Consider the following 72089-nt stretch of genomic DNA (forward strand, 5'->3'; position numbering starts at 1 on the left):
CTACAGTGATTCCCGAGTATGTGTTACTGGCCTGGAGTGGTAAAGTGTCCTACCATGAAGGACGAAATAAGGCTGCCCTCCCCAGAAACCTTTTGCAAAGGCTTTAGGACTACATCTAGGAGAACCGCAAATGCCAGGGCAAAGTAATCCTTTCACATGCTTGCTTTTAAACCATGTATAGTATTTTAAAAAGGTACACTCACCAGAGGTCCCTTCTCTGCCTGCTGGGTCCAGGAGGCAGCCTTGGGTGGGTTCGGGGGGTACTGGCTCCAGGTCTAGGGTGAGAAACAGTTCCTGGCTGTCGGGAAAACCGGTTTCTCTGCTTGCTTGCTGTGAGCTATCTACAACCTCCTCCTCATCATCATCTTCTTCGTCCCCAAAACCTACTTCCATATTGCCTCCATCTCCATTGAAGGAGTCAAACAACACGGCTGGGGTAGTGGTGGCTGAACCCCCTAAAATGGCATGCAGCTCATCATAGAAGCGGCATGTTTGGGGCTGTGACCCAGAGCGGCTGTTCGCCTCTCTGGTTTTCTGGTAGGCTTGCCTTAGCTCCTTCAGTTTCACGCTGCACTGCTTCGGGTCCCTTTTATGGCCTCTGTCCTTCATGCCCTGGGAGATTTTGACAAAGGTTTTGGCATTTCGAAAACTGGAACGGAGTTCTGATAGCACGGATTCCTCTCCCCAAACAGCGATCAGATCCCGTACCTCCCGTTCGGTCCATGCTGGAGCTCTTTTGCGATTCTGGGACTCCATCATGGTCACCTATGCTGATGAGCTTTGCATGGTCACCTGCAGCTTGCCACGCTGGCCAAACAGGAAATGAGATTCAAAAGTTCGCGGTTCTTTTCCTGTCTACCTGGCCAGTGCATCTGAGTTGAGAGTGCTGTCCAGAGCGGTCAGAATGGAGCACTCTGGGATAGCTCCCGGAGGCCAATACCATCGAATTGTGTCCACAGTACCCCAAATTCGAGCCGGCAACGTCGATTTAAGCGCTAATCCACTTGTCAGGGGTGGAGTAAGGAAATCGATTTTAAGAGCCCTTTAAGTCGAAATAAAGGGCTTCATTGTGTGGATGGGTGCAGGTTTAAATCGATTTAACGCTGCTAAATTTGACCTAAAGTCCTAGTGTAGACCAGGGCTTAATTTGGGGTCTGGGAGAAGCTTTGAGTCAGTTCATATTGAACCTTAAATGGTTCAGCAGCTCCTAGGGAACTTTTAATTTGGTTTATTCTCGTTTGGTTTATTCTTGTTTGTTTCCTTTAACACCACTAATAATATATACAGAAAAAAAATATGTAATTTAACTACATTTGTGTAGGGATTTCTTTTCAAAGAGAATTCCCAAAATACATAACGGCACTTTTCATACGGTAGTGCTTTATTAATCAAAATGTCAATTTTTACAATATGAAGACTGCTATAGAGGGTTGTTTGTTGTTGTTGGGCATAATGAATGATGGTACACATTTACTTGTGGTGAGGACTTTCTTTCCCACATACTAATTAGCATTTTATGATGAATTCCCATTAAATTAATAAAAATTGTACACAAAAATGTGATCTCAGTACATGCCTGTCTAAACTGGGTGATGGGTGAACTGAGTGAAAACATGTACAGTTCTGTTCTAGCCCAGCTGATCAGTGGAGAATTCTTTGGAGGTATATAGGAAGGACCTACTGAAATCAGTGGGAGATTTGCCATTGATTTAAGCAGGAACTGGATTGTGCCCTGAATGAGGCAGAGTTCCTCGTGAGGTAGAAGAGCATTCACTGGCCTTTTGGTAAGGTGAAATGCCTATCTGTTGACCCCCTCTCTTTTTCTAACTATGATTTTACTTCAGAAAAGTTGTACAGTGAGTTGCTATTTTGTGTGAGTGTGGAGGCAGATGGCACTTTCTTGGAGTTGAGAAATAAATGAAGTAGAATGAATGCAGAAATAAATTTGACAGGCAAAAACAAGACACGTTTTATCATTGTGCTTTCATCCGGGCCATATGCTGCAGGTTTTAGTCAATTTGACACTGACAAAAATCCACCGAAGACTCCACTGAAACAGATTAGCAGGATTGGCAATAAAATTAAGATTTTCACCTATATCTGCATTCAGATTAGCAGTGATCTAGCTACCTATTTAGCAAACGTGATGCCAAATCACCATTGTATATAGGCAAAGAATACAGACATAAAATAGGCAAATATTGAAATAATGGCTTTTCCCTTGAAATCCTGGTATTTATCTGCTTAAGCTTTTGGGGTTTATTTTTATTTTTATTTGTTTAAATTTCCCTCTTCTTCTCCCTACCCCATCCGCATCCTTTTGTTGTACCAGCATTTTTCAAATAGGTGGAATTTGCACCAGGATCTGAAAATAGTATTAGGGCTCACTCTAATTTCTACAGGTAGGCTGATCGGGCACTAAGGATTCAATAAGGAGAATCCTGTGGGCTTATGGCTCCCCAGAGTTTAATCCTGGGTCTTTCTAGTATCCGGTGTCACTGGTTAGAACAGCTGCTTTGTGGGTCATTTGGATAAAGAATCTCTGAAGTAGTCTGGTCCCAGAACTTGGAAGGGGGTGTGTGTGTGTGTATGTTCCATTCTATACATGCAATGAAGTGAGCTGTAACCCACGAAAGCTTATGCTCAAATAAATTTGTCTCTAAAGTGCCATTAGTCCTCCTTTTCTTTTTGCGAATACAGACTAACACGGCTGCTACTCTGAAAGCTGTCTGTATGCTTAAAGCCCCACAACACAAGGTGGGATAGGAGAGACTTGCTCCAGAGCTTATCAATATTGCTCCTTAACCAGTTGGCAGTGTTCTTGGTTAGAAAGTCAGGACGTTCTCTCTCTTTCTCTCTCCATGATTCCCATGATGATGGCTTAGGTAGAAAGGGACCAGAACAGGAAATCAAACATGGTCCTCCCACGTGGCAATACAGAGTGTGAACCACACCACACCTATCAAAAAGATGGTTTCATTCTTGGTCCTGACCTTCTTAAGAATCAGCCATTTAATAGCATGTGCAAATGTATGGTAAAGGTTAGTGAACCAGGCATTTTTCAGAACATGTCACTGAGATTCTTCTCTCAGAGCATAACTGTAGACTAAAGTGAATCAGTATATGATCAAGTTTGATGTAAAATAAAACACATCATATTTAAAAGGGCATTGTTTTTTCTCTCTCTCCTTTTTTTTTTCTACATGCATCTTCTGTGAGTGGTTGATTCCACATAGGGAACAGTTGGAAAACATTGTATTTGGAAACATCTCTGCATATCCTGTCTATTGATTTAGGCAGCCAAATTTTGACTGGAGATTCCTAATTATGATTTTAAGATCTATCATGGTGGACAGGCTCATTAGTAGTTCCATATCCTTGCCCCAGTGATGTCCCCTAAACTCCAGATTCACTACAGTAGAGGACAGGATGTATCACCATTGCCAGCTCTCCCTCAAGATTTATGCAGTGGGAGGGAGAGGTTAGCTTTAGTGTATGGCCAGAATGTTTTAGGGCCCCCACCAACAGAGTCTGCTGAGAGAGAATATAATCTATCCGCACATCTTCTAGCCATACTCCTTCTTGTCCAATAATACCCCACTTTGGGGGTCTGGCTCTGTGTCCATTCTGTATCTAGTGCATCTAAAGCTATGCCTACACTTGAGGGAGCTAGGGGTATGATTCCCAGCTTGTGTAGACATACTCATGGTAGCTCTCAGAGAGCTACCATACTAAACATAGAAGTGCTGCTGCCCATGCTACCACAGCTACAACAGGGCTAGCTGCCCCAAATCCAAAACTGCCTTGAACTTATGGATATGTACTTGGGGCGGCTAGCCCATGTCATCACTTACTGATCCCCATGCTAATGTGGCTATACTACAACTTTTAGCAAACTACTTCAATGACAGCTAGTGCATATGAGCTGGAATCACACTCCTAGCTCCAAGTGTAGAGAGAGCCTAAACTAGCAACCAATTTGTGCTGCCATAACCTCTTCCCCTTAACAGGTTTTTACCACTGCTGGCCTGCATAGGAGTCTGGAATTGTTTTGTTTTTTCCCTGCATAGGTTTGCCCTTGAATCTGGTCCACTTTCGTTATTTCCTGTCCTTTGTTTTTTTGATGAATAAATATAGTTGCAAAACCAAATATCCTACATATGTGCTATCAATGGAAATGAGATCCCTCTTAGAGAGGGATGATTAGGGGTGGGGATGAAGCAGCAAGACTAAGCTGGCATGACCTAAGGCCCCAAATAACACAGGAAAGCATAAAATGGAACAAAATGCAAATCAACAAAAAATCCACTTTCAAGGAGATAATAAAAGGGAAATAAAGGAAAGATGATGCACATCAGAACTGTTACTCATTTGAACATTACCCAGTGTTTTTTATGAGTTACAGGATGCTCTTTAATTTATCTTAGCCATGGTGTAGGACATAACTATTTAAAAATTTACTTAGACAGATTCCATTTTATTCATGTTATAAATGGATCATCATTTGGAATGTTTCTATTTATAAATATTTAAAGGCGTTTGATCTCATGGAAAGAAAAACAGCACAAAGCCTTAGGATCACAGTCAGCCCCAAGGGCACTCCCCTGCATCAGTGAAGGCTGCTCCAACCCAGGGAGTGATGCTCCCTCTGGGAGTGTAGACATCATTACTACCAGCTGTTGGGACAGGCAGCTTTAAGCTGGGCTACCTGTAGGAGCACCACTGATGGATGCAGCAGTGGTGATGCACTGAATCTCCTCCATCTTCCTGCTGTCATATTCACCATCTATTCTCAGTCAGTACCACTTTTTTTTTTTTAATCATTCTACCCACCCTATAAGCCCTCTGGTGGAAAGGAGATCATAAGCAATATGTGTCCCCACTGTTACAACTCGGTGTACTTTATATCTTATCATGATCATGGCATATGCTGACTTTTTTGCCTACATAGAACCTTGGGTGAATCTAGCCCTTGCTTATATCCAAGGGAATCATTGATCATGCTTGAATGAAAATAATCCCTGGTTTGTCCGTCTGAATAAATCTTTTGTATTGGCATAACTGTGTGATGGTTTTCTAACCTCCCCTTTCTGTGTTCCAGCTGATATCTCTCTATTCCCTACACTGACACAATTTTTTAAAAAAAATAACTTATTACATTCTCTAATTCTGGGTTGCATAATGATGTTTTGACTTGTCTTGTATCCTTTAGCTAAAGCTCGATTGGTGAACTCTGATTCTTTTCTCATTTTGACAACACGCAGAGAAATCCTAATTTGTAATCAAAGTAGAAAAGTGGCTGACCTATTGCAGACATCCTCTCTGGCCTTTTCATTCTCATTTTTCTAAATCGGTGATAAGCAATTTCCAACATGGGAAAGAAGGAAAAAATAAAAACAAAACCACCCCTGCCCCAAAACAACATCCTACCTTATTCAAACAGAGTCAGTAAAATGCTATTTTATTAGTGCCTCAACCATATCATCCTCAATTAGCTTCAAAGGCCTAGATTCTCATTTCATAAGAACATCCTTGAAATGTGAGAAAAGAGAAGTGGCCTTAACTGACTCCCTGCAGTGTAGAGCACTTCATAAATTACCCAATTATTGTTGGTTCGTTTTTTCAGTATTATCAGCAAAACACATTCCCTACATAACTAATAAATAATGGGCCCGATTATGTAAAGCTGATGCAGGGAGATTTCATTTACTTTGGGTCTTGTCTACAAAGGGTTGTTTTGTTTTTATATCAATTTAACTCTTTTTTTTATTTATTTTTTTTAGTGGTGTGATTTTTTTCTACCCCCTAACTAAAATAATTTAATTGATTATAAAAACAATTTTTACAATTCCTAGTTTGGACACAGTTATACAGGCATAAAGATACAAGTATAGTTATTCCCATAGGAATCTATTTCGGTATAGTTAAATTGGTACAATTTTTGTGCATAGACAAGGCCAGAGTTTGCTCTTTCTTAGGATTACCTCCAGTTGAAGGCTTATTTAATTCATAACGATAGCTTCATTGCAACCCGACCAAAGAAGACTTTTGAAGGGAATGTACTGAATCGGAAGAGTATCCCTTTGCTGCTTTGGTTACCCCACTTCCCACAAGCACCAAACATGATGTGGATTGCCTTGGACCATCGGAGAAAAAAATTCAGTCATTTCCATCACTGGGAGCTCCTCAGTGAGTGCTGACAGAGGCCTCTGCCAGCATAACCAAGAATGGTCCCTGAAATGAATTTAGGCTGGTGATTACATTTTTCACGTATAAGCTTATGCAATTTGTGATAGTAATTAGCGGTAATAAGGGAACTGCCCATTACGTCCTATCGCAGCAAACTGAAATTGGTGAGGTTGGAATTGTTTAACGTGGTTGAACTGAGGAGCCATTTTGAATTCAAACGGTTTTTGCATTACTCAACTAAGTCTTGTCTAATTGGAATCCCTTGCTGTAACCAGTTGACCACAGCACCTGCCGTGAAATATCATCAATTTAGATAAGCAATAGTCACAAGTAAATATTAGCCATTTCCCCCACCTCTAGTCACTAGGGACCTGATCCTGCAAATGACTTTAATGTAACTCCACATGGGTTCAGGGTTTTACCCAGACCAGCAGCTAAGTCCATTCTGATGCTTTTATCATCTCCAGCCAACCACTGAAAGCACCAAAAAAAAAAAATTGTAAAAACTGACACAGCTTCAGCAGAGAACAGGATGAGATTTAATAGGTTCAGAACCCACTCACTTTCATTGCACATAGTACTAGGTACTGGTTAAAGCTGGATTCTACAAGAGGTGACTAGGTTGTTTCCTTTATAAGATTTCAACTCTAGTCACACTGTCCTCCTTTTCACCCACAACACTTAGATTTTGATGAAGAGCTCATATTAAATATAGTATGAAAAGAAACCAAATGAGAAATCCTAGTCTTCATGCTCCCAAGGCAAGGTGTGATATGTCATCATATACTACAATGCATTTATGAGTAAACATTAAATGCTAGGAAATGGAATGCTGCTGCTTTATTAATTATTCAAAATATTTATCCAGTAGAAAGGAGCTCCTGAAATCTTTTATTTACAAGAGTCTCCTGACAAGCAAAGTAAATTAGAAACTACTGTACTAAGCAATGCAAGATCTCTCACTAAGTCTCTTGTCATCTTTAAAGCATAAGAGCAGTAAATAGACTATACAGTATGTTGGGCTTAGTGGATGGAATAAAATTGATAATGCCAGCATGTTCTGTGATTCCATCAGATCTCACAAGCTCACCTGAGCTAATAGTTACACTGAATATCTCCAATGGGAAAAAAATGGTGCTACAGGAAGTGATATTGATGAAGAATCAATGGCTGGCATTATTCTCAATTAGTCAGTACTTGCTTGATTCGTCTATGATCTTCTCTCTAAGGATACCCCTCTGATCTTTGTCCCATTCTCCTTTTATTTCTGTTACCTGCTGCAGTTCAGAGTGTGGACATAATGCCTGCCATCTGAGCTCATTCACCAGCCACTGAACTTACAGTACATTTCCTTCTTGAAACAAGTTACCTTGGAAATGAATTTTCATGGAGCTTTTGAAAATTGTTCCACTTTCTTAAGTGTAGATCTAGCTGGATTTAGTTCCTTTTTTAGGTTAGCAATTGTGGATTTACCAATCCCAATTGTTGGACTTTATACATAAGATCTCACCATATAGTATGGAGGAATAATTTGTCTTCAGAGAAGAGAAATAATGAAGGAATTAATAGGAAAACTCATCCACATGAACAGTGGTCAAGGGAAGTGCTGCATTGGATGTGACAATGACTTAGGATTCAGGAGTCCTTCTCTGCCTTGGATATGCCACAGAATTGCTCTGTGGCATATAACAAGGCACTCTAATCTCTTTGTGCCTCAGTTTCCCCATCGGTTTGTAGTCAGTGGAGCCCTCTAATGCTAAAGTCTGTCCGCTTTCAGTCAAAGCTTAAAATCTTACATTTTTTAATGCTGAAGGAAGTTGAGCACAGGGTTCAGAATTAGAGGATCCTGAATTCTAATAATCATTCTGGCACAGATGTACTGTGTGGCCTTGAACAAATCACTTTACCTTTTTGTCTTCGTTTTCACATCTGTAAAATAAGGATATAATACCTACCCACTTATACCACAAGGGTGCTGTAAGGATTACTTATTGTCTGAACAATGCTTTGAGCATATAAAGTACTATGTAAATGAGTATTATTATTGTTTAAAGTAGGCATATTAACACCATCTTTACAGAAACGTTATGAGGCTTAATTATTGAACGTTTGCAGAGTGCATTCACATCTTCGGTTTAGACAACATGTTGAAGGAAATAAATATATTGGACTCTGTTCTCTATTAATACTCTGCTGCTAGCATGAAAGGGCATGATTAAAGATTATGAAAGCAAATTATACTCCAGCGTTTGTGATCACTACTAACTAGAAACAGCAGATAAATATAGCTGGACTTCAGCACCTTGATCCCATCAAATAATGTGCTGATTCCTTAAGCTCCTGGTGGCTCTTCTCCATTTAGTACTCAAATCCAGGTCACCCCCAGTTTCAAAATTGAATTGCATGACTGGGACACAATAACAACATACAGCAGCACAGAAACTGTCTTTCTTAAAGGATTTATAGATTTCAGAGAATGCTATCTGGAATGCCACCTCTGCCCACATCACTGATTCATGAGTTCATCTCTAGTAAGACAGCAGCAGAATTACTTTGCTATAGAGAAGTGATAACATCTTGGGGGAGAAAAGGGTCATACTGTCACTTGCTGAATATCATACAACATAAAACTCAAATACTAGAACACTGTAAAAACTCATCACGTATCTCACAAAATGAGGGCCTTGCTGCTGGGATTCTGTCAGGCGACAATTTTTACTTTAGATAATCAAAGTCACTTCATCTGTCTCTCAGCATAACAATGGTAACTTCTCCTTTCCCAACTCCCGCAAAGGTTATTGGCTGTATTGTCAATCTTTCTTCAGCATTTGTCGGTATGTACTATATGTTCTTCCTTTACAATAAAATAAAACACGCACGCACACACAGAGTTAGCCAGTCTCCAAAATAATTGTAGTGACCTTTGGATGCATTTCATATGCACCTCTATGCTTGAAACTCATGTCTTCTGCCACTGCATGCTCCATTTTACATTTGCCTCCTCTAATTTTGTTCAGGTCAGGGTCAACAGCAGTGACAAGGTATATGACTAGCAACATTATAACGCTGTGATCTTGCCTCAGTGGGCAGCTTTCTATACGTGAAGCACAGCTAGCTTTTTCCAGGAAAAGAGTGAACCGCACACAGAGTTGAAAGAGCTGTTTCAAGAGACAGGACTTAAATGTCGTCATACCACTGAAGGCATAGGCACTGTATATGCACAACCTCTCAGAAGTCTTCTCTCCTCATATTACCATTGATATGCATTTTCTCAGTAACCTAAAGGGAAAATGAGAAACAGTCAGATTTTACGTTCTTAAAAGCAGGGGTGCTGGAACAATTTGTATAGTGGGGGCGCTTAGAGCCATTGACCCAAACTGTATACCCTGTAAATAATGGAAATTACTTCAAGCCAGGGGGTGCGGCAGCACTCCTAGTTCCAGCACCTATGCTTAAATGTATGCACAACTGTTTCTGTAATATGAGATTTCTACTATTTATATATGCATCCATACACTGTGTATATACAGCATCTAATAGCACGTACATACCCTTTCCATGTTTAAAAGGCTATGCAGATGTTAGCCAGTTAATTAGTTCTTGACATAATTCACAATATTATTATTCCTGTTTTATAGGTGGGGAAACTGAGACACATTGAGACTACATGACATGCCCAAGATGACAGAGGAAGTCAGTAACAGAACTGGCATTATTTTGGAGGATTTTGGTTTGTCTTAAAGTGATTTTAAAGTATAACCACTTCAAAAGATTAAGGCAGTTTAAGAGTTTAAATTTTGAGACATTAAGAAACAAAGCCATCTTGTCTCCTTACAAAGCTTTGAGCATAAATTGCATTAAGGATTAAAAGTGACTCAAGTGCTGAAGCCACCTTAAATGGTAAAATCACCTTTAATCTCTATCACACCATTTAATTTTAAATTGTTTTGAGAATTTAAGGGTGACGGGTCAGCTTGTGTGCACAAGAAATGGGCTTTGGTTGGATAACAAAGCTTGAGTTCAGCAAGAGAAAGAAATGGAAAAGACTCTGTCCTGAGATAAGGAGCTCTATACCTGGGAGCAGGGACTCTGCCAAGAGTCCTATTTTGCTCTGAGTTCCTCACTTGGAGACTCTGTGCTCTGTATGAAGGACTCCACAGAGATGCCCAACCAAGCTGGGGTGGTAGCAGTAAAGTGCTCACTTCACAGGACTCCAGCTCACCTGGCTGGTGAAAGCACAGCTGAAATCCCTGAGCTGGACCGGGTAGCTGCTCATCAGAAATGGACCCTGGCAGTATAGTTCTATCAGGATTGAACCAGACCAGCAGCAGAGAGTCACCTTGGATGCATGCTGGTTACCACTGAGAATGACTTTATCTGTGGGTGGTGGTTTGGTGAGTTGGGTTTATGGCAAGACAGGACTCTAGACCTCCATTACCTGGCAGATCATGTATTATTTTGGACTAGGAAGGTTTCCCTCCTGCTGTGTTAATTTTGGGTTGCTTATATGACTAATATATCTCTTTCAGGTCTCTTTTATACAGAGACACTTGAATTCCATGTCCTAATAAACCACTGAGTCCTTGCAAATGGGAGAAAAAACACTTGCAAAGATGATCAAGGAGGCTTTATTTTTATTTTGCCATGAAGATATAAGAATATGGCACTGGAAGGGGGCTTGACTCGGAGTTTTATTTATTATCCCAGATGGACGCCTAGACTCACTGAACCCAGCTCTTGTTGCTGCTATTGGCACCAGCAGAAGTGAAACACCCTGCAGCACCTCGCTCTAGACGTTGAGGGAAAGAAACTCCCATACAACAGGTGTTTGCTTAAAAACAAGATTAAAATAGAGTGAAAATCCTATTAAAATGAAAGAAATAGTTTACATAACATGCCTCATTTGAACAGATTGCAAAATTCCAATGAGGCAGACTCCCCTTAATGTAGTTACAGAAAAGAAAGGAAAATCATATATGACTAGAAATCAAACCTCTTCTCTGAGTTCCCGTGGTCAGAATGAAAGTCTCCTGCTGTTGCACCTATGTATCCCACCCATTTCTTCTCCCCCACCTCCCAGTTTATAAATCTAGCCATCAGGGCAATTCCCCCCCCCCATTTTCTGTAACAGCTTTCTGTAGATAAAATACAGGGCAGGAATTGCCTCTTCCATTATACTAAGCATGAGGGAAGGACTTTTAGCAAAGAACAACCTCTGCCTTTGAAATGCCCAACCAAAGTACACAACGTTGTTGTAGCTGTATCAGTCCCAGGACCTCACCAATGAAAGTACAGCCTTTCACAGATCATTAGGACGGTCTGGCTCCAGTTTATTCAGACCTCTTTTTAAACCCATTTTTAATATATTTTTTTCTTGCCATGAATTATAAAATTAATGACAAACCCCAACCCCTGTCATAGTAGAACTCCCTAATTACCTAAGGGAGATAGCTGTCATTTTGAGCTTCAGTTCAAGATCATTAGTACTACACTCTCTCATGGAGAAATTATTTTAGTTTTGTATTGCTTTCCCTTCACCTAAGATAAATAGCACTCAGGCTGAAAAGTATATGGATACTATTATTTTTATGTTGCTATTTGTTCTTAGAAAACATAAGTGAGCAATATTTTCCACCTAATGAAAATTAAGTGCTTTAGGATTATCTGATGATCTTGCTTGCAATAGTCAGCTAACAGGAAACATTTTTTCCTATAGTTAAACAAGCGGGGAAGAAAAGGTGGTTATCAACCGAAAAATACGACTGGATTTTTATAAAAGGTATTTTTAAAAATACTGATCCTACTCTTCACCAGAGGTGCATGCTATTAGGAAGCACATAATTCACACTGTAGTTACTGTCAAACTAAAGATTAGCATAATTCCTTTAAAAATAAATAAATAAATAAATACATAAATACATAGTTTGCCTCATAGTGTGCTGGATAGATGGGAGAAAAGAAACATTTGAGCTGAGTGTAAAACATTTTGTTTCTACTAAGCTATTCAAATAGCTTTTTCGACAAGATAACTACCTTCCAATTTTTGTAAACTTGCATATTTTTGGGTAGAAAAGTGATGATATTTTGGAAGAATTTTAAATTAAAAGGATTTTTTTTGGTCATTACTTTTTTCACGCTGTCTGTTTAAAGCAAAAAAAAAAAAAAAAAAGCCATTCAAGCTGTTGAAAGATTACTTTCATTTTTAAATTGTCACACAGCACCAAAAAGTGGTGTCAAACTCCCTTGCGTGCGAGGAATTAAAAAAGATGCCCCAGCTTCAGAGTGCCATTGTCTGACAGGAATATGTTTTCCTATCCATTTGTGTCAGTACATTCAGCAGAAAAGTGTGTGTGGGGAAAATAATTAACGCTTGAAATACTTTCAGGAAAAGAACTTCTCTGGCTTTTGTTTCAAATGAACCACAACAATTTAGTTATTGAGTCCCACGGCAGCAGAAAATCACGCTGGCCAGTACTGTTAAATCACGCAGAATGGTTTTATAGACTTGACTGCTGCTAGATGAGACTTAGTCAAAGCTGTCATATTTACTGGGGCTGGGCTCAAGGCAGACAGCATCCTGCGTTTTCTTGGAAGGAACTTAACCCGCTGTGTGTAAACACCTAGAAGGCAGGATGGTCCAATGGACACAATACAGGACTAGGAGACCTATGTTCTATTTCTGGGTTTCCCAGAATTTTCAAAGCCTGTTAGTGTATGTCTACACTGCAGTTAGGCACCCATGACTGACCCTTGCCAGCTGACTTGGGCTCATGGGGGTTGGGCTTAAGGGGCTGTTTAACTGCGATGTAGACATTCGAGCTAGGGCTGCAGCCAAAGCTCTGGGACCCTGCCACCCCACAGGGTCCTAGAGCCCAGGGTCCAGCTGAAGCCCAAATGTCTACATTGCAATAAACAGCCTCTTAGCCTGAGTCCCATGAGCCTAACACAGACCAGCCATGTATTTTTAATCTCCGTATAAACATCTTCTTAGATGCCTAAGTGGAAGGTGGATGTGTATAAGTGACTTTCCAATGAGTGACCTCTCTAGGCTCAAAGAAAGATCTCTGAGCACTGGGGATATGACTGAGTATAGGCAGGCAAGTGGAATTTTCTAACTGGACAAAGTGGTGGCTAGCAAGACTTAGGCATGTTAAAGTTAAGTCTGTTCATACCACATCTAAACTGATAGGCACTGATCCAGGTTATCCACTTCAGAGCCACGTGTGTGCTGTGGAGAACATCTGAGGTTTTCTGCTAATAGAAAAAGTGGTTAGTGAAAGAAACACCACACACATTGTGATGCAAATGTAATTTTTTTTAAGGATATTGGGTACAGGATAAAAGGCACATTTAAGGAAAAAAGAACACCTTGGCAAGAAGGATAGAAGAAACACTTAGCATTTTCTCTTAGTCTTTTGGAGGGTGACTCTGGGGTCAGTTGAAAGTGTACCCTGGCCAGTCAAGTGTTTCAAATGGAAAACACATAATTAGAAATCCTTATAACTTATCAGAACAGCAGTCCTTCTCATCCAGTGTCTTTTCACTATCAGTGAGCAGCTCCTGATGCTCAGAGAAAGGTCAAGGCTCATTTACTGTACAAGGGAAGCTTCTTTCTATACTCCTTCAGTTATAGGATGGCTTGTGCCCTGAAGCATGTGGTTCCAAATATTCATATTTTTATTCTATCTAATATAACTTGATGTTTCAATTATCTATATATATGTCAAATCCTTTTTTAAACCCTGCTAAACTGTTGGCCTCAATGGCACCTTGTGGCAAGGAGTTCCACAGGTTAATAGGTTGTTGTGTAAAAAAGGGACACTTTAATTAGGTTTTAATTTGTTGCCTTTCAACATCCTCAAATGTTCCCTTCTTTTTGTACAATGAAAAAAGAGTAAATAGCAGAGCCAGACTTACTTTCTTTCTACCATTCATTATTATTTGAGTAACTATCATAACACCTTTTGTTTCCTCTCTAAAATAAACTGCTCCAGTCTTTTTCAATCCCATTTGGAAGCCTTTTTATGCCTCTAGTCATTTTTGTTGCCTATGTCTGTCTGAATTACTTCTATTTCTGCTGTACCTTCTTTGAGATGGGGTGACCAGTGCTGACTGCTAAATGCCAGGTGAGCGCATACCATTTATCCATATAGTAATGTTAGAATGTTTTCAGTTTTATTCTCCAACCTATTCTTTAATGCATCCTAACATTGTTTGCTTTTACTACATCAGAGTTTTTCATTGAGTTGTCCACAATGGGTGCCCAGATTGTAATTTGGAGACATTTCAGAGGAAATAGCCTGGTGGTCCATGTCCAGTAAAGGCAGGGGTGAAAAGGGTTGAAGGACGGAAGGTTGTGAGGATTGATCTGTGGTAATGACCTAGGTGGTAATTGATCTAGGGGTAATGACCTAAAATAAGCAGAGCAAGAGACAAACTCATGGAGTCAGCTATTCCAGTTAGGTTCTGTGCTAAAGTGCTGAGGGAGTTAGAACCCCACTTTCAGTTTCTACAGTCATGCAGGTTCAGCTTACTGATCACTGATAGGTGAGTGCCATCTATTCTTTGATCTATGCTGTGAGCACCAAATTCTGTGCAGAATGACCCAGTAGGAGAACATTAACACCTCCTCCTCCTTGGTTAAGCCCTCTGGGCCCTGCCCTCCACAGGTACTTTTGCAGGACAAGGTACTCTGATATGATCTCTGTAGTGGCACTGAGAAAACCATATTCTTCCTCTGCATAGGCATGGTGCCAGTCCAGAACTCTGTGTCTCCTGCTGACAGGACAAGGGGAAAGGATTATTCACTGCCCTTTTTGCTCAGGTCCATAAGAAACTAGAGTTGGCTTTCCGGTGAAGGGTTGTCAGGGAAGAGTCAGGACATAAATGTTTTATGCCTAACACAATATTATCTCCCTTATTTGCCATTTCAGGTGTATCCCCTCTAGGTCTGGACAGAACTTTCCATTCAAAGTCCTGGCTTGCTGGGGTGGACTCCTCTTTTGGGCTGGGGGGAAAGGGGATTCATGGGGAGGAGGCTCTGGTTGTCTTGATAGTTCTGTGGGCAAAGAACCTGTTACAAGGTTTCTCTGTTTGTTTGTTTTGTTTTGTTTTGTTTTTTTCATAGATTCCATGGCCAGAAGGAAGCACTGTGATTATGTAGTCTGACTTCTGTATAACACAGGCCATAGAATTTCCCCAAAACAATTCCTAGAGTATATCTTTTAGAAAAACATCTGGTCTTGATTTTAGAAAGGTCATTGATGGAGAATTCACCATGATCCTTGGAAAATTGTTCCAATGGTTAATTACTCTAAGTGTAGTTTTTTTTAAAAAAAGTCTTGTTTATGGTCTGAATTTGTCTCGTTTCAACTTCCACCCATTATCGTGTTATACCATTCTCTGCTAGACTGAAGATCCCATTATTAAATATTGATTTCCCATGTAGGCACTTATAGATTGTATTCAAGTCACCCTTTAACCTTCTCTTTGTTAAGCGAAACAGATTGTGCTCCTTCCGTCTATCACTATAAGGCATATTTTCCTATCCCTTATTCATTCTCGTGTCTCTTTTCTGAACCCTCTCAAATTTTATTAATACCCTTTTTGAACTGTGTGCAGAGCTGGGCACAGTATTCTAGCAGCAGTTGCACCACTGCCAAATACAGAAACAAAATAACCTCTCTACTCCTACTTGAGATTCCCCTGTTTAGGCATCCCAGGATCACATTGGCTTTTTTTTGGCTATGGAATCCCCCTGGGAGCTCATGTTCAGCTAATTATCCATCATTACCTCCATATCCTTTTACAGAGTCACTGCTTCTCAGGATAGAATCCCCCATCCTGTAAGTATGGCCTATATTCTTTGTTCCTAAATATATACATTTAACAATATTAAAATGCATATTGTTTGCTCACCCCCAGATTACAAAGCAATCCAGATCACTCTGAATCTGTGACCTATCTTTTTCAATATTTACCACTGTTCCATTTTTTGTGTCACCTGCAAATTTTATCAGTGACGATTTTATGTTTTTTTCTAGGTCTTTAATAAAAATGTTAAGTAGCATCGGGCAAGAACTGATCCCTGCACAACTCCAATGACAACACACCATCTCAATGATGATTCCCTATTTACATTTACATTTTGAGACCTATTTCTTAGCCAATTTTTAATCTATTTTATGTGGCATGTAATTTTATATCATTCTAGGTGGGCTGTCAATTAATCAGTTAACACAAGGGACTAACGCAAAACAAATGAACATTTTTTTTAATGAGTGTTAATTGCACACATCTGTTTTGACCCTCTTCACTTACTATATTTCATCACTTGGTGGACAATGGCACAGCTCTACTGTGTTCTCATGATTTGGAGTGTTTAAATATCGGAAAAAGTTAATGGAGCAAAGCAACAAAAGTTCAGGTCTTTTGAATGGGAAGTTTATTTAAAAAAAAAACTTCTGGATGGTTCTCTGGATAAAAAGATGGTTATCTATAGCTATTGCAAAGTTGAGTTCCAATACCAAGTCTGCATGCCACCTATGCGCTAAACATGCTTTCACTTCCCGTTCTTGTGCTACAGATAACCCACCAACAGCAAATGAATCCCACCAGCCACAACAGAGTAACCTTACAGAGTTTCAGGATCACTACAAGCCCATGGATCAAATAAAGTACAACAGCTTAACCAAAGCTATTGCAAAGCGGATAGCTACGGACTGCAGACCACTCAACACTATAAACAGAGGGCTAAGAGATGTTATTCAAATTGCATCTTCCAATCAGTCATATACCTTGCCATTCTGAGGAACCGTTGCATCACGAATACATGACTTATATCACAACTAGAAGACTACACGTTGGAGCTTCTGAAAAATGCACTAGCTCTTGCTTTGACTAGTGATCACTGGAAATCCTTGAGTAATCACATCTATCTTTGACTTGTGGCACACCTGATTGATGCTGCATGGACATTGCAGTCATTTGTTTTAACAGTAACTCCTATTGAAGAGAGACACATGCTGAAATGTGCAGTGAGTTTCTTGGATGTTGCAAAATAATGGAATATTCAAGAAAAGGTAACAACAATTAGTACTGACAGTGTACCTAATATGACAGCAGTAGCCAATCATTTTGTCTTTTGAACACATGACATGCATTGCTCACAGTCTGCCGCGATCCATTACAGTAGTGCTCAGGGATGACGGCTTTGGAAACGTGCTGGCAAAATGTAGAAAACTTGTGGGCCATTTCAAACACAATCCAGCTAACAGTACAGAGCTAGAAATACAAGCTGCAAATGTATAGAAACAAGAACCTCTTGTACAAGATATTTCAACCAGATGGAACTTCATGTTGGGTATGGTTCAGCGCCTCCTTAGAAATAAAGCTGCTATCACAGCCCCATTAGCTCTTCAAAACCACAGTCTATCAGTGCCAACAAGTAGAGATTTTGAAAAACTGCAAAAGCTAGAAACATTACTTGAACCCTGCAGGGTTCGTGACTGAACTCCTTGGGGGAGAATTGTATGTCTCCTGCTCCATGGTTTTACCTGTATTCTGCCATATATTTTATGTTAAGGCAATCTTGGATGATGACCCAGCATATGCTGTTTGATTTAAGAACACTTTCACTGAAGATCTGACAAAACGCAAAGAGAGTACCAATGTGAGATTTCTAAATACAGCTACAGCACTCGACCCAAGGTTTAAGAATCTGAAGCGTATTCCAAAATCTGAGAGGGATGAGGTGTGGAGCATGCTGGCAAAATTATTAACAGAGCAACATTCAGATGCAGAAACTACAGAATCCAAACCACCAAAAAAGAAAATTAACCTTCTATTGGTGACATCTGACTCAGATGATGAAAATGAAGGTGTGCTGATCCTCACTGGTTTAGATAACAGCTTCTGCTTGATAGTAATCAGCATGGAAGCATGTCCTCTGGAATGTGTTTGAAGCATGAAGGGGCATATGAGTGTTTAGCATATCTGTCACATAAATACCTTGCAAGCTGGCTACAACAGTGCCATATGAATGCCTGATCTCACTTTCAGGTAACACTGTAAATAAGAAGCAGGAAACATTATCTCCTGTAAATGTAAACAAACTTGTTTGTCTTAATGATTGGCTGAACAAAGGGAACAGCTACATGCCCAAAGGCCCAACAAGGCTTCAAATCCAAATACTCTGTCATGATGCCCCTTTTGCAGGGCACTTCAGCCTCTTCAAAACTCAAGACCTGGTACCAAGGAGCTTCTGGTGGCTGTCCCTATGCACTTCTGTAGCAACTTGCATAAAGTCCTGTGATCAGCATCATGGTAGGGAAAAAGGTCTAGTTATCTGCCTGAAAACTTAAGTCCACTCCTACACCTGCAAAGCTGGGCCATCAGTCCTTAGGGCCCTTCCATGCCACAGAACAGAATGCAGACTGGATGCTACAAAATTAATTACCAGCATCTTTTAAGGTCTTCCCCATGTTTCATGTCTCCCTTTTTAAAACTGTATGCTCAGAATACCTTCCCACAACACACCACTCCTCTCTCCTGCTAATAGCAGTTTGGGGCCAAGAGGAATACATGATCAGGCAAATTCTAGACTCCCGATGAGTCCAAGGAAAACTCCAGTATTTAACAGATTAGGCAGGATATGGCCCAGACAATTGACCATGGGAACTTTTGCAGAACATGTCCACTCTCCAGAATGCCTGCTCACCTTTCACCAAATACCCAGAGAAACCCAGCCCTACGGCTCTTGGAAGGCCCCCTCAAAGGGGGGAATACAGTCAGGGGTCAGGCTAGCTAAAATGAGCTGCTGGCCTACTTCCCTGCTAACTTTGATACTAGGCAACTAATAGACCAAAATGTACTGCTCTGGAATGAACTGACTGGCTGCAGGGCCAGCCGCCTGGTTTATAAGCTCAGCAACAACAGCAGAGCACTGGCTGCTAAACATGCCTTGGTCCCTGGCCCTAGCCCCCAGTTCTCTCCTGGTTTTGAATTCTCAGTTCTGACCCTCACCTATGCCTCATAGCAGTGAGTCTGGTTAACCTTTTGACTTCAGCTTTGGTTTCTGACTCTTGGCTATGCCTTTGACTGGGGCTCTTTGGCTTACCCTGGGGCTTAGGCTTTGGCTTCTGCCTCCCAGTTCTGACCCTTGACCCTTGGCCAGACTTTTGGTCCAACCATGAGGTCCGACCACACATAACTTGATCACTGACACAGGTATGGCTCAGTAACTCCAACTGGGTTATAAAGGAGAAGAGAGTGGCTCTTGAAGGAGAGAGAAGTAGGGAACTAAGAGGAAGGAAATTCTATGTACAGTCCAATTGAGGGAGGAAACTTAGGGCTTAAATTTATGTTTTGACTTACCAGCAAAGCCAAGTCCTAGATACTGAGTGAGTTTTGACCCTGCCTCAGAATCTCTGCTCTCAGCATGTGGTAGGAATTCATGCTTTAAAAGCCATGACCTTGGCTTCAGTATTATCTTTTTCTGTTTCAGCTATTCACCCTTTATTTTATCCTCAGATTGCTCTATTCTTTGTGGCATATTATTTTACCTTTTGAGTCTGCATCCAGCCTCAGCTCATTTCAGCCAAAACAAACAGCTGTAACCTGGAGATGTGTGTGAATAGATTGCTAGGAGTGACAGGATTATTGGAATTAACGACTGGCTTCCCAGTGAATTTTCACCCATACCTTGTTCTCTCAACTGTTTTGAAGTGAGAATTGAGACCAGGTACAGCAAGTGCCAGGTTCAGTAGAGAACATATTTCAAAATAAAGCTCTTATGGTATTGAAAGATGGGCGGTGGTGGGAGGGAAGTGAAATTTTGTGAACACTGGCTGTTTCAATTAGAGCAGGCAAAACAATGAGACTCATGCCAAAAAACATTGAACTGCTGTGACCCTGTATATATGGGTTCAGAATCAGTTCAGAAGGAATTTTTTTCTGAAGCAGCTCCAGGGAGGTCACCCAGCCTAATATCTTCACAATAAAATATTTTCTATCATTACCAACAAGACAAGGACCTTTAGAGTTATTGCTGCCTTCTGCATTCTTATCTCACCCCACTGAATAGAAGGATAGTCAAGCTTCATAATGACAGGTTTCAGAGTAACAGCTGTGTTAGTCTGTCTTTGCAAAAAGAAAAGGAGTACTTGTGGCACCTTAAACCAATTTATTTGAGCATGAGCTTTCATGAGCTACAGCTCACTTCATCGGATGCATACCGTGGAAACTGCAGAAGACATTATATACACACAGAGACCATGAAACAATACCCCCCTTCCACCCCACTGTCCTGCTGGTAATAGCTTATCTAAAGTGATCATCAAGTTGGGCCATTTCCAGCACAAATCCAGGTTTTCTCACCCTCCACCCCCCCCCACACAAACTCACTCTCCTGCTGGTAATAGCTATTTATGTATAGTGTGCCACATACCTCATAACAGCTGCATGGAAAGATGGAATGGAAGTCTTCATCACTCTACCCCTCTTCGCAACTCCTTAAGAATTATTATTTTAATAAAGTTTTAAATGTTAAATACTTTCTAAAGCTTATTTTAAAAATAATAAAGGAGACTGACGAGATAAGCCTCAACTCTAGCCATTTAGACTAATCATTGGTTTAGGATATAATTTAGCAAAAATATAACCCAATTGGCAACGTGATGCAAAACCAAATAATCTGCCAGTTAGTCCATCTCTAGCTATCAGGTAGCTGAAAAATCAGAGAACAGAAACATTCATAATAATGCTGAGATCATACCATCCGCTTCTGCTAGTGGGGATGTTGGAAATCAAGCTGATCTTTTCTTGAAACAGGAAATGGGAACTGCCGTCCCATGGCATCATATGCTCTTTCTCTCACTCCACCCCTGTCCCCCCCCCCCCCTTCCCCCAGTCTCCTGGTAAACAAGGGAGCATTTCTACTGGAAAAAATAGTTCCATGGAGCATTGATATGGGGGCAGATGGAGCAAGAAATCATTTTATACTCCACATTATCATACCCTGTTAACCACATTGTGCTCCATTTAGAAAGCCCCATGGGACTTAATCTGTGGGAAATAAAAAGAAACATGCTCAAACTTCTATTCAGATACCCTGCTGAAATTAACAAAATATCAGCAAATGCAGGGACAGCTACAATTGCCATGGGCAGCCATTCTGTGGTCTCCAAAAGAAATAAGACTATGAAATTTTACCTCCATCAACCAAGTATGCATGATCAAACAGCCATATATTTTAAGGACAGGGATGACAGATAAAACATATTTGATCATTAAGGGTATGTCTACACTGCAGCTGGGAAGGAGTGCCATGCTAGCCCAGGTCGAGCTAGCATGCTAAAACTAATGGCATGAATTCTGCTGCCTAAGGCTGGAGCTCGGCCACTCAAGCCCAACTGACCCCTTCTGCTTGAGACCCTGATCAATGTTTAGCATGCTAGCTCGAGCTCTACTAGCATAAGTCTGGGAGGCTCACTCCCAGCTGCAGTATAGACATGCCATAAGGGGGGTTCATCATCGTGAATAACAATCCAGAGAGTTACTAACCTATTGTATGTAACTGCCGTGACCTCAGCGGAATTTGCCTGATTGAACATGGTGTGCCATTTACATGATTAACTGAAGCTGGTTTTGACTGAAGTATTTAATTTGTGGTGCAGTGTTGTATATTGTCCATATTGTCTAAACCCTGTCAGAACAGGGTTTAGATCTAGGGTTTTGATTCAAACTATTCTGTAGTTTGGGAACACTTGTGAAATTCCAGTCTTATATAAATAATTGCTTATTTCCAACACCCTCAAAGTTCAGGGGAGTTTAAGTGAGGCCTATCTGTAATAGGGATATCCCTCTCATTCTCTTTTCAGAATGTACATATGTAAGAAACAACTATGAACATATTAAGCATAGATACCAGGGCATTTTAAGATTGTGTATGTGTATAATATATATAAAATTCTCCCAGGATATATAGTATTAATTAGAGCTAGTTCAAAAAATGCAGAAGATTTTTCATGACATTTAAAAAAATATATTTCACAAAAACCTTGTTGATATTTCGACAATTTTCAGCCACTCTAGTTTTTGCATCCCCAGTCGTCATCTTTTCAGAATTTTGTCAGCCAGATTTCTAATATCTTTATATATTTCATACACTTTATTCCACCCATATTATTTTCTGAAACCCCATTTTCTTTTGATTATTTTCCAACCTGAAAGTGGTGCATATTGATTTGACTATCTGACTGCAAACTGTGGGGCAAGGGCAATGTCTGCTTCGCAGTACAAATGAATAATGGATTTTTTGCATTTTTGGAGTAGGAAGTAGCTCCATTTGTTTTCCAGCTGTGAAAATAATGCTTTTGTAGTATTGTAAATATAGGGAGCACAGTTTAGTGGTTACACCAAAAGAAATAAGAGTCAGAACTTCTGGATTCTATGTCCAAATTCTTTCTCTGACCCACTGTAAGAGCCTCGTCAAACCACAGCCTCATATTAATCATTTATACAATGTATGTTATAATATTTAGCTAACTCAAAGGAATATTGTTAAGGTGAATTAATATGCTGTGAGTCTTAGATAAAAGGTGCCATACACAAGTACAAAATTGTTTACTGCAGACACACAGCAGGAAGGCTGGTGTTTAATGCTTTTCTGAAATTGGAAACTGAAGAATTTTATATAAACTGATAAGCTGTAACTTTTCAAACTGCTTTTTCTTTAACCTTTTTTTATATGCAATATATAGGTACAGTATTTTAAAATATAGTATAGCTAGCCTTAGAGATTTTAAGCACTAATCAGGAAGAGTTAAGGATCAGAAAGTCTAACAGTTCTAATTTATAAGTATCAAAAAATCATTAACCTTTTGCCGCTAGGTTTAGGGCCATAGATGTAAAATACATACAGTAACCATAATGAACAACCTGGTACAATTGCAGTGGAAATGTGTATGAGTAGCAGAGTGGAAAACTGACATGAGAGAGTATTCACCAAGCTATTTTATTCCTATGTTTTCTTCGAATGGCACATTAGTTTTCTGCTGTATTAATTTTTTCAACTACCAAATGTTGTTTTGATAGATCTTAAGGCTGGAGGTATTCTGTGCTGGCTGATGGGGCTGGCATTGTACTCATCATGTCATTTTGATGGGGGAAGTCTGGAGCATAGGTTCTGTCATCCTTAGTGATTACCAACGTCCCTTATTCCAAATACTCTTTCCTTTCTTCTAGATTTGTGCAGGTCAGATGTGGCCCCTTATAAATCAAGGCAATGGGCATGAGCTATATTCAAACATTACCAAAGCTTAGGTACAGAGTTTAGCGGAATGCAGGGGAAGGTGGAAATTTTGGATCAAGAGTTTTTTAGTTTGTCCCAGTATAGATACAGGGCTAACCACAAAGTTCAGAGCTTTATAAGAATTTCTATAAAACATGGCAGTCTCCAGAACTGGGTTTTTGAGTCAGAACTATCTTACTAAAGAATAATTATTTCATACATGTTACACAGATTTTCAGTTTATATTGCACCCCCAATCTCTACCTCAGACAAGAGGCAAGCAAGAATTGCAGCTCTGTGTTCTGAAAAGCACAAGGGTTCTTCCCTTTTCTAGAGTGGCTGAGGAAAGTTCCAGCCAGAAGTTCCACAGACAGAGTGCTCTCATTTCTTCTTTCCTGTCAAAATGCAGCCTCAGTTGGTTTGGCCTGAGGAGGGTTTTTTTCCTCCAATGAGTTTGTTTATTTTACACAGCCTTCTACTACTCTATTATCATAAACACCATAGGAGACTCCAAACACACAGTGGTACTATCATCTGGCTTCGTGATTGATACTATAAGGCTTGCTCCTGTGGAGCCTGGACGTTGTGACCCCAGGGAGAAGATACCTAGAGTAGTGAAACTGATCTGAGGTAGGGAAACTTTTGAGGTAAAGGGACAGGTATCAGGAGTGAAAGTTTTCATAAAGAAAAACGTTTATTTTACGTCTCCCTGCTGGTCAGGAGGAGTTGCCAGAGGGTGCAGCTGGTATGGATGTGGGTTAAATAGGAACAGGCTTGATGCCTCTGGGGAAAGATTTGCAGGGCATGTTCCTCATGGCAAATTCTGAGAGTGGTCTCTTAAAGGGGTAGGGATGCAGAAGGGTTTTGCCATGGTCAGGGAGAATCAGAAGAATAAGAGGCTAATGATGGCTTAGCAGCCACATCTAATTTTGACCTTTTCTCTGTAAATGGAAAGGTGGGGGAGGAAGTTAATATGAAGGTGTAGAGAACGTTGGAAATTTTTATGAAAATTATTTAACTCACTTTAACCACACTTTTTAAAATTATTATTTCTTCCTATTTGGTCTTTAGGGGTTAACTTCTTTATAGACAGCCTTGCTCCAGGGCATATGCATTGAATGGACTAATTGCTGGTCACAAGAACGTGTCTGGGAGTTGATATGAATAAACTAGCAAAAACTGTCAACAGGTGAACCTTGGAGATACACTGGAAACCAAGAACTGGGCCATTAATTTTTAACTGCTGTCCCAGGAGACTCTTTGGAATATTGATACATGTCTGACCATAACCTCTCCCCTGCTTGAGCCCATGGGAGAGCCCACATGAAAACAGCCTGTCTAAGACACTCCCGGAAAGACTTAAAAAATATTGCAAAGATAGGATCCCCTGTAATATCATGGCAGAAGGGCTCTTCCTACATAGGTCAATCTACTTTAAAGGACTCCACTGAAGAAGTTTCTAAGCAGAGGGAAAAGTTGCCCAAAAACTATTTTTCTTGAACCCAAGGTTCCTCGCAATACAAAGGGAAGCCTCAGTGAAGATGAGGGAGCCCAGACGTTTGAGAATGAGCATCTGAGAAATAGTGACACTAAGGAAGCATGTTGTAGTGTTTGTTTTCAGTCATGGGTCTCCCAAGGGACCATCGAGGAAAAAATCCTATGTAGCAGTCACAGCTTGTCAGGCTTGGACCTTTGGGGAGGACTGTTTGCAATGGAAGCATTTTCCTAGGATGCCTCAACAAAGATGTATGATTTCACTGCCTTGCATGGGGGACATGGACAAGTAGTTGAGCTCTCCTGTTAAAATCTTTTGGTTCTCTCCTGCACATTGAAAGCAATAATCCATCTGTCTGGCAGCAGAAAATTTTATGTCTGCTTTTATTCTTATAGTGATAGAGAATTTTGCAGGGAAACAGTTTGTAATTAAGAAGGGGATCAGGGACTCGGATGATGCAGTGATCATTTATTTATTTTGGCCTCCATCAAAACTCTTTTTACAATTTTTGCACTATGAAAATATACATGAAATAGTAATGGAATTTTTTACACAATTTAAGTATAAATGAAATGCACATTCTATATGGGGTGTCTCATTATACAAAATGTTCCAGACAAGACTATGATAGGTGTTTGGAATGCAGAATTTAAAGGCACTAGTGAATTTTCACAGATAAATAACTTAGTACAATGTCTTCCCAATATATAGTATTTAGGTTCTGAGCAGGGTTATCTTATGTATTCCATGTAGCCATATACTTGTTTTACTGTAGTTCTACTGAACATTTTAGTGCTGGCTGTGGGGTCAGGAAATGCATATGCTGTGGATCTCATGCTCACGAGACTGAGGACTGCAAGGATTCATTAGATGTGGTATGTCTGGGAACTGTGGACATGTTTATAGACAGTGCCCAGCAGCATGGCACAATAGGGAAAGATCCCAGTTGCACAAGAATCCTTCCTCCTTCCCTGAGCCAGAGTGTCTGAAGATTCCATGTAGCCCTTCAAGGATTAATGAGGCCTCCAGTTTTAGAAGCAGGATCTCTCTACCTTTGGGAGAAGGACTCTGCCATTTTACAAATAAAGGATTGGGTCATGGAAAAATACTAGGAAACACTGAGAGGAAGGATGTTATAGATTGGGGCATGAGCACTAATGATATGGGGAAGCCCGATTCAGAGATCAAGGGAAATGGGATAGGGAAAAGAGAAACTGGGTAAGAAAAATCCACAGGATCCACTGATTTTGAAGAAATCTCAAAAAATTAAGATTGTCCATCTTCCAACAGAGAGAGAGAGAGAGAGAGAGTTTCAATATAGGAAAGGGAAGTAAGAGATCCAATGAGAATGCTGGGATTACAGGAATTGATAGTAGCCTGTTGCATCAGAATCACAAGGCATTTTCACAGTTCTAACAGAAAACAGGTTTTCTATATTAGGCACTGATTCAGGAAATGGAGAGAATAGAGAGGAACCTGTGGATGCATTACAAAAACATTTATTGGAGGATGGAGTTCAGGATGTTGCTCTGCTTGAGCAGATTACGGAAGAAATATTCAAGATGATACCAGGATCTAGGAACTCAGGAGACCATTTAGCTTAGAGTAAGGTGTCAGTAGACAAGAACAAAATACTCAAAAGGAAAAGGTGAGACAACAAAAGAGGTCAGACATAGGGACTAGCAATGTCAACAAGGTCCTCAACTAGGCACAGATGCCTGTGGAGACTCCATCTTGAATGTTCACTGGAGGAAAATGCTCCTTCAGTTTTCAGAGGAGCAAGATTTGGATATAGTGCAGATCCAGAAAACAATACTTTGTTCTTTTAAGTGTGAAATCCAGAGGGATTGGAGGTGGGGCCCATCTTTTTGGTTCACTGGTCCCCATACTTGCAATGGAGAAGGGATACTGTTTTTCACCTATGAAGTAATGGGGCAGAGGGGAATAGAAGTTCACCGAGGGAGAGGTTATTGGTTGATTTTTGTTATTTGACTGTGAGGTATCGCTGTGTTACCAGCGATGGCCCACAACATCAGAAGTTAAGGAAAGATATTTTTTACTAGAATTTTTTCCTTCCTTACTGATGACTTGACAGCTTTTTTGGGAGTGTGTGTGGGGGGGGGCAATGTGGGAGGGTTTTTTTTAGTGTTTCAGCTATAGTGACAGAGAATGAAACAATCAAGGAAATAAAACTTACTTACAGGTGGTAGGTAATGCTGCAGTGTTATAGGGAGTTTTTGGTCATTCTTCTTTTAGAAGCTGTAGGACTTTTACATCTATAGAGATGACTTGGGTAGTTGGTTGAAGAGGGGGTATATGAAAGTTAATATGATGATTGGGCAATGGTAGTGCAGCCAGACCACTGTTTGGTTCCAGCTAAATTCAGTGAATATCGCACAGTGATTTTTGGTTAGAGCTATTGGAAACTAAATATCTGTTTACTCAATACTGTGGTTTCTAGTAGAAAAGACGAAGGTGTCTTTATGGAACAAGCGTCAGTCTGGGGGTATTAGGCATCTCTCATGGAATGGTGGGAATTGACCGAGTAGAATCTGGTGGATTCTTTACAGTTCTTTTCAATATATCTGTATACAATTCATTGAAAGTGTTGTTTAGCATTGCAGGGTCATTTGAAAGATGTTCATAACTGACTGCGAGCTGGGGAACATGAGTGTCGTACAGGAAGAAAAGAAGGCGATGATTCAATATTGAAGGAGGAAAAAGTTGGAAACAGATAAATTTGCCAAGGATCTTAGCATAAAAAATGGGTCAGCAGTCCCAGACATATTTGCAGGATGCCAGGAAGGAAAATGCAGTGGGATATGGGGGAGCTATGGAATCCTGTTACTGGACAGATCCACAGGAACCCAGCTGGCATGTTGAGAATAGTTCAGACATATGACAGAGCAGGGACAACCCAACTCCAGCTTGCAGTATAGCCATATCCAGAGAAGATCAGTTGGAAGATGACCCAGGGGAGAGGAGGCTGAGACTTCCTGCTCTTTTGAGAATGTCTGAGAGAAGAAAGGAGCAGAATATTGGGGATGAACTGAAGTTCAAAGCCAGAAAGGCTGAAAGTGATTTAAGTTTGTATTTTTGTTTTGGGGATTTGTTGAATAATGTCAGGGAAGAATCCTGGCTTTGAAGGAGGAGGAAACTTGGGGGAGCTTGAAAGAAACACAAGTACACAGAGGGCCCAGGAAGGGGCTGTAGGAAAGGACTATTGACAGACTACAGTAGAAAGAAGCCCAAAAAGGTAGCAGAAGGTGGGGCTGAATATAGACAGCCCTTGTCTGATCCATTATATGGTTCCTGGGCTAGAACTTTGAGGAGAGGGATGGCCTGGGTTTCCCTACCGACTACAGGGAAAGTGGTGGGAAACCTCCTTGGAGAGGAGTATAAGGATGACCGAACCCTGAGTGAAGGGTGTGAGGACCATGGGGCTTATAATGGGGGCATGAAAATCTGACATAAGAACATTTGTGTTGTGTTGGATTTTGTTACCCCAGAAGGGGTAAGAACAAAAGATGACCTAGCTGAAAGGCCAAGTCATGAGAAGAGAGATCACCACAAGACCACAATGACAGTTGGCAGAGGGCAGTAGAAGACGAGAGCTAGCTATGCCATGCCCAACCATGAGGGCATGCACCACAAGTGACTCAACTCTTCCACTACAGGGACACATTTTTGACCTCAAACAATTACTCAGCTGCAGCCAGTGCAGTGATCAAGATGAATACAAGCGAAGCTGTGTGGGTGAGGACTTTGGGGCAGGGGGAGGGGTTCCTTTGCTCTGCCAGAGGATTTACAGATCATGAGGGGCCCTCCTGGTGCTATAGATATTTTAAGATTAACCTTAGGCTGAGTTGAACTGGAAGAAGTGATTTGCCTCCTGCCAGGTTAAGGTGATAATGGAAGGGATGAAATCTGACTGTGGCCGGGGTCCCAGTGTGGGCCAGCTATGGTCACTCAATTAGGGTGAACTGCAATGAATGGGGCAGCCAAATCCCCCAAAGCTGGTGGATATTCCAGGATCTAGATTTACAAAGCCTCATAAAACATAAGCCTCTTTATTACCTTACTGGTTACTCAGAAGTCCAAATAACACAGTTCCTTTAAAGTGATCCAGCCTCAGGCCTCCAGCCAGGTGCCCAATATGGTGTCAAATATGAAGATTTCTGAAAATCTTATTTCATCATATAAAAGAAAAGGTCCTACCATTCCCAAAGGATTGGACATATTACCTCCCAGGTTAATGAATGTTTCAGATCTTACCCAAATACATGCTACAGCCAATTCTTATTAACTAAACTAAATTTATTACAAATCGAGAGAGCGCGTATGGCTAAAAGATCAATATACATACAGACATGAGTTCAATCCATTTAGGTGAAGATTCATAGCAGAGATGGTGAGCTCTGTAGTTTCAAAAAGTTCTTTTAGAAATAGTTCATAGGTTATCGTCCAATGTCCAAATATCATATTCAGGGCGTACCAGTATAACCAGGACCACAGTCTCGCAACACAAATTTCCCCTGATGAAGCTTAAGCAGATCTGAGATGATCACGACCCCAGGTTGTCTTATACAGTGTCCTAGCATCCACTTGACCACACAGTCCTGGTTAAACAATAGGCTTTTGATGTAACCTTTTGCTTTCCAAACACCACCAGTAATTAGTTACACAAATTAACATAGGGCAATTTATCCATTAGGCAGTCTATTACAAACTTCAGAGAGACACATAGACAATGACATTTTACCTAAGATTAATCCAAATGTTAATATTCCCTTTTGATCTCTGAATCAATAGGTATAGTGACAGACAGCAGCTGTCTGTTTACTGTTAGCATCTAAGATACACACAATTAGTATTACTTCTAACAATATAGGTTTGCATTTCAAAGTTCTAGCCTATTTAGCAAGAATGGCCCTAATTATCATTCACATACCTTTCTAACATGACTTTAAAGGTGGGATTTAGGTCATTCAGCCTGCAAGCTGTTTAACCCTTTCTAGCCATGCGTCACGCTGAGGTTGGCAGGAAGGGTGATGTTAATTAAAACATTCCTGTTACCTCTCTACATTTATGTGGCATATGTGTATCCTGCTTCTGGCAAATTGTCAATTAAATTGACAGGATATTTTTTTTCAGATGCTGGAGGGAAATAAATGTAACATAGTGAAGAGAAGTATAGTTTAATCTACCAGTTAAAGAAGGGGCCTTGGGGATGGTATGCTCAGAAACTTTCTTGTTGGTGTGACAAATTGGAAAAATGTCTGTACTATTTCTTATTAATATTATGTATGACCCTGTTCAATTTGATATTGTTACATCCCTGAGCGTGTATAATCAGATCAACGGAGGCTGTGAAGAGGGGTTGTTTAGGAGCCCAGCAAAGGTAAAACAATGACACAGATAAGACAGCCTCTCAGGTACCCACTGCACAAGAGTTAAGGGCTTGTTTATACTGGCACTTTACAGCACTGCAACTCCCCCCACCCCCCATCCCCACCCCGAGCGCTGCAAGTTGCAGCGCTGTAAAGCACCGGTGTAGACAGTGCACCAGTTCTGGTAGCCGCGCTCCCAGTGCTGGCAGCTACGCCCCTCAGGGAGGTGGTTTTTTAGAGCCCTGGGAGAGCTCTCTCCCAGCGCTCCGCTGCGACCACACAAGCCATGTTAAAGTGCTGCCACAGCAGCACTTCAACGTTTTCAGTGACGATGTGCCCTAAGATTACAATGGATATGCCAACAGCTGGGGAAAGGAAATCCCTCACTAGCACGATCCAAGTTAACATGTTTTTTTTTTTTCTCTTCCCAAGGGTAAGGTTGAGATTGAGAGACCCTGAGGGGTTAAACTGGTGCCCCCTGACAGAAAGGTGCAGGGACTAGTCATCTCAGCTGGGAGCTGATAGACAGACACAGAGTAAGCATGATGGAGTCTGACACAGCAACTTGAGAGTCCTGGTCAGTATTAAGCAGGCAGTAACTTGGTGCCCAAAGAAAATTGGGAAACACCACGGTTAAGTCATGCTTACCTAGGTGCTTGAGGGAAATGCCAAGCAAAAGACAATATGCATATAAGTCTCTGTTATTTTTAAATCTACTTCTGTAATCCCTGCATACCACTTGGGAAAAAAATCATACTTTGTTTTGGAGACACTGCTTCCTTTTCACTACATAATATTACTGTCTACAGGTCCCTAGAAGACATCTCTGCCAGGGTCCATGTCTACTAAGTAACATGACTGGTATTTAGGGAGGTGAAACCAAGAGATCCAGTTAGACAGTGGTTGGATTGCAGGATTCCACCCCAAAGAGAGGTGGAGGTACAAGCCTGCCATTTGAATGGAGTGCATTCAGGGGACTGGAAAAAGTTCTCAGAAGAGGGTGACCTACAAGATGTTTGTGGTTTTTAATGTTCATAGGGTTCCCATGGAATGCATAAGGGAATGTCACTTTTTCCAATAATGTTGGAAAATAAGTAACAGGAGAAAAATGGGGGAACTGATGGGAACTGAAAAAAGAAATGCCTTTATAAAAGTATTTTGCTCACAACAATCCGAGGTTCCTTTTTACTTGCAAAGAGCATTATACTGCATCTCCCTTTGTCAAATTCAGGCAACTGCATTCCAGCAGGTTGGTTCACAGTTTAGGAAAGTGCTATACCAGGAAGTCCTTCAGAAATATTTTTCTGAATGTCATTTTGAAGTTTTGATTTCTTCAAATTATTTTACCTCCAAAATAAGAAAATTCCATTCAGAAATTGGGATGTATGGTGGCAGGTATTTTATGGAAAACTGTATTGAAGGGGCAATCTATGAGCCTGAAGCAAGAACCTAATCAATAAAGCCTGTCTGTGGAAAGGTGGCTAAGGCTGTCATATTTGGCAGTCATATTTGCTGACCACAAAATTTTTGCATGGCCTTTTTTACGGACACTTGGTTCCGGTGTTAAGATGCCTTAGGACTGTGCATCTACTTCTATAAGGAAGGATGGAGTTTTCCAAAAATGGTCTTGGAGATACTTGCAATAGTTAATGAAAGAGGCTTTTTTTATATTATTATGGCAGAACTGGCGCACATCTTGTTTTCAGGCACTGGAAGAATCACTTGACACTTTAGTTTGAACTATTTTTGCCACCATTCAATGATTAGCAATGGCGAAGAAAAAATGGATGAGTGAGGAAAGATGTAGGTTAGCATCAGGGCCTATGATATGTAATTTACTTTTTAGCTATCTGCAGAGTGGTCTGGAGTATTGAGAGTAAGGCTATGTCTATTGTGACACTGAGCCAGAAAGGGCTAAGACATATTAGGAAAGTATGTAAATGGTAATTAGGGCTATTCCTTATAAATAACTAGAAAAGTTGTGTTAGATAGACTAGAGTTTTGAAATGTAGGCTTGTATTGTTAAAGAATTGGAAGAAGATAGTGTTTTTAGTAGTCTGTGTTTACCTGTATCTTATTACAGGTTAACAATGTAACCAGACGGTTCCTGTCTGTCGCTATGTTTTATTGATTCAAAGATCAAAAGGGAATATTTAACATTTAGATGAACTGTGAATGTAGTAATATCACTGTCTTAATTTCTCTTTGAAGTATGTAATAAGCTACCTGTAAATGGCAGAAAACGGGCAGTTGCCTTATGCTAATCCACGTAGCTAATTACTGGTGATGCTTAGGAAATATGAGGTCTATTTCAAAGCTACAATGCTTCATCTATTATTCACCTACTGTCAAGAGGCTACCAGAGAACTATAAAAAGAACTCCTGGGCCCTGATTCTGAATCTCATATCTGCTTAAGCTTCATCAGGGGAAATTTGAGTTGCAAGACGGAGGTCCCCAGTTCCAGTCTGGATGACCCTGATTTTGGACATTGGACTATATATCCTATGGAACTTATTCTGAAAGAACTTTTTGCAACTCTAAAGCTCACCATCTCTACTGTGAAACTGACCTAAGAACTCTATTCATACCTGTGTGTATAATGATCTTTTAACCTATACTCTCTCTCTCTCTCTTTTAATAAATCTTAGTTTAGTTAATAGGAATTGGCTGTAAACATGTATTTGTGTAAGATCTCAAATATTCATTGACCTGGTGGGTAATGTGTCCGATTCTTTGGGATTGGTAGAACTTTTAGTATGATGAACAGGATTTTCAGTAATCATCATATTTGACTTGGCTATCTGGGTGGGAGCCCAAGGATGTGATGCTTTAAGGGAGGTGTGTTTTTTGGCTTCTGGGTAACCAGTAAGGTATTTAGAAACTGTTTTGTTGCTGGTTTGGTGATCTAATAATTAGAAATAACCTCCAGTTCTGGGGATCATGTGCCCCATTCTTTGCAGTGTGCCCTGATTGAGCAATCTCAGTGTGGGCCCCTTGAAACCCGTCACATCTACACTACCACTTCTGTCGGTACAATGTGTGTCTTTCAGGGATGTGAATAAACCACTCCCGAGTGACGTACTTTATACTGACCTAAGCACCCATGCAGACAGCTCTATGTTAGTGACAGGTTTCAGAGTAACAGCCGTGTTAGTCTGTATTCGCAAAAAGAAAAGGAGTACTTGTGGCACCTTAGAGACTAACCAATTTATTTGAGCATAAGCTTTCGTGAGCTACAGCTCACTTCATCGGATGCATACCATGGAAACTGCAGCAGACTTTATATATACACAGAGAATATGAAACAATACCTCCTCCCACCCCACTGTCCTGCTGGTAATAGCTTATCTAAAGTGATCATCAGGTGGGCCATTTCCAGCACAAATCCAGGTTTGCTCACCCTCCACCCCCCCACACAAATTCACTCTCCTGCTGGTGATAGCCCATTCAAAGTGACAACTCTTTACACAATGTGCATGACAATCAAGTTGGGCTATTTCCTGCACAAATCCAGGTTTTCTCACATCCCCCCCCACCCCCATACACACACAAACTCACTCTTCTGCTGGTAATAGCTCATCCAAACTGACCACTCTCCAAGTTTAAATCCAAGTTAAACCAGAACATCTGGGGGGGGGGGGTAGGAAAAAACAAGAGGACACAGGCTACCTTGCATAATGACTTAGCCACTCCCAGTCTCTATTTAAGCCTAAATTAATAGTATCCAATTTGCAAATGAATTCCAATTCAGCAGTTTCTCGCTGGAGTCTGGATTTGAAGTTTTTTTGTTTTAAGATAGCGACCTTCATGTCTGTGAGAGAGCTTAGTGAGAGAGCTTCTCCCAGAGACACAGCTACTGCCGCTGTCAATTAATTATGTCGACAGGAGAGCTCTCTCCAGTGAGCTTAGAGTGGCTACAGCTGTGCCGCCGTGCCTCTTTAAGCTCTCTAGTGTAGACATAACCTAAATATTGGGCGTCTTTTATATCTGAGTACTGTGCTTGTGATTAATTTTTGGTTATTGTTTTAAGTCTTTAATGAACATGCAAAGATAAACATACTGATTAATTTTCAGTGTTAAAAGGAAACAACTCAATTTTTTACTGCTGTCACATAGCAATAGGAAAACATATCTGGTATCAAATTTGTCCATCATTTTGCTCTGCTTTCTGACAGAATTGACAAAATAGTGAGGTGCAAACTCAGAAAAGTTCAGAGTTTGGGTTTGGATGCTCATCAGAAGTTAATCCTTTCTGCCCTCCTTGTGTCTGCAAAATTAGGCTGCAACTTTCATAAGTGCAATTTTCCTGCAATATTGCTGGCACATCTGCTTTTGGGTCTGAACTGTAAACTGCACATGGAATAATGTATACAGACTTTTCAGAACCTTAAAGCTTTGCTTGAGGTTCAGTTCTAAAAATGGAAAATTTTAGGAAATTCTTATGGAATTTGAACTGGTTTGACTACTTTTATCAAACACTTTTCAGAATTCTTGGGACAAATACACAAATTCATCAGCTTCAATGCAAATGTTACCCAAAGCCGTCTGATAATAACTCAGGTTAAAACTAGGGTCACTTTTGCAGGAAAAAGGAAAGAAGAGGAAAACTACCCTCCAATAATCACAACCAATATCTGCTGAAGGAGAAAGAAGATGGACCAGTATGTAGGGCAGGTGCTGATTTAGGTGATCTGGGTTCAAGTTCCGACTGTACCACAGACTTCCTGTATGGTTTTAGGCAAGTCACTTAGATGCTGTGCCTCAGTTTCCATCTGTAAAATGGGGATAATAGTCCCTACTTCACAAGCATATTGAATACAATAACAATACAAGATTTTTAAGACAAGTGTAATTGTTTAATCACCAGGCTTCCATGAGAAAGAATAGTAATGAAAGATCAGCCTGGATTATTGCAATAACAAGAGCCTGCAGAGGATTTTGGAAAGTCAGGAGGCTGCCAAGAGTTATCAAGCAAAAGCTTTATCTAAAAGCTACCAAATCTGGCAAAGAAATAAATGACTCTTTAGTCACAAGATCACCCCCAAAAACTGACTAGACAAATGAACCAACTGGTAAGCACAATGAAACATGAACAAGGGTTAACTAATGCACAGCAGGATAGAGGGGAAGTTGACAAGAATGATGAAGTACTTGAAATAGAATTAGAAATTAAATGAATTGTTAGAATTTGTAAATGTAACATCCATTTCTACTTATCTTTTAAAATATTACTTTATCTGAATTCCTGGAAAAGGGCAAATTGTCTGAAATAACAATACACATAAAAGGGTGTAGGACACTTTTCAATCATGCTCATTATAGAGGAAAGGAGGACTTGTGGCACCTTAGAGACTAACCAATTTATTAGAGCATAAGCTTTCGTGAGCTACAGCTCACTTCCTCAGATGCATATCGTGGAAACTGCAGCAGGCTTTATATATACACAGAGAATATGAAACAATACCTATTCCCACCCCACTGTCCTGCTGGTAATAGCTTATCTAAAGTGATTTCCAGCACAAATCCAGGTTTTCTCACCCTCCACCCCCCCACACAAATTCACTCTCCTGCTGGTGATAGCCCATCCAAAGTGACAACTCTTTACACAATGTGCATGACAATCAAGCTGGGCTATTTCCTGCATAAATCCAGGTTCTCACATCCCCCCACCCCCATACACACACAAACTCACTCTCCTGCTGGTAATAGCTCATCCAAACTGACCACTCTTCAAGTTAAAATCCAAGTTAAACCAGAACATCTGGGGGGGGGGGGTAGGAAAAAACAAGAGGAAACAGGCTACCTTGCATAATGACTTAGCCACTCCAAGTCTCTATTTAAGCCTAAATTAATAGTATCCAATTTGCAAATGAATTCCAATTCAGCAGTTTCTCGCTGGAGTCTGGATTTGAAGTTTTTTTGTTTTAAGATAGCGACCTTCATGTCTGTGATCGCGTGACCAGAGAGATTGAAGTGTTCTCCGACTGGTTTATGAATGTTACAATTCTTGACATCTGATTTGTGTCCATTTATTCTTTTACGTAGAGACTGTCCAGTTTGACCAATGTACATGGCAGAGGGGCATTGCTGGCACATGATGGCATATATCACATTGGTGGATGTGCAGGTGAACGAGCCTCTGATAGTGTGGCTGATGTTATTAGGCCCTGTGATGGTGTCCCCTGAATAGATATGTGGGCACAGTTGGCAACGGGCTTTGTTGCAAGGATAAGTTCCTGGGTTAGTGGTTCTGTTGTGTGGTATGTGGTTGTTGGTGAGTATTTGCTTCAGGTTGCGGGGCTGTCTGTAGGCAAGGACTGGCCTGTCTCCCAAGATTTGTGAGAGTGTTGGGTCATCCTTTAGGATAGGTTGTAGATCCTTAATAATGCGTTGGAGGGGTTTTAGTTGGGGGCTGAAGGTGACGGCTAGTGGCGTTCTGTTATTTTCTTTGTTAGGCCTGTCCTGTAGTAGGTAACTTCTGGGAACTCTTCTGGCTCTATCAATCTGTTTCTTTACTTCTGCAGGTGGGTATTGTAGTTGTAAGAAAGCTTGACAGAGATCTTGTAGGTGTTTGTCTCTGTCTGAGGGGTTGGAGCAAATGCGGTTGTATCGCAGAGCTTGGCTGTAGACGATGGATCGTGTGGTGTGGTCAGGGTGAAAGCTGGAGGCATGCAGGTAGGAATAGCGGTCAGTAGGTTTCCGGTATAGGGTGGTGTTTATGTGACCATTGTTTATTAGCACTGTAGTGTCCAGGAAGTGGATCTCTTGTGTGGACTGGACCAGGCTGAGGTTGGTGGTGGGATGGAAATTGTTGAAATCATGGTGGAATTCCTCAAGGGCTTCTTTTCCATGGGTCCAGATGATGAAGATGTCATCAATATAGCGCAAGTAGAGTAGGGGCTTTAGGGGACGAGAGCTGAGGAAGCGTTGTTCTAAATCAGCCATAAAAATGTTGGCATACTGTGGGGCCATGCGGGTACCCATAGCAGTGCCGCTGATCTGAAGGTATACATTGTCCCCAAATGTGAAGTAGTTATGGGTAAGGACAAAGTCACAAAGTTCAGCCACCAGGTTAGCCGTGACATTATCGGGGATAGGAAGTGAGCTGTAGCTCACGAAAGCTTATGCTCTAATAAATTGGTTAGTCTCTAAGGTGCCACAAGTCCTCCTTTTCTTTTTGCGAATACAGACTAACACGGCTGCTACTCTGAAACCTGTCATTATGCAAGGCACTGCATTTAGCCGTATGGAGTGGAAATCTATCAACTGCATGAAAAAACTTGTACAGATACAGACAGACATCATCTTCCTTTCCAAATGCAAACAGATGGACATCGTACCAAAAGGACTGAAGGTAAAAAATCCATTACAATCTACATACCACACAGACTATGCTGACAGCTTGTGCCACACGCTCTCAAAGAAACTGCGGAATCACCTGATCAACATCCTCTACAGCAAACAGGGAAAGATTAAGAATGAGCTCTCAAAAATGGATACTCTCATAAAAAACCAACCTTCCACACAAACTTCCTCGTGGCTGGATTTTACTAAAACTAGACAAGCCATTTACAACGCACATTTTGCTTCTCTACAAAAGAAAAAGGACACTAAACTTTCTAAACTACTACATGCTACAAGGGGCCACAGCAATGGTTCCCTCAACCCACCTAGCAATATTGTTAACCTATCCAACTATACTCTCAGCCCAGCAGAAGCAGCTGTTCTATCTCGGGGCCTCTCCTTCTGCCCCTCCACCCCCACGAACATGATACAGTTCTGTGGTGACCTAGAATCCTATTTTTGACGTCTCCGACTCAAGGAATATTTCCAAAATACCTCTGAACAGCATACTAATCCACAGAGGTCTCCCTACCAACACTACAGAAAGAGGGATTCTAGGTGGACTCCTCCTGAAGGTCGAAACAGCAGACTGGACTTCTACATAGAGTGCTTCCACCGACGTGCACGGGCTGAAATTGTGGAAAAGCAGCATCACTTGCCCCATAACCTCAGCCATGCGGAACGCAATGCCATCCACAGCCTCAGAAACAACTCTGACATCATAATCAAAAAGGCTGACAAAGGAGGTGCTGTTGTCGTCATGAATAGGTCGGAATATGAACAAGAGGCTGCTCGGCAGCTCTCCAACACGAGTTTCTACAAGCCATTACCCTCTGATCCCACTGAGAGTTACCAAAAGCAACTACAGCATTTGCTCAAGAAACTTCCTGAAAAAGCACAAGATCAAATCCGCACAGACACACCCCTGGAACCCCGACCTGGGATATTCTATCTACTACCCAAGATCCATAAACCTGGAAATCCTGGGCGCCCCATCATCTCAGGCATTGGCACCCTGACAGCAGGATTGTCTGGCTATGTAGACTCCCTCCTCAGGCCCTACGCTACCAGCACTCCCAGCTACCTTCGAGACACCACTGACTTCCTGAGGAAACTACAATCCATCGGTGATCTTCCTGATAACACCATCCTGGCCACTATGGATGTAGAAGCCCTCTACACCAACATTCCACACAAAGATGGACTACAAGCCGTCAAGAACACTATCCCCGATAATGTCACGGCTAACCTGGTGGCTGAACTTTGTGACTTTGTCCTTACCCATAACTACTTCACATTTGGGGACAATGTATACCTTCAGATCAGCGGCACTGCTATGGGTACCCGCATGGCCCCACAGTATGCCAACATTTTTATGGCTGATTTAGAACAACGCTTCCTCAGCTCTCGTTCCCTAAAGCCCCTACTCTACTTGCGCTATATTGATGACATCTTCATCATCTGGACCCATGGAAAAGAAGCCCTTGAGGAATTCCACCATGATTTCAACAATTTCCATCCCACCACCAACCTCAGCCTGGTCCAGTCCACACAAGAGATCCACTTCCTGGACACTACAGTGCTAATAAACAATGGTCACATAAACACCACCCTATACCGGAAACCTACTGACCGCTATTCCTACCTGCATGCCTCCAGCTTTCACCCTGACCACACCACACGATCCATCGTCTACAGCCAAGCTCTGCGATACAACCGCATTTGCTCCAACCCCTCAGACAGAGACAAACACCTACAAGATCTCTGTCAAGCTTTCTTACAACTACAATACCCACCTGCAGAAGTAAAGAAACAGATTGATAGAGCCAGAAGAGTTCCCAGAAGTTACCTACTACAGGACAGGCCTAACAAAGAAAATAACAGAACGCCACTAGCCGTCACCTTCAGCCCCCAACTAAAACCCCTCCAACGCATTATTAAGGATCTACAACCTATCCTAAAGGATGACCCAACACTCTCACAAATCTTGGGAGACAGGCCAGTCCTTGCCTACAGACAGCCCCGCAACCTGAAGCAAATACTCACCAACAACCACATACCACACAACAGAACCACTAACCCAGGAACTTATCCTTGCAACAAAGCCCGTTGCCAACTGTGCCCACATATCTATTCAGGGGACACCATCACAGGGCCTAATAACATCAGCCACACTATCAGAGGCTCGTTCACCTGCACATCCACCAATGTGATATATGCCATCATGTGCCAGCAATGCCCCTCTGCCATGTACATTGGTCAAACTGGACAGTCTCTACGTAAAAGAATAAATGGACACAAATCAGATGTCAAGAATTGTAACATTCATAAACCAGTCGGAGAACACTTCAATCTCTCTGGTCACGCGATCACAGACATGAAGGTCGCTATCTTAAAACAAAAAAACTTCAAATCCAGACTCCAGCGAGAAACTGCTGAATTGGAATTCATTTGCAAATTGGATACTATTAATTTAGGCTTAAATAGAGACTTGGAGTGGCTAAGTCATTATGCAAGGTAGCCTGTTTCCTCTTGTTTTTTCCTACCCCCCCCCCCAGATGTTCTGGTTTAACTTGGATTTTAACTTGAAGAGTGGTCAGTTTGGATGAGCTATTACCAGCAGGAGAGTGAGTTTGTGTGTGTATGGGGGTGGGGGGATGTGAGAACCTGGATTTATGCAGGAAATAGCCCAGCTTGATTGTCATGCACATTGTGTAAAGAGTTGTCACTTTGGATGGGCTATCACCAGCAGGAGAGTGAATTTGTGTGGAGGGGTGGAGGGTGAGAAAACCTGGATTTGTGCTGGAAGTCACTTTAGATAAGCTATTACCAGCAGGACAGTGGGGTGGGAATAGGTATTGTTTCATATTCTCTGTGTATATATAAAGCCTGCTGCAGTTTCCACGATATGCATCTGAGGAAGTGAGCTGTAGCTCACGAAAGCTTATGCTCTAATAAATTGGTTAGTCTCTAAGGTGCCACAAGTCCTCCTTTTCTTTTTGCGAATACAGACTAACACGGCTGCTACTCTGAAACCTGTCATTATAGAGGACTATCTGGCAACACACTTTTCTCTTGTACTTATTTAGCTAATTTATCCACAGTGACAGTAACATATGCTTTCCCTTGAACACTCAAGGTCCCAATTCAGCAAGTTATTAAGCACATGCCTAACTTTAAGCACATCCTATGTCCTATGAGACTATTCAGATATTTAAAGTTAGGTGCAATATGACACATTTGGGGGAAAATGTAATGTGACTTTAAAAATCAGATTAGCCTAATCTGGGACTACAGCTACCAAAATATCTTAATCATGCTCAAATGGTCATTGCATGACCTCACTAGAGGGAAGAGTTAAAACTGTTAGGGAGTCCTAACTGTGCATGCCCCTTACATATTTGGATTTCTTCTAAAAACTTTAACTTTAACTGAATTTTCTGGATTTACAGTGCTTGTTTATGTGATCATTACAGTATCCTAGCACTGTATTTTACCCTAAATTTCTGATATGTACTGTCAACGTTAACTTTATATAAGCATAGTTTTTTATGGGGAATATATAAACAAAAACATATATTGCTGAAAAAAACAGGCCTTCCTTATTACACCTGCACAAATATTTGAGGGGCAAAGAGGATGGTAGGCAAAGATATGGCTACTTGCATTTACCCACTAGGGGAAGTCCCCATTTCTATCTGCAAATGATGATTGTGCCTGGAAGCATGTCACCCACGCTTACTACATTAAATTTCAGACACAAATTGGGAACTTATTTATGGCCTCTTTAAAAATCGGATGCCTAAAATATGCACTCTGATACCAAAGTGATGGGTGTCATAAAACAACTAGTACAGATATATTAGACTGGTAATTACCAAATCTTAAAATTAATTTCTCACCTACTAGGCCGAATGGGATCTCTCCCAGAAGAAAGTGATAAATAGAAAGTTTGAATCAGCATTAGTGATCTATATTTTAGCCATATCTTCAGTCATTTGAGATGAATGGCTCAAATACCTGCTCTAAATTATATTAACACACATTATGTGATGACAGGCCAAAAACAAGGTTTATTAATTATCTCAAAGATTGAATTTATAGTTGGATGGACCATCACCTAAGGTGTCACTCACAACCAGTGACTGAGGTAATTTATGAGAGGAAGTGACTCATTTAAAAAAAAAATCAATCTTGTTTCCAATGAGCTAAAGAATAGGTAAAGGGCTTCCAAGATTTGCTATCAGAAAGCAATATTTAGAATTCAGAATCTTTGGTGTGGGTTTTCTGGAATAAAGCATCTTATCTATGTCAAAACAGTATTTATATTCCACTGCATTCCAGGTGAATGAATGGTATTACCCATGGGAATAATACAAAACTAACAGAAGACTTTAAATAGAAACAGATCCCCTGCTTTGTCCCTCAATAGACACAAGAAGTAACAGGGATACAGATGCAAAAGAAAAGATTTTTCCTGGCAAGTGAGAGAGGTTCAAATAGAAATAATACTTAGCATGTAGTGCTTTTGCATGGCCAAAATGAAGTTCAAATGTATCATCTGATAAGTAGTTAATTCAAATAGTTTAAAATGAACTGTCAAGGTTCCTTCCCTACTCTGAACTCTAGGGTATAGATGTGGGGACCTGCATGAAAACCCCTTAAGCTTATTTTTACCAGCTTAGGTTAAAACTTCCCCAAGGTACAAACTATTTTACCTTTTTGCCCTTGGACTTTATTGATGCCAGCACCAAGCTTCTAACAAATATATAACCGGGAAAGAGCCCACTTGGAAACTTTCCCCCCCCCCAAATCCTCCCCAAACCCTAGACCCCCTTTCCTGGGAAGGCTTGATAAAAATCCTCACCAATTTGCATAGGTGAACACAGACCCAAACCCTTGGATCTTAAGAGCAATGAAAAAGCAATCAGGTTCTTAAAAGAAGAATTTTAATTGAAGAAAAATAAGTAAAAGAATCACCTCTGTACAATCAGGATGGTAAATACCTTACAGGGTAATCAGATTCAAAACGGGCAAAACCTTAAGTTACAAAAAGACACAAAAACAGGAATCTACATTCCATTCAGCACAACTTATTTTATCAGCCATTTAAACAAAACAGAATCTAACGCATATCTAGCTAGATTACTTACTAAGTTCTAAGACTCTATTCCTTTTCTGTTCCTGACAAAAGCATCACACACAGACAGAGAGAACCTTTGTTTCCTCCTCCCCCTAGCTTTGAAAGTATCTTGTCTCCTCATTGGTCATTTTGGTCAGGTGCCAGCGAGGTTATCCTAGCTTCTTAACCCTTTACAGGTGAAAAGGTTTTTCCTCTGGCCAGGAGGGATTTAAAGATGTTTACCCTTCCCTTTATGACATGAACCAATATGAAATTTAAAGGAAAGAAAATAAGATCATCAGGACATAGTTTTTTTAAATCAATGGGACTTAGGTGGCCAAATAAATAAATAAAATCCCATTCAGCACCTGTCTGCATCTTTAGGTATCTAATTACTTTAAAAATCTGTCCATGAGTTTTTCATGTTCTGTGTGTGTGTGTGTATTATATAAAATCTTCCTACTGTATTTTCCACTACATCCAGCCAATGAAGTGGGTTTTAGCCCATGAAAGCTTATGCACAAAAATACATTTGTTAGTCTCTAAGGTGCCACAAGTACTCCTCATTCTTTTTTCTAGTAGTGCAATGTGACATGACTAACGTCACAAGTGGTTTGTTTTTTCTCACATCCTTTCCCCAGAGGCAAAGTGGTGTATGCACTCTAGTATTTTCCCACAGCCCACACCAATACATACACACTTCCATGTGTTAATATTAGACAATGCAAATTCAAGGAAATGTGAAGTGAGGAGTGTTTCTGTAGAAGTTCAGTTTTCAGTCTGGAATCAGGCCTCATATTGTGGAGGAGACAAACTGAAGTTTTCGGTATTATTTATTATTTGCAATACCATAGCACCTAGGAGCCCTAGTCATGGTCCAGGACTCCAATGTGCTAGGAACAAAAAATATTCCCTACAGTTTCTAAGAGCTGAGGGCTTCATGCCCTGGTATGTTGCATTGCTGTAGTCCAGATGGAAGGTGATGTTTAACTTGTTTAAGTTAAGTCTAATGTTTAAGACATGTTTAACTGAGGCCATTCCCCATCAGGATGGTCTCCAAGACCCCAGATGGGAGAAATATCAGCCTCTGCTAGTAAGGCTATGAGAGCTTAGCATCAGTGAGGAATTCAAGAGCACTGCTCAACCACAGACTGAATTGGCCAATTGTGGGTGTGTACCTTCAACCAAAAGGAGACTTCACAGTGCCGCAAATTCCTCAAAGTGCTTTCCCATCCCCACCAGAATAACCTCAGACTTGCTTGGGCTATGCTTCAGTCTTCTTTATACATGAACTAATGTCCTCCAAATACACAGGGCCATCTTGGTGGTAGTGCTATATGGTGAAAGATAAGTAACGTTTAATTACTTAATTAGTAAACAAAGTGCTGTACTGTCTGCAGTAACCCACAATGTTGATTCAAGCACTATGGAATAGACTATGGTTGATGGAATAGACCTGTTATGAATTCAGTGGGCAAGGACCTCAGCTAAAGTAAACTAGCAGGCCTGCAATGAAGTCAAAGCAGCTACTCTCACTTACATCAGCTGAAGATCTGGCGCAGCATGGGTTGAATTTTTGTTTTTAATTTTACCTGTGGTGTTTGATGAAAAATTGTAAAATTAATAAAATAAATTTATTTGGAGTCTGATCAAAGCTTACTGAAGTCTATTTGAGTTCTTCTGTTAGCTTCAACAGGCTTCGGATCAGATCCTTGATGAAAAATACTTGACAAGTTCTTATTGGAATCCAACTTCCCTAGTCCTAACAAAAGTAGGATCTACTAACCATATACACCAGAAATTTTGCTTTCCTAGACAAATCAATATTATATAGTTTCTCTTAGCTAGCATGAATTCAAAATGGAACTAGTAATTGAGGTACTATCAGCACATTCATTAAGGAGGCAATGGCTAAGACACGGACTAGAGATCTGGGTTCTTGGCTCTGCCGTTGATTCGTTGTGTAACTTTTGGGAAATAACCTCTCTCTGCCTCACTTTTCTCATCTGTAAAATGGTGATTTTAATAATTCTGAATCACCTTTGTGAAGGAATGTAAGCTCTATGGACAAGAAATATCAATTGCTAATTAGTATCATTATTATGATTACTAAATGGGTTTTGGGGGAGTGAGATGTATTGCTTATTACTTTGGGGCATGCCAGACAAATTCCTCTTCTTCAGTATTTGTGGGAATATGAAAAAACAACAACAAAAATAATTTAAGACTCAAATAGCTGCTTCCTCCACTCAAGAAACAGCTGCTTTGAAAGTTCTAAAATTCAAACTCTGCTAAAATCACCAACAAAGTGTAGATTTATGATAAGTGATTTTTAACCAGTTCTGGGAGAAAATAAAACCTGTGTATGACTCATGCAGCTACAGCATATTCTTTGCTGAAAGTGGGAAACAAGAGTTTCTCAAATAGCTAGATATTTTTATTTTCCACCAGGGCTGGGCATATTAAGGTGCAATCAAAACCTTTATGGAAATCTCAGGCCATATCTTTATTGAAAAATGAAAAAGTTTGGTTCTTTTTGATCTATTGTTTTTTTGTAGGCACTCATATCTGTACTTAGGAAACAATATGCAATATGCCCAGCTCAACCAATGTAAGAGGTAGCATAAAATTTATGAGATTTTTTCAGCATGATTTTTCAGGCTCAATTAACATAACTGACTATTACAAGCAGCCAAGCTTTTGGATGTTCATCTGAACTGAAGCCCCTGAATATTTTGAGGTTCACCCATCACTTGAGTAAACAATCTGGAAAGAAAATCCCAAAGCATCCTGGAGTACACATAAACTTTGTAGGTTAAGCTCAAATTTACAAACTTTACTTTGGGACTAAATTCAAACATGAATGCTATGGTAATCTGGCCTAGAGTGAAATAAGTAGCAGCCTGGAATTTTCTTGAACTCCTGGAATAATGGTGGTAAGAACATTTGTGGAACCTACTGTATTAAAATTCTCATAGCTAATGCTATTAAAACTATATATGAATAGCAACATTAGCTTGGGCAATAGAAGGCTCTTATAATCACAGCATATTTGCAGTAGGTCAGCAAAGACTGCAACAAAACTTTAACATTCATTTAATTCTACTGGAAAAGTGGGAGCACAAATCTTTGCAAACATATTGGATTGTGAAAAACACCGCAGTCAGATACAATCTGTGTGTAATGTTATTAGAGATGGACACAAAATCCCAAATCCAACAACTCCTGAGCTTTGGGAGAAGTTTAATCAGCAGTCAAAATTGTGATTGTTCCCTTAAACGAAATGCCTGCAAAGTTAGAGAGCTTGGATCTAGGAGCGGTTCTGGCAGCCCAGGTGCTTCTTTCATTACTGTATCACCTAGTTGGTAATTATTAGATGTTCAGACATTACTTACTTTCTAGGAAGCCATCCCCTCAGTTTGTAGGAGTTTAGGAGGGAGTGGCCAGGGAATGCAGTTTATAAACCCTACATATATAGGGATCCACAAGGAAGTGAGCCTCTAGATAAGTTAGGCTTTTTGGTCTCTCCTCTGGCTTTCCAGACTCCCCTGCATGAGTTCGCAGCTTTTGACCCGAGATTGCAGGATTTTGGTCTGTTCTCTAGATTCCTGGACCACCCTGGCAAATCTGACTTTTAGCTAGAGACTTTAGTTTCTCCATCTTCAACCTCTGTGTATCAGGCTTCTTTAGCCATCTTCCAGGTTAGGGAAACCAGTGGGTGAGACTTCTTCCTCACCTTCCACTTACTAGCCAATCAGTCCTTTTTTTTTTTTTTGAGCTTATACTCAAATAAATTACTTAGGCTTGAATAGAGACTGGGAGTGGCTTAGTCATTATGCAAGGTAGCCTATTTCCCCTTGTTTTTTCCTACCTCCCCCCCCCCCCCCGACGTTCTTGTTAAACCCTGGATTTGTGCTGGAAATGGCCCACCTTGATTATCATGCACATTGTAGGGAGAGTGGTCACTTTGGATAAGCTATTACCAGCAGGAGAGTGAGTTGAGGGGGTGGGGGGAGAAAACCTGGATTTGTGCTGGAAATGGCCCAACTTGATTATCATACACATTGTAAGGAGAGTGATCACTTTAGATAAGCTATTACCAGCAGGAGAGTGGGGTGGGAGGAGGTATTTTTTTCATGCTTTGTGTGTATATAATAAGATCTTCTAAACTTTCCACAGTATGCATCCGATGAAGTGAGCTGTAGCTCACGAAAGCTTATGCTCAAATAAATTGGTTAGTCTCTAAGGTGCCACAAGTCCTCCTAGTCTTTTTTCTGTGCCATCAGCTCCTCCCATCTCTTTCAAAGAATGAAACCGGGGGAGTAACTTTGGGCAAAATGCACTGAGCAGCTGGCAAAGGAAGGAGGGAGTCACAGCAGCTGAGCAAGAAGCCCAGCCCAATCTGGTCTGTGTGAGTTGGTTGAATAGGTCATGGGGAGAGGGGAAAAGGAGGCACTGGGATAGCTAAAGAGATATGGGGCCAGATTCTGTTTTGCACTGGTAACTGTGATCAAACTTTGTACTGTGTAGAGTTGATGAGACAGAGAGATAGAGGCTGTTACAGATGACAGGAGCTACAGAGAAGACTCTCACACTAACCATGTAAAGACTGTCTGAATGGAGAAGGTTGGTGCCGTGAAGAGAGATGGGTACCATGACATAGGCTAGGACAATCTAGAGGCTTTTAAAAAAAAGAGCAGTGAGCAATTTATAGCTTGATATGGAAATGAATGGAAGCTAATAAAATTGTTGGAGGATTTGAGAAATATAGCTATAGAAAGAGTAATGGCTTTTTGCATTTGGATTTTATTTCAGTGCTATAAATGTAATCATTAGTTGAGCATGTATAGTACCTACAATATTTGATCTAAAGTTTCTGGCACTAATTTTTTTTCTAACTAAGAAAAAATAAGTGTTCACAATTTTTTTCTTATACTGACTTTATTTTATGAACACTAGCAGATAGATTTAGATAGGTAAGAAAGCTCAATTGTTTGCCAAGGTATCTGATGTAGCTACAGTGAATCATATTTTTTTTTTTTTGCCAAGGTATCTGATGTAGCTACAGTGAAGCTATATTTTTTTTATTAAAAAGCAGTTCCTGCCCAGCTCTAACTTTCATTCTTTATGTATATTGCACCAGTATTCAGCAGTAACAGTCAGGCTCAGCACCTATTGCGGTAGGTGCTGTACAAACTCATAAAAAAACCACAGCCTCCTTCCTGGAATGGCTTACAATGTAAAACATGATCCTGGAAAGAAATCCACAAGCACGGCCTCTTACACCCACCTTCCATGAGCCTCCGCATGACCAAATGAGTCCATGTTTGCAGACCTCCTTGCAGTACTCCCATTGGATTGATAGGAACAATTGCTGGCAGCACCCAAACAGGGGGAGGGGAATTAGGTTACTCAGTTGCACAACTGGTGGCTCGACAATATAATGAGAAACAATAAAATAACTTATATTTTTCTTTATCATCCTATCTGAACGCCTACTCGCTCCTGAGCTTTACTTGTCCCCAGTGCTCTATAACCCATATTCCATTTCCATAGAGTTAAATTTCACTTATTTTTAGTTTCAAACTTCCTTCCCCTTGTCCTCTCTCCTTTCTTCATTCATCTTGCTTTCCCTACCCTCAGCAATCCTCAGCCTCCATTCCAGAACCATTTAGTTCCTACCTCCCAAAAGACAATGTTTTCCCTGGCAATAATTTGCAGGTCGTTGCTAATGGCAGAGTGTTATCAGGATATGTTCCAGGGCCTGGGAGGATGCAAAAGTATGCCTGTCTTGCTGCTTGTTCCAGAGATACAGAGATATGGGAGATATGCAGTTGTAGTATACAGGTAGTCAAATGAAGCAGGCTAGTCTGAATCCCCTTTGTCAGCTACCAGAACCCCTATGCCCCTCCTACAGCTCTGATTCCCCCTTCTCAGTGGTAGATAGCACTCCTGTGCAAAATAAATCCATTTCACAGGAAAGCCAAGAGTAAACACCCTGAATTATCATAGGGAATGTGCTATTTCACTTGAGCTGGTTTAATAAACTGCTCCCTCTAGACAATGGGATGTAAAGGCCGGTCAATTGATTTGCCAAGTACTTAGCGACCTGCAGTAATAGCAGGTTGAGGGACCTGACAATGTGGATCATAATGTCAGACAGTGCGTCACTCCCACATTCTCAAATAGGTTCATGCACACAGCAATAAAGGCTGATCCAGCACTAACTCACAGAAGGAGTCTCATTGAGATCATTGGGTTATTACCAGTATGAAGAATTTGCAAGACCATTCCCTAAAGATCAGCCCTTTACTCATATGAGAAATCTTGAAATGAATGGGAGTACTTTACCTGAGTGAGAAGTACAAGAATGGACACTAAATGCAGCCAAAAAATCTAAAATATCCCTTAGGTAATTTTGTGCCCCTCGTCTCTTATTGAACTCACACACAACTAAAAGCACAGTGTGATATATGAATTTATCTATTGATGTATATGAATGAATAAGCCAGTAAAATAAATTTGACAGAACTGAAAGATTGCTAAGTCTTTTGCTGCATGAAGACAACATTGTACAGTACATAGCATACAATGTTATCAGCTTGCATGTTAATTTGATTATGTTGGAATCAATCACTTGCCCATCACTCATCTAGTAAGCACAGCCTTAGTTCTCTAAGTAGTTAATTAGGTGACAATCTCACTCCAGCCCAAGAGTAGTTTCATTATCTCAAGTCAATTACTTTTTGATTTATCAATTAGTTTTGCCATTGTAGGTTCCAGAAGTATCATGCATTGCAATGTGGCACAATTTAATTACACCAGAGTTTATTAGCACAGGCTTAAAGGCACTTAGAGAAATCTCAGGAGGTTAATAATAAAATAATAATAATAATAATAATAAGCTATATTCAGATCAAAATTTGAAAGTATAAATTAGGACATTCAAACGTTAAAACTCACCACACAAGAGTATAATAAAATATACTTGGATTCTCATGCTGATGTATTTATGATTCAAGACTTACTTATTGCACTTTGGTAAGCATTTCACTCTTTAGTGCTCAGCATAACACACTGTGGTAAAACATTAAAAGATGTGAGGAAACTCCATAACAAGATCAAGTTATGCAAATGAAAGGTTGCAGTGTCATGAACCATAACTAGACTAAATACTATTGGAAATATTAATTTATAAAGACACAATTAATTAGAATTTGTTCAATCCTTTGAACAAAAAAAGGTCTGCCCTTAGAGAGAGTCCAGATGGCCTGACTTGTTCCACAGCAACGTTGATAGGCAAGTACTTGTTTTTTTGCTAGAACATTTAGAATGCTTGAATAGGCCGTTAAGGATGGCATATTTAGCATCCTGTAATGTCTGTGAAGTTAATTTGTAAAAGCAGTACACAGCCAGAATAGAACTTCCCTGACCCTGCAAGGTGATGAGTACTCCTGTGAGAAATGGTCTGCCCTCTGCCTTCATTGCAGGGTTGAACATGCTCACTAGCTTGTAGAAGTGTTCAACAACTTATAGAATTCAGTGCTTAGTGCCTCCATAACCTGGGTTCACACACATAAATTCTGTGATCAGTGAGCTCATTGTTTGAGTAAACACAGTTCAAGGGAGAATATATGCTATGCCATATATCAGGAGGGAATTGTAGTTACCACTGGGAGATCAGTGATGACTGTAGAGCAGTGGTGGTCAGCCTGTGGCCTGCGGGATGCATGTGGCCCATCAGGGTAATCTGATTATGGGCCGCGAGACATTTTGCTGACGTTGACTGCCCACAGGCACGGCCCCCTGCAGCTCCCAGTGGCTACGGTTTGCCATTCCTGGCCAGTGGGAGCTGCAGGAAGTGGTGGGCCACAGGGATGTCCTCTGGATTAACAGGGAAGGGTTTAAAAACTTTTACTTGGGGGGAACCACTGTGGTAACAAAAATTATTCAATTTGCCTGGGCCACAGTTGATCAGGCTGGGGCCACAGGATTTTTTGGGGGAGGAGATGACGAGGCACACCAAGTGTTTAAATTTTAAAGCATTATTGATAACATAATAAAATAGCAGCAGAGAGTGTTAGGAACGTTTTCACATTACTTAGGGGAAGAAAGCAAGTGTTAACGTCCCAAGCCCTAACCCACTTTTATACTTACACGTGCCTCCCAGATTGGCCAAGTCTGGGTGTAACGTTAGAAGAAGGGCAGGGGGGGAAGGTGGACGGGAGTGCTGTTCTAGGCCCAGGCCGTCCAAGGATCTGCTGTGCTCTCTGAATTGCTCCAGCTCTTATGAGGGTTTTAAGCCCTGGGGTTTTTGGGGGGTGTTTTATTCTGGGACCTCTGTTCCTGGTGCCTTTTGTGTTCGTTTAAACAGGCTTGCTATGGCCTTTTTGTTTTTTAAAAACATTTTGTCTTTGGAGACTTTGTTTTTTCTTTTATTGGCCTTTCCTGTTGTTGTTTTATTTGCTCTCACTGTTCTTGCTGTTATTTTTACAGCTTTGCTTTACTTAGGTTTTGGGGTTTTTTTTAAGGCTGGTCGGGGGGTTAAACTTTCCCCCTTCTGTGTTGGCAGGTAGCAGCTGGCCTTGGGCTAAAGTCAGCTTCTTATCTTTGAACTAAGCTTGCTAGCTGCAGTGTTAAGTTAACCTGGGTTTTGCTTTTTGCTCTGCCCTCCCCCCCGCCCCCCTTGGCCTTTTGTACCTGCAAAAAAAACTTCCACTCACACACCTTTAACCCTCCCCAAAATGCTTTGCAATGCTTGCAACAGCGTTAGCAATATACAGTGCTAATCTGCCTTCCCAGGGGACTTCCTAAGGAAAGGGGGACATTAGATTGTAACACCTCAACTATGTACACTACTTGCAGGGGGAAGTCTGTGAGAAGGTATGGCCTATGTGTGAGGAGTCTTTAATTCTGTTTCTGCAGAACTTTTCATCAGGCCCCTGCCCTGTGAGCGTTTCCACTCAGGAGGAGGTAGGAGCTTCTCCCATACTATATAAAGAGCTCAGTTATTGGGTGCAAAGTGAAGAAAGGAGGTTTGTAGAAGGATTCTACCCTCCCTTTCCTGTTGAAATCTCCAAAGAACTGAACCATCTGACCTGTTTACTTCAGGACCCATGGAAACCTGAAGAAAAGCAGTTGGGCCGGGGGGGGGACCAAGAAGACTAGCTGGTCTATTTTTGTTAATTTCTTTGAACCAGAAGAGGAGAGTAGAAAATGACATAAGGGACTAAATTAGTGCTCTTTTTCCATTGTATCTTTGGCTGGGGTAAGCAGATATTTTGTTTGGCTCCTAGAGGATGAAGAGCTGGAGTGGGGATTTTTTTGACGTTTTTGTCCTGGGAAAGTGAGGTGTATTCTAATTTCGCCAGTGAGTTAAATCTTTAGAAAACACTGGACTCCATTTTAATCTAAGAGAGGGACACCAACACTCCAGGAGTCTGACTGAGAGAAAATTGAGGCTCAGACCCAGTAGCTCACCATGGTTAAGAATGACCCCAACAACACTGATGAATGTGTGTGTGTCTGTACCTCTGCTCAAAATACAGTACTCTACTTAGACATACAAATGTTGCCTCTGCACCAAACAGTATATGTCAATGAAATGCTCAACAGGATATACATCAATTTATTACGATACTCTCTGTAGGTTTGTATACTTTGATCTGGGTAGCCAGTCCTGGTTCTGCAGAAGTCACTGGCTGAACTCACTTTCCATCTAATTGATGGGACCGTAGGGTTTTCAAAAGCATTAAAGATACTCAGTCCAATGCTGAGTGTTTTTGAAAATCCTACCCTCGGACTTTATTTGTATATCTACTTGCGTCTGAATGACAAATTATATTTATAATAGATAATTTTCAAAGTAAAATTTTGCTTTTTGGGGCTCCAAATGAGTGTTTAAAAACAAAAAACAAAAAAAAAACAACTAAATCTGGTCCATTCTTGAGTGAAAAATGTATGGGTTTGTGTGTGAACTTCACATTTCATGGTAAATCTGCCAACACTCAGATCTGAATTGTGTTGCAAAAATGTCACATTATGCTAATGAAGTTCTTAGCTACATGTTCTCTCCTTAGGCTTGACTCCTCCTGCTGAGTAGGGTAACGTGGCAGCAATTCAGCAACACCTGTTAGTGCAGGATCAGGGTGATTCTGCACTTCCTGTTCCTGACCATCATTTTTTAGCTTCTGTTTCTACATGATGCACCACACATTTGCACTGGACAGGATGAAGCCCTATATTTGCTTTTCAAGCGATTGAAGTCATAACAGGAGGAAAAGCAATGGGGGAAACCAAGACAAGGCATCCATCTTCCTCTCTCCAAATCCTTCTGTTAGCACATTTCCATAAACGGATTAATCATAAATTATTAATACCAGCCTCACTGATACACACTCTATCTCTCTTTTATTGAAATCTGTCTCCCAGGCATTCTGGCCATGTTTTTGACAGATAAGCCAATAGTGCCTCTATTTGCATAACCACGCTGGCACCTTGCTGCATAGTTAACATGCTGTAGTGTTGACACAGTGGCATATGATGTATTTGTGCTTGGCATAATCTTGATGGCCCACAATCAGTATTTTTGGATGAGGCGATTATAAATAAGTCACAGTTTTAAGTTGTAACTCATTTGATTAAGGCTAGTTTTTAACAAAATACAGTCTTGGGGGAAAAGAAATTCCCTTCTGCTTGTTAAACAGTCAACTGTACAAAGTATTATGTTAGGAAAGTATTAGTGTGTGAGAGTAGATACAGGGAAACAAACTGCTATGTTTTAAAGTAACTCAGAATATGAATTGTTAGCTGAGAACATTACTACAGCTACACTTTGTTTTTCCTGTGGTTCTAGATCCATTTTCTATGGAACACCCAAGTTAGAAGGGACTTAAAAAGTCATTACCATTTGATTTCTACCTGAAGACAATAAACTAATTTCACACTGGTTGCCATACAAGTTCCTACTAGAGAGGTGCTCACATCACACTATCTACAATGTCCACAGCAAGTTTGTTGGTAGCCATAGAAGGGACACTAAGATTGAATGGATTAAAGAGACACAACTCCTCTCTCATGTATAAAATAATTTATCCAGAAGAGGGTGATTTTAAGATAAGCAGTCACCAATGACATCTTCATTTTATTTTATGGACGAGTTGAAAATGATGCTGAATATACTGTAGCCACAGCAGCAGTCAGCAATGGTGGCATGATAGGAGAACTGAACCCTCAACATCTTTAAAATCTTTACATTTATGTAATACTGGGGATATCAAGGCACTTAAAATCACTTCTCAAAATACTCCTTTGAACAGCTAAGAAATTTACTTCCCTTTAAGATACCAGTTCTTTTGTTAATTGATCAAAGAATGCATTTGCATGAACAATAGCTCTCAGACAATGGGCCCTAACATTAATTGGAAACAAGCAATAAGTGAATGTGGGGCACTTATGTCTCTCCAAGCTATTGTTTGTGGTGAAAAGACATAGCATTTGGGAATAAACTATAAACTTAGGGCAGTATTATTAATAGTACTGTATGTCCTTTTAAAAACAAGTTAAAATAATACATAACAAAGAATTGTACACAGTTTATGGAGTCTTGTGGGTGAATTTGGTTTAGGAACATACAACACAAATGAAGAAATGTGTTGCCACGCTGTAATTTCCATCAATATCTCATTGCTGTGCCCACTGAGGGTTACATGCAGAGGCAATATTTTCCCTTCGTAACTATTTAGATGCATATTAGTCCTTTCTCTCTTTTGTGTTGGCAATGAAGAGGCAGGAATACAGCTACTGAAAAACAGGTGACGAGCACCGGATGATTTTAAATTAATGAGGTTCAGTGGCTGCATCGTCATTTGATTTTATCCCCGTCTTTGCTTTACAGTTTTGAAATAGGTAAGTATCTATCTCTTCCCCAGATAAAATTTTGAAATACTCTTTATTAATAATTTTGAATTTAATGGAAAACTTTTATTTTGATCTTGTCTTAGTAGATGGATATCAGGATACATGAATTCTAGCTGTTCAGGGAGATCAGACATTTGTGTCTCAGGATTACAAAGCCTTCCAAAGGTGTTCCCACCAGTTTGAGGTGATCATCATTCCCTTTAATCTCTTTCAGTATTTGGTCTATACCTATCCACTTTTCTATGGTATACAAAGCCATCCATTCAATCCTTCAGTGACAATTTATTTTAATTGAAACTGCTGGTTGGATATGACTTTGGCCTTCTCCATGTTCATTTTTAGACCAACCCTTGTGCTTTCTCATGGAAATGCTTTAATCATAATTTCCCACTTTGTGTGAGAGATCAAAACACTGTTAGCTGCATAGCTCAAATTATATTTTTCTCAGCAGGCCTGGAGAATTCTAAAAATATTATTTTATTTTAAACTGAAAGTGAATTTAATGCTTGTGAAGGTGCTTGAAGATGAAAGCCTTCCAATCTGCTTGAGCAGGCATTGGCACAGGAGTGAGGCAGGTGGGGGTAGAATTTCTCTCTGGTGGTAAAGGGTGTTGAGAGACAAAGGTTTTAAACCGTCTTGGTCTGATGAGTTATGAGGGTGAAGAATGTACTTTTAAATGTATCTCAAGGGAGACTGGAGTTTGAGATGGACATCATTTGGTATGGAAATTACTTCAGACTAAAATAGAAATAAGTAAATAAATATTTTCCTAATAGTCTATATATAAAGAGGCAGCAGTAATGCAAGTATGAGTTAACATGGACCTTGCAGACCCCACTTTTAAGGTTGAATAGGTAGAATTTGGTCTCCATGATCAGTTATTCCTCAGTGTCTCTACTGAGATTTCCAACAAAAGTGGATAATGATTTCTGTTCAGTAGACCCTTGTCCATTGAGAACTGCACTAAGGTTGAATCATTTTCAAATACACCAGCAAAACGTAGCCTTTTATATAGTAATGGCTTTCCTTCAATACTAACCAGGGCTGCATTTGGATTAGTGAATTAGAAGTGAAAAAGCGGCTAAATGGCTTATGCAGAGCAGGTTAGAAAACAGAATCAGTCCCATTCTATCTGGCGTTGTGAAATCTGCGTTCATTCCAAATTGGAACAAAAACGCAAAACTCTGAAAAATTGAAATGTGGAATGGAAAGTCCCAAAAAATTAAATTTGAAAATGTGGAGTAATTAAGTTGTGATACTGTCAAAGCATGTTAATATAAAATATTAAATATAAATACATTATTATAATTATAATAATTTTAACATTTCCAAACAAAATCAAGAAAGATTCATTTTGACATTTCCCTCCTCAAACTCAACACATTCCCACAAACTGTTGATTTCAACAAAACTGGATTTTCCAATGGAAAACTGTTCCATTATTTTTTTGACCAGCTTAGGCCCAGCATTGACTTCTCTGAAACCAATCCAGTTTTTGAAAAAAACTACTTTCTTCATCCCACCAGCTGCCATACTCCTGTGTCCTCCAAATTGCAAAAAAGAGCTTTAGTTCATGAGTGTTACTTATATTTTAACTGTCCATTGACTCATGAGGTGTATGGAGAGCACTTTGTAAATAGTATATGTGGCCAAATAATGCAACATTTACTAAAGAAAACTATCATCAAATTCAATGGGAGTTTTGGATGGTGAGGATTTCCTATTAACACAGTATATCTTTATGCCTTACTCCCCATTCTATTTGGATCATCTTGGTTTTGGTGAATGTCCCGAACAAAACACTCCTATCAGTGTGGATGCCCAAAGCATATACATATATGTTTATAAATCTATTTTTATGACAGCCTTTGTTTAACTCTATTCATGAACACAAGACATCATGGCTAGTTTGCAACCATATTCTCAATCAATGATTCTGAAATGGATTTTCTTTCATAGCTCAGTGCAGTTAAGTCTTTAATATGAGCCTAGTATCAGTGCCATTGTTAGGTATTTGGTGACATGCCTGTAGATATATAGTCCTTAAAGTCTTTTTACGCCTTTCTTATGAAGCATGAATGAGCGGGGGAGTTTAAAAGAGATAAGAATGATGATAATACAACACACAGAGAACAAAGCAAAGCTTACTCTCTCTTTTATCGGTTTGCAAGGAGAGGAACAAAAGAGCTCCAGGAGTGTGATTTCAAGGAGAGGAACAAAAGAGCTCCAGGAGTGTGATTTATTTATTATTATTATTATTTTATTACAGAAAATTAAATGGAGAATCCACTGAGTCTCAGAACAAATATTTTTATTGATTTACCTTTTCTCCTTACTCATTGTGATCTTCCAGTAACGGAGCATGAAGATATTTGCTCTCATTTCTCATTGGCTCAACAAACCAGCCATCTCCTCAAACTAGTTCTAACAAACTCGGGACCCCTTCAAAGCCCAGACAAGAATATTAATTTTTCATTGTTGGAATAGCTATTTGGAATGTGTTTCAAATTGTCCCTGGACTCTTTTTTTTTCTTTCATTTTATCTGCAGGAATACACTGGTCCTTCAGAGTTATTTTTTTAAAAAAATGTTACTGAGCTGGAACTATTCTGTAATGCTAAGTCATAGCACTGGATCTGATAGTAAAATTAGGACCAGGTTTTGCCTTTAGAGAAAGTCAAATTCTGGTTACTTTATTCATTCATGTTACTACATCACAGTCTGACCCAACAACATACTACCAGTGAGGATTGCTGTTGAAGATCCCTGTCCAAGAACAGATAGGCCCTGCCCAGCTAGAAATAACATGAGAACATAAGAATGGCCATACTGGGTCAGACCAAAGGTTCATCTAGCCCATTATCCTGTCTTCCGACAGTGGCCAATGCCAGGTGCCCCAGAGAGAATGAAGAGAACCAATAATCATCAAGTGATCCATCCCCTGTCACTCATTCCCAGTTTCTGGCAAACAGGCTAGGAACACCATCCCTTCCCATCCTGGATAATAGCGATTGATGGAGCTATCCTCCATGAACTTATTTAGTTCTTTTTTGAACCCTGTTGTAGTCTTGGCCTTCACAGCATCCTCTGGCAAAGAATTCCACAGGTTGACTGTGTGTTGTGTGAAAAATACTTCCTTTTGTTTGTTTTAAACCCGCTGCCTATTCATTTCACTTGGTGATGCCTAGTTCTTGTATTATGAGAAGGATTAAATAACACTTCCTTATTTACTTCTCCACACCAGTCATGATTTTATATACCTCAATCATATCCACTTTAGTCATCTCTTTTCCAAGCTGAAAAGTCCCAGTCTTATTAATCTCTCCTCATACCGTTCCATACTCCTAATAATTTTTGTTGCCCTGTTCTGAACCCTTTCCAATATGTCTTTTTTTGAGATGGGGCAATCACATCTGCACGCAGTATTCAAGATGTGGGCATACCATAGATTTATATAGAGGCAACATGATATTTTCTGTCTTATTACCTATCCCTTTCTTAATGATTCCCAGCATTCTGTTCGCTTTTTTGACTGCCGCACATTGATAGGATGTTTTCAGAGAACTATCCACAATGACTCCAAGACCTTTTTCTCAAGTGGTAACATCTAATTTATACCACATCATTTTGTATGTATAGTTGGGATTATGTTTTCCAATGTGCATTACTTTGCATTTATCAACATTGAATTTCATCCGCCATTTTGTTGCCCAGTCAACCAGTTCTGTGAGGTCCTTTTGTAGCTCTTCGCAGTCTGCCTGGGACTTAACTATCTTGAGTAGTTTTGTATCATCTGCAAATTTTGTCACCTCACTGTTTATACCTTTTTCTGAAAATCCACTGGATCCCCCTTGTCCATATGCTTGTTGACCCCATCAAAGAATTCTAGTAGATTGGTGAGGTATGATTTCCCTTTACAAAAACCATGTTGATGTCTTCCACAACAAATTATGTTAATCTATGTGTCTGACAATTTTGTTCTTTACTATAGTTTCAACCAGTTTGCCCAGTACTGAAGTCAGGCTTACCAGACTGTAATTGCTATGATCACCTCTAAAGCCCTTTTTAAAAGTGGTGTCACATTGGCTATTCTCCAGTCATAGTAGATACCCAACAGCAGATCAGGAGCCAACCTTCTAGGCTGTGTGTGTGTATATTATATATATGGTGGACGGTTTATGCTGAGGGATGTAGAAGGAACAATTAGCATGTTATTGGGGTGAGAGGCCATCAGGGTAGGAAACTGTTAAGATGAGAATACCTTGGTAGGACACTTATGGGCCAGTCTCTGTGGCATGGAGGCAGGTCAGAGCTGACAGTGTGATTAGCCTGTGGTGGGAGACACCAGAAGGTATCAGAATTAAATAACATCCTTTTTTCTTTTTGAGGGTGGGAGTCTTAAAACTGAGGAAGGATGGATGATTGTACCATTGGGTATTATAGCATCTTTAATTCTTCTCTCTGGTAATTCTGTGACAGAGGAACTTGTGGGGTAGGGATGCAGAGTCCATAGAAGTGGATACTTATGTCAGCACTACTCACTGGGAAGAAGACACAATGAGTATAAAGTAATCAGAAGGATTTTTGTTTTGAGTGGGACAGCACTCTAGGGTTTGAAAAGTGAGTTGTGAAAAGTAAGCAGAGTGGGTGGCAGATAAAGAGGGTATTGGTATCTGAGTTTGTTTTTTTTTCCAGTCAGCCACAAGGCTCATTAGTTAGGCACAGACTGCAGCAGCTGCTTCCCTTCAATGGCCACTGTCTATGGTAGGACAATACTGCCGTATGCTGGGAATATGGACGCCCAGGAGGCAGGTATAGTTATGGGGGTCTGATTCCTTGATCCCTTTTGTAGTTGGCAGGGGGAGAGCAGGTAATGCATGTATAAGAAGAGCATGGAAACCAAGAGGAACAAGATGTTTAATTTCTGTTCCCTTCCCTCTTATCCCCTCAGAAGGTTATGTTGTCAGGAGACAAGAAATCTGACCTTCTGTGCATGATAATTAATTCTTGATCAGTGGGAAAACAAACAAACAAAACATTAATCAGTTATGATTTAATAGAACATGAGACTCCCTCCACCCTCCAAAAATTACTGTGTTTTACCAAAAGCTACCTGGTGAGATTCTTCCATCCCACTGAATGGCACCTTATCCCAGGGGAGGAATGAGGCTATTCAACATTCTAGAAGTTAACATTATTTTTCTTTAGGGACAAGGCTTTTCTTTTATGCATACTTTGTTTGTAAACTTAAAAAAAATTACAAAGTCATATGAATATAGAATCATATTAATACAGGCTCTGTTTTACACTTATAACCTCACTGCTTACGGAGGGAAACCTTCCATTTTCTGTGTGAAGTCTGCTTGAGTGGGCAAGAGTTAAAAGTGGAGAACATGGCCATAAAAAGAGAGACTTTTGAAAAATAGCTGAAACATTTACTGTCAGCATAGTGCACAAAATGACTATATTTGGAAACAATTGGACATTTTTCCATAGGAGATTTTGGGTGCTGACTAGAAATAAAATGTCATTCATCCTCCATTCCAAGTGCAGGGGTAGGATAACCAATATGGCAGTGTTATCAGAGCTGGTATCACAAAATTACATGCCTGGAGATTACATGAAAAACAGGTTTAGTTTGTACCCCTTGCCACTCGTATTATAACTACATCTCAAGAATGGAATTTCTTTTCTTGTTATACTTTCTTATCAAGAGACTGAGGTGTCAAATATGTAGGAACAGAAGACTCTTTAGGAACAGTAAAAGGCCAGGTAGCCTGATGTGCCTGCCCTTTAAATGCAATGCTCAATAAAATATATGCCACACAGATAGTAACAGCCCGTACTTTCTGTCCTATATTGCAACTGGATGGTGATTCTACTGTGGCCCAATGGTTTTAGTAGGATACTGGGATTCAGGATTTCTGTGTTCTCTTCCCAGCCCTGTCTGTTTGTGACCTTGAATAAATCACAACTTTTCTTGTGCTTTTATAATTTCACCACCTGTAAAACTATTATTATGTAATAATCACAGCATCATGGAAACTGGAGTTGGAAAAAACTGATTTGCTCATCATACATACCCTACACTCTAGTATTAAACTTTAGAAAAGGGTTTTAAAATAAAAAAAGAGGAAGCAAGATAAATAACTAAACTGAAGAACAATGATATTAAAATCTTTCAGTTCAGCAGGGAGGCTACTTCAGTAATTATAACAGAGGCATAGAAGTTCTACAAAAAAGGAATTATGAAGGAAAGAAACAAACAGTATGATAATGTTACTCCTTTTGTTCCAAGAGGTTAGACAAGATCTTCTGGGCTGTTCCAGTTAGGAAAAGAAATTGATGATGGAATCAGGCATTTCTCTGATGCAATCTTGTTTACTTACAAAGAATGTACAATGTCCTGTTTCCCTGAACACAACAGGAATCAAACAAGAACCAGTATCACAGTTCCAAGTTAACGTACTTAAAGGAAATGTTTTTTCCCCAGACAGCACATATCCCAAAAGCTCTCTGACTTTATCTCACAGCCACATTCCTGGCACTTCTTGTGACTGCATCTTTACCTTTTTTCTGCTCCTACTTCTCTGGTATTCTCTCCTGCTTCTCTGTGTTTCTGCCTTTCTCTCTCTTTCACACACACACAAACCTCCAGAAAACAATAGTCAGTGAACCCCTCTGTCCACATGTGTCTTGCATGTGTCTTTGTTTTGGGTGGTGACATGCACCTGTGTTTGGGTGGAGGCCTCTATGGTTTCAGTTACCTTGTTTCATGGAGAAGCTTAACTGTTTTTTACAACTACCCTGAATGAAGTCTGTTGGTTATTCCCAACCCATAACAGTAAAATGGTCAGAACAATGTGATTATTTGGGCCAGGCAGATATCCTTCAGAAACTGGAAAACAAGCCTTACCTGGAATATTTTGTTGAGCTCTGGTCACTTGGGTGCTTCTGAGTTCCTATTCACAATACAAGAAAATGGGGTCAGTCAAAGAAATTTAAATGCAGCAGGGTAAAAACCCTGATAAACGAATACATACATTGTGCATAACTAACCCGTGGAACTCATTATCACAATATAAGATTGAGGCCAATAATTTAGTAGAGGATTAAAATGTATATAGATAATAGAGATAATGTATATAGATAATAAATAATGAATATAAACCCTTATTCTTCAGTGCATAAAAGTACCTTTGACAAGGGATAGGCAAAAGCTTCCCCTATCAGCAACTTAGCCCATAACTGTTCATTGCTGAGTTCCTTGCACCTTGCTCTATTTTATTGTCACCATATCTGTTTGGGCAGAGTTTTGTTGGGATGGGACTAGTTCAACTCATACACCAATTTACAGGAGTTGTACTGTAAGCCAGTATAAGAGACAGTAACACAGCCCTAAAATCTTCCTCCCAGTCCAGTCCAGTCCTGTTTCAACATGACCTTCATCTCAGGAGTTTTAACACTTATTCTGTACAAAACATCAAATAAATAAAATAATAATAATTATAATAATTAATAATAAATAATCATAACCTACATAGAATTTTTAATCCAAAGCTCTCAAAATATTTTGCAAAGATAGTATTATCCCTTTTGATCGGAGCAGTTAGCCAAAATTCAGAGTATTGCAGTAGGAATCAAACAAATAACAAGAGACAGTTTCATTTCTTACATCTCCAAGCCCAGCCAGCACTCTGCACTAAAAGCTCTCTCTTCGCTTTTTCCTTGTGGTCATGCTACAAGTGCTTCCCTGGCTATCTCTGGTGCTTCCTTGCTTCTTTCTTGCCTGCTTCTGTGGGGTTTCTGCTGCTTCTCTCTCTGACACCCAAACCTCCCTCAAGCAATACTCAGCCCACCTGTGGAGGCCCTCCACACACACAGCTCATATTCCTGACTGGCCTTTTATGTGTTTTGGGAATTGGCTGCTATTGTTTCAGCCCTCTTATTCCATATAGGATCTTCATTGATTCTTAATATTTATCCTGAATGAAGGGTGATTAGTTCACCCACCAGCTTCAACAAGGTTTCACCAGCACCTGGCATAACAGCAGGTAAAACTGCAATATCCTATTTTGCAGTGGAGAAAACTGAGGCACTGAAATGTTAAGCCCAACATTGCAAAGTCAGGTGGAGGAAGCAGTAAGAACAGAACCCAGGAGTCTTGTCTCTGTTTCCATTTCCTCTTCTGTAAAATCGGTATTGTAATATTTTCTACTACACGGGCTATACTGCAAGACTTCCCAGAATCCCCTTTTTCTATGCTCCTGTGAAGGCAACTGCTGTGAAGCTTACTTCAGTGGTGCATGTGTGTCTACAGAGTCCCTTCACTGGTGCATGCGTGTCTACTGAGTCCCTCTGTATCTTCCTACATCCAGCTTCTGCAGTGTATGTGCAACATTTCTACTGTGTTTGGCCACTTTGTGGCCATGTAGCAATATCTGTGTGGGGAATGTATGGTGACACGTTTCAGCTCTGCTTTGTGACCGTGAAATTATTCGGCTTCTGGAAAATCTTCCATAGGAGATGGTTATTCTAAGAGTTGGAGGGTTATCTGTTTTTAATTCACTACGGAGCTTCAATCTCAGGAGTTACAAAACAGCATTTCAGCAGAGGACACTAAAGTACTTAGAGGAGATGTTGTGAAGCTAGTCCACCTTTCAATCCATTTATCAAAAGTACTTCCTGTTCTGATTTTTTAGTAGGTGAGACAATAATGCAAATTGAGTCAAGAAAGTTAATCTTCATCTGACTATTTTAATACATAAAAGATTCCTATAAAATAAGTTCTGACCCATTAGCTTTTGCCAATTATTGCCAAATTATAGGGCACATACAGAGTAGATATATATTACTGCTCATTATAAACCTCCTGAAAATGGATATTTATAGTAGAATTATTGGCACAGCCTTAACTCAAGCCCTGTGAATAGTGATGCTAGAATACAGTAAATGCTGCAAGTCAAACTCTGGTACAGCAAGCTAGTTTATTTTCTAGGCTCTATTCCCATAGATTTATTTTATGGGAATCACTTAATAAGCTCATTATCTACAGGCAACTGTTAATAGTCAAAGCATGGTAACTTTCAGGTTCTATTAAGCCTGAAACACATAGGCACCGTAATCTTTCTCAATCACTCTCCCTTTCCTTTAAATATGTAAATTATCTTTTATTAAAAGCATAAGTAACTATTAATTAAGTAATGACTTCAGCTGGTTTTGTGATGATCTTCTCTTTATTCTTTAGTGTAGCCCCCTGGCAGATAAACTACAGGGAGGATATATATTTTAAAGTGGGGAGGATTTCATTTAGTCTCTGACTTTAAACTATTTCAAGCCCTTTTATATACCTTGATACCCGTGCATAACATTGTAGGTGTGTTGTCAGAAGATAATATATGGGAGAAGAAAAATCCATCCATGGAGAAAATGTTTTCTGTCTCTTACACTTAGTGATGAATATTAGTAATTTCTCCCCTTCCCATTGAAGCATCTAGTGGGAGGGACAGAAAGGGGGCACCAGCTAAAAGGGGGGCACGTGACCTCCCCACGTGACTTATCCCCACCCACCACATGACCCCCTCACATGACTCCTCCCCGCCATGCTCCCTATGTGACAGCCCGCCATGCTCTCCCTGTCCCCTCCCCATCCCATGTTACCTGGTGGGAGGGCGGACTCTGCTCCAGTCCCCCTGGCATCTCCCAGGCAGCCTTCGGCCATGCTGCCTTCCTGGATTGTTCCAGGCAAGCAGTGTGGCTGGAGGTTGCCTGGGAGCGTGCAGCTGCTGCGTGCCACTCCAGGCAGCATGACCAGAAGAGGAGACTGGAAGAGGAGAGGCTCTGGCCCCGCTTCTTCTCTCCTGGCTCTGGCTCTGGCTCTGGCCCTGCCCCTTCATCTTCCCAGCTTCTGGACTTGTCACCCCCCAACATTTTGGGGAAGGTCATGTGACCTTAGATTAAGAGAATCTAACCGTGGGTCACCATGGGGCCCCCACAAAGTTATTTTAAAATCACCTGAACACATTCCAAAACATTTTATCCACAAATACATTTCTCACTGGTTTTGAACAAAGTACTTGTATAAAAATGTATCTTCTGATCCCAATAGGATGTTTTCTTTGTTTTGCATCAGGAAATTATTCTTATTTTGTTTAAAGTAATGCAATGAAAAATAAAGTACCGAGTTTATTTAATATGATGAGCTGTTCACTACTGCAAAACAAGAGCTATTTTTGATAACCCAGCCTATAGTATTTGTATTGGTCTAGCAAGCATTCAGAAGTACTGTTGTTTGGAAGTTGTTTTCCCCTATAATTATAAGCAGTACAGACCTGGGTCTTTATTGGTCAAAGTGAAATCAGAGTTTTATACTTTTGTAATTATATTGGCTTCTGTAGAGTTACTCCTGACTCACACTGGTATAAATTAGATTACAAAAATTTCTTTTTTCATGTGGACTTAGATTCTGGAGCAAAAGGATAGAGGCCACCAGAGAAAGTATTGGCTTACCAAGCCACTGCATAATGTCCCTATCTGATTCATTTAAAACTCTAGGCATGAAATTTTGGTCCCATAGAAATCAATGGTAGTTTTGTCATTGATTTAACTGCGGCCAGGATTTCACTGATAAAATCTACTATCTGCTGCCATTTTGTGTTCAGTTCAGATGTGGCACAAACTCTCTTGGAGAGCTGACTTTTTTTTTTTATTGTGTGTTTCTTTTTTAGATTAGATTCTCTTAATCTAAAATAAAAGTCATTCAGATTGAAAGTCTACATTTGGCTTTGTGTACAAAAAAATCCAGAAAAAACTGACAATCTCCTTTCTATTTTGTTTCCTTGTATTTGCTGCTGGGAATGGGATTGACTAGATAATGCAATTGGAAGGGGAGAGGCAGGCAATAACTGAATATAAGAGAGCAAGGAAGAAGACAAGAGTGGCAAATCCTGCAAGAAAGAAAAAACAGTGAAGATAGCCAGAATTTGGAGCCCTGGGAGCATAGATGATGACTGGCAGATGATTGCAATTGAGAACAGAAGACCAGAAGACTTTCAGCCAGAAAGAACAGAATGGGGAAGGCCTGAAAATCACACCAGGAAGAGTCAGGTCTCCGTGAATGAGGACTCCCTACTAAAAAGAACAGAGGGGCCTGTCACCAAAGTGATCCAGAGAACAGAAGGGTGTTTTGTCTGCTGGAAGCTAAGATACAGGATGTGGACCTGAGCTGGAAGAGGATCCTAATGGGAGTAGGAAAGAATTCAATTGATTATCCTTCACATGGAAACAAATGATACTGCTAGATTTTCACTGGGATGCATCAAGGAAGACTACTCCAGGAAGAAATGGAAGCTCAGGTGATCTTCAGTGGGATTCTACTAGAGGAGGAGAGCAAAGGTGAGACAAAATTATGATGGTCAACAGATGTCTCATGCAATGGTGCTAGATAGAGGCCTCTGGAATGTTTGACTGCTGGGAGACATTCATGGACAGAAGACTATTCTCATGGATGAACTCCACCTGAATAAGGAGGGAATAGACTTCTGCAATGAAGGTTGGTACAACTGATTAAAAGAGCTTTTAACTAGGAATTCAGGGGAGAGGGTTGAGAGGTGCTCAGGTAATCTCCACACCTGATTCTAATATTGATTGGGAAGAAAATCAAGTAAAAAAGGATAAAGCAATACGGAAAAGAACAGAAGGTACGAGAATGGACAACAAGGGAAAATATAGTGCCAATTACAATGACAGTAACAGTCAGGTAGGCGATACTGGCAGTATAATAACTGGCACCTATCCTGGTAAGGAATCTGGGGAGACCAAGTAAAAATTTTAAAAAGGAGCCTGGGTAACAAAATGAGGGAACTAGAGCTACTGGTGCAAGAAGTGAAAATAGATATTAGAGGGATAATAGAAACATGGTGAATAACAGTAATGACTGGAATACAGGTATTGAAAGGTATGCACTGTTCAGGAAAGAGAAGTAAAGGTAAGGGTGATGGAGTAGTATTATGTATCAATGACAAGGTAGATTATAGAAATTAAGAGTGATGGAATGGATAAAATGGAATCTATTTGGGTTAAAAACACTGGGGGGAAATGATAGCAGAGGCTTCACTAAGATAGTGCTTGGGGAATGCTACAGACCCCCAGGATCTGATCTGGATTGGGATAGAGATCTCTATTGTAGCTAATTAAATAAATAGTACTGGGCATTGTGCAATTATGAGAGACTTTAATTTACCAGATATAGATAGGAGGACAAATGCTCCTCATAATTATATGGCCCAGATATTTCTGGATGTGATAGCTAACAGATTTCTTCACCAAATAGTCACTGAGCCAACAAGAGGTGATGCCATTTTAGATTTAATATTGGTAAATAGTGAGGACCTCATAAAAGAACTGGTTGTAGAAGATAACCTTGGTTTGAGTAGTCATGATTAATTCTGTTTAACTTAAACTGGTGTCCCTGATTCCAAAAGGGCAAACTTAAAACAAGTATAGGAATTGTTATGTAAAGCCTCCGCTCAATCCAGTAGAATGTGATTATAAGATTTGTAACTTTTCAGTCATTGCTAGTATGATCATTAAGTTCTGTAACCTTTTGCAAACTTTGTAACTTTGCTGCAGTTTCCACGGTATGCATCCGATGAAGTGAGCTGTAGCTCACGAAAGCTCATGCTCAAATAAATTGGTTAGTCTCTAAGGTGCCACAAGTACTCCTTTTCTTTTTGCGAATACAGACTAACATGGCTGTTACTCTGAAATTTGTAACTTTAGTGATTGTTAGCATAACCTTTTAAATTCTGTAACTTTTGCAAGCTTTGTAATCTTTTCAGTTACCACTTGTATGAACCTCCAAGCTTTGCAATATTCCATCACGCGATCAGAGAGAGTGTGAAAAAGGGAGTGTGTGTGGAAGATAAGGGAGTGTGAACAAGGGAGTGTATGTGGGACTGGGTGGAGAGGAACTGCAAAGAGAAAAGAGCCCAGAGACAGGAGCCAGGTGTGTCTTATATAATCTGCCCTGAGAAGGCAATCACGGAGTGCTGTAAAGAAAAGAAGAACCTAGTATGCATGAAAGGCACAAGGTCTGGGAATGCTTCTCGGTGATGGACACAGCAGGAAAAACTCAGTGTATGTGACAGGAGCCACCCAGTTCCAGCAAAAGGAAGAAGGCATGCGCACAAGCCCCCTGCTTCTTGACCTGCTCGCTGACCTGGATTCATGACCGCAGGCGGACACACCAGATCTACTATGCTTCGGCTTCTCAGCTTCCTCTGCTGTCTCCAGTAACTCTCTGCCTCTGTGAGTATGTAGGTGCATGAGGGTATGAATGCAGTGAATGTGTGCATGCATGAATAAGCTCCATCCCTTTTCTGTTTGATCCAATAGTGGCATTTAATAAAACCAATATAAGTGTAACTCTGGGTTGATTTCTAGGGAAAATGAGGTAACAGGAATTAGTTAGGGAAATTGACTGGACTGAAGAACAAGGATCTGAACGTGGAGGTGGCTTGGAATTATTTCTAGTCAAAGTTGCAGAAACTATCTAGATCCTGCAGCCCAAGCATGGGGGAAAATCTTAAAGGGAAGTGTTACAGAACAAACTGGATGAAGAAGCATCTCAAACAGGTTATTAAGACAAAGAAGATAGCCAGCAAGGAATGCAAGAGGGGATGGATCAGTAAGAAGATACTTCCTGGAGGTCAGAAAGTATGGGAAAAAATGAGAATTGACAAAAGCCAAGCAGAGCTGGACTTTGCAAAGGAAATGAAAAACAATCATAATAGGTTTGTTAGCCATACGAATAAGCAGAAAGTAAGGAAAGAAGTGGGACTTCTAAACACTGAGGATGAGGTGCAGATTGAAGTATCTAGGTATGGCCCAACACCTGAACAAATACTTTGCCTCAGTTTTTGATAAGGGTCATGAGGAGCTTGGGGGAAATGGCAGGGTGGCTAATGCGAACAAGGGTATGGAAGCGGAAATTACCACATCCAAGATGAAAGCCAAACTCAAACAACTTAAAGGAATTGACGCATGAAATTTCAAGCCCAACAGCAAGGATTTTTAATGAAACCCCAAAGTTAATGGACAAACTCTATGACTGGAGAATTGCAAATATAGTGTGTGTTGTTGTGGTTCAAATACAAGACAGCACAAAGCTTTAAGCAAGAAAGCAGGCTGGTCTGCCAACGGGCTGGTCCTGTCAGCTTTCCACCTTCTCCTTTATTCTTTCTCTCCCCCCGCGCATTACATTCTCCAACAGATAAAAGGAATACACTGGCTTTGTTTAACATTCTTATTTACCAATTTCTATCTACCGCATTCCTTGCTCTCGGGCCTTGAGCCCAGTCCTGGGAGGCTTCCCACGGTTCATGTCATCTGGGCGAGATTCCAAGGTTCATGCCCTTGAGAGGAGCCGTGTGTGCACTGCTCCTACACAACACTCTGGGTGTGCCCTGAATGTTGCCAAGTGCATGAACCTTGTATGAATGCTACAGTGTGTGTGTATATATATATATATATATATATATATATTTAAGAAAGTGGGAAAAAGTGATCCATGCAACTACAGGTCCATTAGTTTGACCTCAACTGTATGCAAGATTTTAGAACAAATTTGGAAAGGGACAGTATTTAAAAACATACAGGTAAATGGTAACTGGAATAAAATACAACATGGTTTTACAAAAAGTAGATCATTCAAGACCAACCTGATTTTATTTTTTTTAAGAAGCTAACCAGTTTTCTAGACAGTGGAAATGCAGTAGATCTTATCTACCTGGATTTCAGTAAACCATTTGAGACAGTTCTACGTGGGAAATTATTAGTTAAATTGGAGAAGATGGAGATTAATATGAGACTTTAAAGGTAGGAAGGGACTGGTTAAAGGGGAGACTGAAATCAGTCATGCTGAAAGGTGAACTGTCAGTCTGGAGTGAGATTAATAGTGGAGTTCCTCAGGAATAAGTCTTGGAACAAATCTTATTTAACATTTTCCTTATTGACCTTGGCACACAAAGTAGGAGTACGCCAAAAAAAAATAATTAAAAAAAAATTGCGGATGGTACAAAGCTGGAAGGTATTGCCAATGTGGAGGAGGACCGGAACATCATACAAGAAGATTCGGACAACCTTGAAAACTGGACTAATAGAAATTGGATTAAATTTAATAGTGTGAAGTGCAAGGGCATGTACTTTGGAACATTTTTTGCTATTAGATGGGAATTTATCAGTTGGAAGAGAGAGGAAGAAAAAGACATGGGTGAACTGGTCGATCACAGGATGATTAGGTACTGCCAATGTGATGCAGTCATGAAAAATGTTAATGCAATCCTAAAATGCATCAGGTGAGGTATTTTCTGTAGAGATAGGGAAGTGTGATTACCATTCAAGGCACTGGTGAGACCTCAAGTGGAATGCTGTGTGCAATTTTGGCCTCCCATGTTTAAGAAAGATGAATTCCAACTGAAACAGGTGCAGAGAAGGCTTCTAGGATGATCAGAGGAATTGAGACCCTGCCTTATGAGAAGAGACTTAAGGAGCTGGGCATGTTTAGCCTAACAAAATTATCTTAACCAGCTCACCACTGTTAGGCAGAGCAACCTCCTTGCAAAAAACTATAAAAGGTCTTTTGAACAAAATTGAGTCAGAGAGAATGCTACCTACATGGTATTGTTTCATCAGTAACATTGTTCAGAGAACTGCTGCAATCTAAAAACATCTTTAGGCAGGTTCTAATTAGTTCAATAAACTGATGTCACGAAAATCTTTACCAGGGACTTTTTCCCACCATTCCTACTGAGATTTACATTCTATCAAATAGAGACCAGTTTTCATCTACAGAAGTCATTACCCATTTTTCTTAGTCTACATTAAAGGCAAATTTGAGGCTTTAAGATTTCTGTTTCCTCGTGATATTTTTATGAAGATGCAGCGGAGAGAGATCTAGATTTTAAAGGTTTGTGTACGTTGGCCAAGTAGCACCAGTCAATCTTAATCTTTGACTCTCTGTGCTCCTATTCAAATAATTCCTGTGCAGGTCACTTAGAGGACAAAAAAGTCTTCAGACACACATTGCATCTGATTCTAATCTGTGACAGCACAAAAATATTCTTCATTAAACTGTAGAAAAGCAGGAATGCCAGCTAATTGCTTTCTACTATTTTTTTTTCTTTTTAAGTCTCCATGATAGATCTGAGAGGAGGAGTGGGGGGGGGGGGGCGACACACCATTAGAGTTTTAGACCATATCTGTATTTTTTTAAATGATCTGCCCTGTCTTTAGCAGCTGTAACAAGCCAAGTGTCCTACACTGGAGTAGTAAATACAAGGAGCTGACTGCTCAACATTGGCCTTCTTTTAGAAGAATCTGGGTATTTTTCCCCTCCCAGTTTCAATTTTAATTTAAATAGTTATCTGGGAATCATTAGTTCTATTTCAAAACGAGTAATTTCACAGGAGCATTATAAGTGTACAAATACATATGGTGCTCTTAGAGTAAATTTGAATTCCACCACTTTCCAATCCGACTCTGAGTCATAAACTTTTTTTTTCTTTTTAATTGAATGAAAGAAAACTCATCACGCTCTAAATATCAAGCATATGGGAAAGGCGAGAAAAGGGATAGATACAGGAGTATACCTACAAAAGATTCCTTCAGGTGAGTTTCCATTTTTATTCAACCCTGCTCCATTTGAAGCAATTCTTTCTAGAGACTTTAAACTCAGTGTTGGGTGGATAGTCAAAAGAATATTTTGAACAGTGGGGGGGTGGAGAGAAAGAAATAAATGTGATATATACATAGTAGTTTGACAACTTTGAAGATGTGTTAGTGAGAAAGTGAGCTCTTTTCTCCCTTTTTGATTTTATACATAGTTACTACATAAAGTCTATGTAGAAAGGACAGTTCTTCTTTAAACGTTCTCCTCTGAAGAAAGACATAGATAAAATATGTCAGGCTGTACACTGTTCCCTTCCTTTAAAACAGAACTGGTGAATTTTAGCTTTTGTTAGTTAATGTGGAATAATCTTTTTTTTTCTTTTTTTCTTATTCTTCTGGTGGAGTTGCAGGTGCTTCACCCAACAGTTGAAGAGTAGAATCCACTGTGATGTTCAGTATGGACAATGCTATGAGCAAAACTACTTATTAAATCTAAAATACTAATTTAAATAACTTAGGGTTGGATTCTTATTAGCAGAGCTGAGACAGACTAGATTGAAGTAAGGTGGGGGTGGCTATCAGAGATTCAGCTGTATTTCCCTGATCCCATACCACCCAGCCTCATCTGAGTAGTGCCAAGTGGACATAGTGGACTGAGACTGCAACACTTTG

At 40.2% G+C, this 72089-nt stretch overlaps 1 long non-coding RNA gene across 2 annotated transcripts; it reads right to left on the bottom strand.

Annotated features, from left to right (window-relative positions):
- Positions 1-8230: 8230 nt before the first annotated feature.
- LOC311523004 lies at positions 8231-48204 on the bottom strand. 2 transcript variants are annotated; one of them, XR_014712235.1, is made up of 4 exons: positions 42863-42907; positions 20636-20699; positions 13362-13440; positions 8231-9468 (listed from the first exon to the last, which is right to left on the bottom strand). It is a non-coding gene; the product is annotated as an uncharacterized lncRNA (long non-coding RNA). The 2 variants fall into 2 exon arrangements; XR_014712234.1 differs by lacking the exons at positions 20636-20699; positions 42863-42907 and adding an exon at positions 48122-48204.
- Between the last annotated feature and the right edge of the window lie 23885 nt (positions 48205-72089).

Source organism: Lepidochelys olivacea, assembly GCF_965140295.1.
Source record: "Lepidochelys olivacea isolate rLepOli2 genome assembly, chromosome: 6".
Classification (NCBI taxonomy): Eukaryota; Metazoa; Chordata; order Testudines; family Cheloniidae; genus Lepidochelys; species Lepidochelys olivacea.